This window comes from Felis catus, chromosome C2 (genome assembly GCF_018350175.1).
Source record: "Felis catus isolate Fca126 chromosome C2, F.catus_Fca126_mat1.0, whole genome shotgun sequence".
NCBI lineage: Eukaryota > Metazoa > Chordata > Mammalia > Carnivora > Felidae > Felis > Felis catus.
Window position 1 is genome coordinate 63,056,125 of NC_058376.1, and position 72,089 is coordinate 63,128,213.

At 37.4% G+C, this 72,089-nt stretch overlaps 2 long non-coding RNA genes across 2 annotated transcripts; one reads left to right on the forward strand and one right to left on the reverse strand.

The window, feature by feature from the left end:
• Positions 1-18,761: 18,761 nt before the first annotated feature.
• LOC123379959 lies at positions 18,762-33,088 on the reverse strand. Its single transcript, XR_006585078.1, has 3 exons — positions 31,330-33,088; positions 27,179-27,257; positions 18,762-26,552 (listed from the first exon to the last, which is right to left on the reverse strand). It is a non-coding gene; the product is annotated as an uncharacterized LOC123379959 (long non-coding RNA).
• Positions 33,089-37,564: 4,476 nt separating this feature from the next.
• LOC109503456 lies at positions 37,565-49,711 on the forward strand. Its single transcript, XR_002162432.2, has 3 exons — positions 37,565-37,721; positions 42,773-42,841; positions 49,246-49,711. It is a non-coding gene; the product is annotated as an uncharacterized LOC109503456 (long non-coding RNA).
• Positions 49,712-72,089: the final 22,378 nt, after the last annotated feature.

Here is a 72,089-nt window from a genome sequence, read left to right on the forward strand (position 1 = left end):
ACATCTACCTTACTTCACACCATACACAAAAATTATTTCAAATTGGATTACAGTTTTCAATGTAAAACATAAAACTATAAAACCCCTAGGAGAAAATCTTTGTGATTGTGGAGTAGGCAAAATTTCTCAGAACATAATAGCATGAGCTTTACAAGAAATTAAAAAAAATGATAAATTAAATTTTATCAACTTTAAAAGTTTCTGATTTGCAAAGACACATTGAGTAAACAGAAAGCAAGTTACAGATTGGTGGAATATATTCATATATATCAAAGAAATTATGTCTAGAATATAAAAAAGACTTTTTGAAGTCCATTATAAAAAGGCAAACAATTCAGCAAGAAAATGAATAAAAGAGTTGAAAAGATATGAATGGCTACAAGCACATGTAATGACGCTTAACACCATTAGCCACTGAAAAAATAAAAATTAAAAACACAAGATGTCCCCTATATAAACACTAGACATGTCAAAATTTAAAAATAGTCACCATCATCACAAAATACCTGGCTATTCTAATTATTTTTTTAATGTTTACTTATTTTTGAGGGGGGGGGGAGGGACAGAGAGAGAGGGAGACACAGAATCCAAAGCAGGCTCCAGTCTCCAGGCTCTGGGCTGTCTGCACAGAGTCCAAAGCAGGGCTTGAACTCACAAACTGTGAGATCATGACCTGAGCTGAAGTCTGACACTTAACCGACTTAGTCACCCAGGAGCCCCCACATCTGGCTATTCTAAATACCAGTAAGAGAGGAAGGGTGGAAGGGAAGGAGGGAGGGTGGAAGGGAAGGGCCAGAGAGAGAGAGAGAGAAAGGGAGGCAAGGAGGGAGGGAAGGAGGGAGGGAGGGAGGGAGGGAGGGAGGAAAGGAAGGAAGGAAAGAGGGAGGGAAGGAAGGAAAAGAAAGAAAGAGAGAAGAAAAGAAAGAAAGAGAAAGAAAGAAAGAAAGAAAGAAAGAAAGAAAGAAAGAAAGAAAGAAAGAAAGAAAAGAAAAGAAAGATAAGAAAGAAGAAAGGAGGCGGAAGGAAGAAGAAAAGTCAACTCAAACACCAGCTTCTCTAAATCTTCCCTAAGTTCTCAGGCAGAGGTGGCATCTTAAAATAAGTAGATGGATAGATCACCATTTTATATCTACTGCACTGCTCAGTTGGCTTGTTTTACTCCGTGAATGATAATTTACCATACAATTCATGGTAACTAAATAGTTGATGAGGAAATTTTTTTTGTTTATAGGAAGGAGAATTGTAGATGGACACTAGATACATACAACTTAAAACCTCTATTTTATAACCTTTTAATGAAATGATGGCCTAGACAATGCTCATCTGTGGATATTAAGACTATTAGATAAAATATTGAAATATTGATGTGAAGCTTTATATTAGATGGGACCAGGCTGGCAGTAGTGATCTTAGCACCACTAAAAGTGTGACAACCAGTTATTTGATGCTTGCCTTCCCATGTGGTACAGATATGCTAATTAATACTATAAAATATTCTTGAAAAAAATTATACATTGAGTCTAATCAAGCTCTAATTAGGGGAAATATGTACAACAGAGAAACAATTTCAATAGCAGCATAAAGAAACAATCAAAGAAATCCATAATGGGATATTTCACAAGACAAATGGTCCAATTTCCTAAACAAATGAAAATTTGGAGAAGAGGGGCTATTATGTTAAATCTCCCTAGAGATTTACAGGAGACTACAACCAAATTCAGCATGTGGATTTTTTTTTATCTTGGTTTGAACCAATCAACTATAAAAAGACATACCTAAGATGATTAGGGAGTTGAATATGGTGTGGTTATTAAATGACGCGACTAAAATGTCTTTACTTTTGTTAGATGTGATAATGTCATTGTGGTGACATTTTTAAAAGTATGCCCTTGTGGGTTAAAGCATGTTGAAGCATAATGAAGTATATGTGTGAAACAATGTCATAACTAGGATTTGTTTTACGGTATTCTGACAAAAATTGGATGAGGGTTAGGTAAACAATATAGGAGAAACACTGACAAATGTTGAAGTAGGTGATGGGCACATACAGATTCATGACACTATTTTTTCTTGCTAATGTACATGTTTTGAAATTTTCATAATGAACAATGTAAATGCCTACTAAAAATCACATTTTAGATTTACTTCTTATTATTTGAGCTAATGTTTAATGATATATATGAATTTCAACTCCGTTTCCTTTTCTTTCATGTGAAATGCATTTACTTTTAACCCTTCCTCGCAGTATTTTAAGACAACCAAGCATGAATAAGAAGACATATTTTCACCTTTAGAGACACACCGAGGTACTCACAGTCCATCTTCTTCTAAGCATGTACTTTTATATTTTTTCTTTTTTTTTCACTTCCTTATTTTTTACTCACCACCATCCCCAACTAGAATGTAAATTCAGGGATCTTGTCAATGGTTTATTGTTATATCCAAGTGACCCAAATAGTAATTAACATGCTGTAGATATTCAATACATACTTTGGACTTGAATAATTTTTATGCTCATAGAAATATATGTTTTATATATATATATATATATATATGTATATATATGCATATATATATAAAACATATATTTCTATGAGCATACATATATATATACATATATATAACATATATATATACATATATATAACATATATGTCATATATATATAGACATAGAAATATATGTTTTATATATATATAGAAATATGTTTTATATATATGTATATATATGTATATATAAAACATATATATGTATATATAAAACATATTTCTATGAGCATACATATATACATATATATACATATATATAACATACATACATATATATAACATATATATATAACATACATCTATACATATATATGTATATAACATATACATATATATGTATATACATGTATATAACATATACATATACATATATACATATATATACATATATATAACATATATGTCATATATATAAAGACATAGAAATATATGTTTTATATATATATAGAAATATATGTTTTATATATATGTATACATATACATATATATAAAACATATATTTCTATGAGCATACATATATACATATATATACATATATATAACATACATACATACATACATATAACATATATGTCATATATATAAAACATATGTTTTATATATGTATATATATGTATATATATAAAACATATATTTCTATGAGCATACATATATATATATATAACATATATGTCATATATATATCATGACTTTGCACCATAATACAACAGCTACAGCAATACAACTGATACTATTATTAGAACATTTTTCAAAAAGTTCTGTGTTGAGATGTCTTGGTTGAAAATGGAGATGGCAGTGTGATAGACAGAGTCAGGGCTCCAAAAATTATCAATAATGGTAATACATGCACAAATAATATTAACATGAATAAAATACTCTGTTCTTAACATTCTTTGGATCAATACCTCATCAATCTTCCTAATATTCACAGAAACTTTAAGAAGCAACTACACAAAAGGAATTAAATAATTTGGACAAACCCATTTGGCTTGTCTATGACAAACCTGGAGAGTTCTAACCAAAAATCAACTCTCCATTAATTCCTCTGTTTAATAAGCACTTACCTGGAACCTACTATGTGTCAAATATGATGCTGGGCACTGCTGTGAGCCAATTAGACAAGAACTCTGTCTTCACAAGCTATTTCTAAAATCATGCTATAGTCCTATCTATCTCCACCTTTTAAATATATATTTTTAATATTTATTTATTTTTGAGAGAGAGAAAGTGCAAGCAGGGGAGGGGCGGGGGGGTGGGCAGAGGATCCAAGGCCAGCTCTGTGCTGACAGCAGGGAGCCAGATGTGGGGCTCAAACTCACGAACCACGAGATCATGACCTGAACCAGTCGGGTGCTTAACCAACTGAGCCACCCAGGTGTCCCTATATTCACAATTTATAGAAGAAAAAGACACTAAGGCTTGTGAAAATTTTCAGTGCAAACAAATCCTATAGCAAGTCAGGGTAATAGCCTAAGGCATCCAAGCCACATTTTTCAGGTCAATCATTATCCCCCCAAGTGATCATTAATGATCAACCACATGCAATTTTTTATACAATGGGCATGTACTTGTAACTTCTGAATTAAATAACCTGTATAAAAATACAATCTTCCACTTCTGCTTCATCTGCTTCCCTTCTTGATCTTTCTCTAGGGGAAGAGTTTTCAAGTCTTTGGCTTGAACTCACTTGAAGGTGGAAAAGAATTTTTTTTTTTCTTTTTAACCAAATGTGAGGTCAAATAAATCTATGGTTTCAAATTTTAATTGTGTGAGTTAAGAAGGGAAGTGGGCCAAGCCTCCTGGGAAATCCCATCTGTCCTGGTTCTAGTGACCGACTAAGCTGCTGATTTGACATTCCAGGGAATTGGGATGTATTCTTCACTGGAGAAATCCCAAACTGCCTGACAAAACCTAAAATAGTTGACCTTTCCAGCCTTGCCTCCTTCATTATTTAAAATGAAAGGAGAAAAAGAAAAATGAGAGAGCAAGAAGAGCTATCCTAAAATTTGCTTATCAGACTCCATCTCCAGCATTACCTTAAACCTTTTTGAAATGTGAGCACAGACTTGTTAACCGTAGGGTGAAATTGGGCCAAATTGAAATGCCAATTCAGATTTCAGAGAACCATCCTTGTTGTGGACTTCCAGTGGTGAACTGGAATCCCAAAGCTTATATGTATGCATGTACGTATGCATGTACATATGTATGCATGTATGATGCTGCAGGTGGGAGGGGGGTAGATTTGAACATTTCTGTAGTTTATTCTGTTCCTAAGGGAAGAAATGAGCTCTGCTATTCCTGAAGATAACTAAAAGACAGAACAAAATTAATAATTTGAAACTTCAAGAAAATTATATCTAAAATAAAATCTAACATACCATATCTGGCAGATCTGGGAAGATGCAGTAATGCTGGTAGACTAAATCTAGCCAAAATTCTATCAGCAATATATATTATATATATTTTATATAATATAAATATATCTATATTCTATGTGATTAACAGCTGCTATTTATATTAAATTATATTTTAGAAATCATAGATAGCTATATAGACATAGATAGATGTATAGGTATGAGAATAAAACAAGAAGGGGTATCTGGTGAATTATCTAAATTTTCTTCTTTTCTGGGGAGCCTGGGTGTCTTGGTCGGTTAAGCATCGGACTTCAGCTCAAGTCATGATCTCACGGTTCGTGAGGTCGAGCCGCATGTTGGGCTCTGTGCTGACTGCTTAGAGCCTGGAGACTGCTTCTGTATCTCCCTCTCTTTCTCTTCCCCTTCCCTGCTCACGCTCTGTCTCTGTGCCTCAAAAATAAACATTAAAAAAATAAAAAAATAATAACAAATAAATAAATTTTCTTCTTTTCTATGGCCATGGAGAACAAACATCAGTTGTCACTTGATATGTTTATATTTGTTTAGAAACATCATGGGAAGAGCATCAGATCAGCATATTAGAAATTATTATTTTTCTTTGTAATCTACTAAAATTACAAATCTGGAGCTCTACTATATTGCCCAAATGGGAAGAAAGGCAATAGATAAACTATTCTTTGAATCATTTTTCCGTTAAGTACTCTCTGTACAAAGTGACTTTGGGGAATGTATACAACCAATCATACAATGCCATTTTTGGAACAATAATAACAATACTCAGCCCTCTAGTTTAACCTGCCTTGTCTTTGTTTAGAAAGCTGCATTGCAAATTCATGAGCCTTATCTAGCCTTAAAGTCAGAATTGCTATTTTCTCATACAACTTACATTCAAAGGATTTAGAAGAAGAGGGAGGAGGAAGAAGAGGGAGGAGAAGTGAGGAGGAGGAAAGAGGAAGAGGAGGATAAGAGTGTGCAAAATTTATTTATAAAAATTGCCCGTTTCAATTAAATTACCTATGTGTCTTCTCTTTTCTGGCCATCCCTAAATCCTTGCATTTCCTTGCCTTCATATCTAGACTTTGCCATTCTCTACTCAGGTAACACTCTATTTCCCATCTCTCTTTGTTCAATAGCATGGCGTCTGGGGTATCTGAGTAACTTCCAGTCCTTTCTATCTTAACAAAATGCTCTCAGAGCTTCACTTGGGGCTTTCTCAAGATTTCCACGTACTTTCTCACTCCATTTCAAAGTCACACATCTCACTGTCTTGCTCCAATCACAAGCTCCTAGTTTTTTACCCACCCTCAGCCTTTTCCTTAGTCTACCCAGATCTACTATTTGACCTCACTGAGACTTCTAATCTTTTGATACCTCAATTTTCTTTCTATCAGCTCTCACCCAATTTCAATCCCCTCCTCCACCAGCCTGTATTCATTCCTTGGAGCACTTTATGTGCCTTGCCCCACAGTTTGTACCTCTACGTAAATTCCCACTTATGTACCAATTCCACACACACACACACACACACAACGTTCTATTTCTACATCAGAGCTGCTAAATCCCGCTGAAGAAAACCACGTAGCCATACAGATGTGTGCCACTGTGCCTTTTGGCTCTGAGTATAAGTTGTAACTCATTGTCTATTCCCAGTTTTTCTACATAACCCTAATTGACACACTCTAGTGCATTTTATAATTTTTTCACAGCTTTTGTTTAGCCCAAATCCAACTCCTACCCTCCTCCCTCTCCTCCCAGCGACTAATCTACAAAACAAAGACAAACAAACACACAAATAAAACAAAACACTATAAACTCATCTATGTGTAGAATTGAGGTGGTGTGGTTTTGAGAAAAAAAAGCTTTGGTCCAGAAGGTTAAGGGAGGAGGAAAAGATGGTAGAGACAGTGACCACATCTTCTGCTTCTGAACTCTGGAAGGTGTGAACTGGAACCTCTGTGAATTACTGATGGAATCACAAGATACTATTATTTCCACTTCCTATAATATCACCTGACTAGCCCCGTTGCTGGTGCTTATGCTGCCATGTGGCACACGGTGTCATATATGCTCTTTCAACTTGTGAAGGAGTTGCATATGAAAAACATGTAGTTAGTATTGCATATGAAAAACATGTAGTTAGTATGTAGAAAAATGGAAGGTGAGGAAAGACCCAAGTACACAAAGCAACAACTTGAACAATAATAAAATTGAAGCTATTTGTAAACATCAGATTTTCCTTAATAAACGTAAAGCATCATGTTTTGATTTTCACTCTTTTTTGATTTTCACTTATGTGCTACAAAATCCTGTGTTTAATACTATATTTTTCAATACTAATCATCATGGTACCTAAGAAACTAGGCAGCTGATCAATCTTCACTGCTGACAAGGGAAAGTGCATATTTATCCACACTTTGATTTTAGCCAAGAATTTCAATTTATTGGAAAATATATTTAAAACCTTTCATCTTCTCCATGACAGGAGTGTCCCGAGGTTTTTGCATCTGATTTCAAGCTTAGTAAAAGGCTCTGGGTGTCTTTAATTGTATTAACCCCAGATACTTTCATATATAAAATGAGATAAGGGAGAAATCTTTCACTTGTGTCAGATAGCAAGTGTAGAGGACTTAGTTTAATGGGGAAAAATGTAGGAAATAACACCAAACAAATAGGATTTGGCAAATTCAGGCAATAGTGAGTCTAACATGGACCTACAAATAATGCAACTGTAAAAAATTCTGAAGGAAATTTAGGATGTCACAATAAGATAATAGTATCTACAATAAAGCGTTGATTGCCTCACTTTACTCTGCACTGCTAACACCAGACCCAGAAGCTTTCAAAATAGACAGAAGTTAAAAACTTGAGCTTTGAGCTAGACAGAATCACAGGTGTGCCAATTCCTATACTATAATACTGTGTATTTTAAAATCCTTATGTCTCAGCTTCTTTGTCTATAAAATATAAAATATTTATATCACACTTAAAGCACTTAACACTACACATAGTTTGCAATTAGTAAGAACCTACTTTTATTTTGTTACATATTATTTAAGAGGCTAAATAGCAAAGTGATGTGAAATCAAGGTAGAAACAAGATTTGAAAGAATGTCAGATGAGGCAGAGATGAAAAGCATGGTAATATTTCGAGGTTCACGGGAGACAGCATGGATGCCTTCAACTATATGAGAATCTGTTACGAGAAAGTGTGTTTTAATTTGTAATATATGTCGTCAAAGACAAGAAACAGTACGACATGGATTCAACTGATCAGGTATTAGGGTCAAATATTACCCAAAACACCATCCTAATGTGAATACATACCTGTAGTGTCCTTGTGCAGCATTTCTGACTCTCATTTATTTTTTAAAATGAGGATGACTGCATAGATGAAATGAAGTTGAGTGTACAAAGAATCTAGAGAAAAACTACCAAAGGACAATGAACCCTACTTCACACAGAGGTTTCTGCATGGGTTCTGTGGCCACTGAACAAAAATACTTCAGAGAGGATTGAATCCTTGGTCCCATTAGTGATTCAATGGTCCCTTCAAAACTGTAAGATATCACTGCTAAAAAATATGTGACCCAACTCCCAGTTTCCAGCTCTGCCTTAAAGTACCTATGACAGAGTTGACCTCCTAGTAATTATTTACACTGTTTTTCTTTAATTTCTTATAGAGATCAATAACAAATTCTGAAACCAAGGAAAGATAAAACAAATAAGCTTTTATTCCAGTGGGCTTTTTGAAAGAAAGAAGAAAATGAATTATCCCATGCACACAGATAAAATAATCAGTGAAATGCTATTAATAAATCAAGTTTTCAGTCAAAGACAAATAAAACTTAAAATACTGCAGTCATGTCCTTGGGGTCCATGCCTTATTATAGTGAATTTATTTCAAGCCTTTTTAGAATGAGATCATTCTTTTAACAAGGTTCTTTTGGTACTTTTTATATGAGACTGAGGCAGTTCAACCTTATAAATAATTTTATTTAGTGATATGCCACTGTATAACAAGTTGTATTCATGGATTCCTAAAACTTTATTTTATACTCAGTCATATAAATTTTAAACTTAAAGGATCAAAACCTAATAATAACCCATATAGCTTTAATGATTCCAGTGGCTTTAATTAGCTTTACTATCACTCTTTAATTGTCAATGAAATGGAAATTTAGGTAAACTTGAAACATTATATTGTTTTTAAAGAAATATATATATATGTATATACATATATATACATATATATATATTTACAGAACTCTTACTGTGAGCAAGATTGTGGTGAAGATGATATATTAGTTTGTTGCGATTGGCATTATAAAGTGGTAGTTTCTTATGTAAATACAAATAAAAATATGTAGCAAAAAGCCACAAGGACAGTTATATCTTTTGATGCAAAAATTTCACTTCTACAAATTATCTTAAGGAAATAATTTAGCATGCAAATAAAGATGGTCATTGATGTGTTACTGATAACATGGGGGGGGAAGCTAGAAACTATCTGGGTATTTCACATTAATGAAGAAATTAATAAATTATAGCATGTTAACACATGCTAAAATAAGATATAGCCAATAAACTGATCAGTATTTACACAAATGGAAGAATATATGGTATGGTCAGTGAAACTTACAAAATAGATGGTAATAGTCATGTCATCTTTTGGGGCATGTAAAAATATGTCTAGGGATGAAAAGGTAGATGGGCAGTTTTTAAACTTAAATGATTTTTTTATTAAATTTTCAAAACTTAGTTTTCAATTAATTGCCATTTCAATAAAAAGTCACAAAAGACCCAAAGTTGGCAGAATACATTAGGTAGATGAAACTGACAACCAGGTGACACAGTTTTATTTACATGCCCACAAAATGTGAAGCTCCAAATTGACCTCATGCCAATTCCTTTACACTCCCAAGATCTGGCTTCCTTCTATGTTTTTCAGACTTTGTTAAGAAGAAAGTGATAATAATCAAGAAAGTTTTTATTATAAAAATCTAATATTTAAAGTATTTTGAAAGTGAAAATACCTAGTCAAATACTGATTAATAAAATTATATATATACACACATATATATGTATATACATATACATGTATATATACACACATATATATGTATATATACACATGTACATGTATATATGTACATGTGTATATACACATGTATATGTATATATACACATGTACATGTATATATACATGTACATGTGTATATATACATGTGTGTGTGTGTATGTGTGTGTGTGTGTGTGTGTGTGTGTGTATATATATATATATATATATATATATATATATATATAAAAGCTGGAGAAGAAACACCAAAGATTTCCAGGGAAGACAAGATTCTCTCCTTTGCGGAATGTTAGATAATGCCTGTGCATTAAGAAGGGAGTGCTATTTTCCCATGTGGCTCCTGAACTAAGTGAGACAAACTCCTTGCTTACAGTAGTTAATTAGAATTACCTGGTACTGTATATTGATGGATCTTTATTCAGTCCCTTGGTTCTTAACAAATAAAAAATCCATTTCCCTAGGCTGACCCATTAATTGAAGTCATTCTTTTGGTTTTGTTTTGCCTTTTTTAAACATATGCCATTTTGTCACTGTAAATTTTAATTTCCCAAATGGCAGAACATTTCAGAATATCTCTAAGGCGGTTGGAACTCAAGATCTGCCACAGAGGTATTACAAGTGTGACCACACTTCCCTCTGAAGTCTATCAAGGCTCTTCTAATTAGCCTTTTGCCACATGACAGTTCACCAACTTCACGAGATTTAGGGTTGTTAATCCTCCATCAGCAATTGCATTATTAAAATGACTGAGTTTGGAAACTGTAGATAAGTAAGGTAGACTTTACAAGTCATTCTTGGGTTATGTTCAATGGGGATGAATTTAGACTACTGGGTGGATTATGTCAGAGTTAAAGAGATGAACTTTTCAGACTTTGTTGGTCAACTTCTTTATATCTCAAGTTCTTCCTAACTCACTTCTTCATTTTCCTTATATGCAAAATAGAATTAGAAACATCTGTTATAGCAACTTGCTCCTAGGAATATTTGGTGGATAAATAGTTAAAGAGGGCATTCTACCTTGCTGGGCAAGGATAAAGCACAAATACAGGTGAACTCACATATCCCATCATCTATTCTGATGTCTTCCTATTTCCCTTGTCTACTATTTGAACTCAGAGATTTGTGATTCCTTATGTAAACCATTTGCCATTGACTGCCACAATTTGTGAACTATTTATTGTATCTTATTTTATTTGCAGTGGCAAATTATACACTAAGTACTAATCTCTCATGCATACTAAACTAAAAATATGACATAATAACAAAGCCTTTGAATGAATGAAGAGGTTTGGAGATAGAAATTGATTATTTTTCCTTCTCACTGGAATACAGCATTGTCTCACCAAGGCCCAAATTACTCAGTGTTCTTTCAGTTTCACTGAAACTATAGCAGTATCTGAGTTTCATTTCTATAAAACCTAAAATAAACAAATATTCTATGGTCCCCCAAAAGTCAATTACATTGCTCTCATTCCTTTGAAAAAATTTGAAAAGGCTCTGGCTTTTAAAAATCTCAATATTTATTCCTATTTCTAAAAAAAATGATAACATATAAGCCACTTTATTGGGAAAGTAAAATAGTGCATTCACTGCAGTTACTGAATTGATATACTGTATACTTCTCATTTATTAGTTTAATTTTGTTGTCAGCTCTCCTACTGTAACATTATATTTCCCATGGGTTCACATGAGATTTTCTTCTCATTGTTTTAGCTACTTTATTACGAGGTATTTCCTTCTTATTGGTTATTTATTTAAAACTTTCACCATACCCATTTGATCTGAATAAATTCATTGGATATGTGCTTTCTCTTTATAACCAAGCCCAGCTTTTGATGGTGTATTTATACCAAATTTTTATACAATATCAAAAAGATCCACAATTCAGAGAATGACCTTGATTTGCTTTTCTGATCATTTGTAGTTGAATGAAGCATAAGGTAAAATGAGGGGCAATTGTGTGTAATTTTCCTCTAATAGTCACTATCCTTTTTCAAAGATTTTCAAAGATGTGAATTCTTTTAATAATAAAGGGTAAGCTTACCTCACTATTAACTTACAAAAACTACAATTTATGTATTGCTGGATTTTACCATTTTTTGTGTCCTTTGGGAATATGGAAAGTCTGAATTTGAGCTTCCTGTTTTTGGAATCTGAAGAATTTCAAGTCTGCATTAGAGTCTTTCCTATAGTTCCAGAACCCTCCTTTAGTGCAATGGCAACTCACATTACTGCTCATTCATCATCGGTAACCTACATACAATGCCCCCTCTTTGTAGGAAGATTATACACTCCCATCTTACTAAAGTAAGATGATTCGGTTTTCCCAACTAATGGCAATGTTCCAGATAGAGGCTATTCCATCAGCTGGGGTCCTGAGGTGAGAGTGATGTGGAGCAGAATCACAAAAAAACCCATGTTAGACATGCTGATTAAGTTGAAGGAATACTTTATTATTCTAAGAAATTAGGATTTGGGAAGTTATTTGTTATTGTAGCATAACCTAGTTTCTCCTAACTGATAAGAATATTAATGTTGGGATACTTAAAGGAACCCGGCTGAAAGAGAAGCCATTCTCCCACAAACAAATAAGGAAACAAGCAAGCTAGCAAGCAAAGAGTAAGTCATACTACAGAACATGAGCAAAAACCATGCACCTCAATTCAGTTGGCCTAAGGTAGATATGGAACTAAGAGACTTACACAAAGGGCTTGACATGCCTATGCCAACCGCTAAGTATTATGTCCTTAAGGGGTCAAAGCCAACTCAAAGGAAATAATGCTCACATAGCGAGATAGTGGGGCAGTGTTCCAAGAGCTAGGCCAGATGTTAATAATTAGTTTATGTATTGTGTGACAATGACTCTGTATAGAGATTCTATAGAGCTTTTAGGGAAGAAACGCTGTTCCTATCTATGGAAATAATTCCAAAATCTGAGGGGTTGTTCTCAAGAAGGGGTAAAGGGAGAGTAAATATTGGATTAAGAGATGAGGATGATCAGAAGTATGGAGAGAATTAGATTTCAATCTAAGAGTAAAGGATTCTGTACTAATGACAATGAATCCTACGAGCATTGGGACCTAGAAGGTGCTATTAGCGTAGTATAAGAACGCTTCTAAAGAATGCAATAATGTGAGCAGTGCTCCCTATTATCTACTCCTCAAAACCTCTCTCATCCTAGGGTTTCCTAGTTGAAAGTTTCCCTAGAACTGCTGCCTAGAGGCACATCTCAATCTTGAGTTAAAAACAACATAAGTGGTATTTATATTAATATCACAACCACATGATGCCCACCTCCTGTGATATACCTCGGGATTCACAGATCACTCTGCCTTAACTAGGAATGATACTTTCAGTGTCAGCAAGTTTGTGCTGTGAAATTTTCAATCAAGTACATGGAACTAGAACATAAGACCATGCATGACTCTTTAAAATTTTTTTTTTGTTTGTTTATTTATTTTGAGAGAGAGAGAGAACAAGCAGGGGAAGGGCAGAGAGAGAGAATCCCAAGCAGGCTCCTTGCTATCAGGGTGGAGCATGATGCAGGGCCCGAACTCACAAATCATGAGATCACGATCTGAGCCGAAACCAAGAGTTGGATGCTTAACTGACTGAGCCACTCAGGCGCACCCCCCGCCCCCCATGCATGACTCTTTAATTAAGACCAGATCAACAAAAAAAAAATTCTAGTAGGCGAATCAGATCTAGCCACTTCAGTTCTATATCATTCCATCTTCATAGTAACCAACCTAAGTAAGTAATATTATTATGCTCATTTTTGCAAATGAGGGAATTGAAGTTCCAAGAGGTAAAGTAACTTGCTTGAGCTCCATAGCCAAAAATGGTCAAGGCAGGTTTTGAAGCCAAATGAGGTAGCTACAGAGCCTATGCTTTTTAAACACTAACTAAATTGCAGGCCATGTAACTATTTCAATCTATTTAGTTATGGATTTCATTGTGATTCATGGTCAAAATGGTAAAACATACTTAAGGTCTTTCCTCATATAGCTCCAAGGGCCTTAAGGTTGTCATCTCTCATGGTATTTGGCCACAAGAGTTATGGCATGATTTCTGTAATGATATAATCAGGAGAATCCCTGCCCAGCATTCAAAATAAGCCAAAGTATAACCTTAAATTTAATTAAGGTTATATAGGATTTTAGGCTGTATCTTTATGAAAGGAGTTAAGACCAGAAAAGACCACGTGAATAATTGAGGGGGGTGGTGGTGGTTCTATCCTCCTTCTTCCCCTAATTTATCCAATTAGCTGACAGAAATTCAGGTGCTGTCCCTGAATAATTTGTGAAAATGCTCCCATTCTTGGCTTTATGTGCATTGATGAGACCAGATTCTATTTGATCCTCACCTCATTATTCAATGGTGGTGCATGGCCTGGGTCAGCAGACAGCAGCAGTATGGGGAGTAGGGGTGAATGGCTGGCCCATTACCACTGATAAGCCTTTTACCAAAGGCAGCTCACACTGAGAGGAGAGAACAAGCCCCCGACTGGCTACAAAGTGGGTTTCGGATAAAAACTCATTACTCTCCAAAATCTACCTCAAAGCCCAGAGAGTTATCCTGAGGAGGCTAGAGTGAAGTTCACCTAATTATCAATTATACTGTATCTTCCTTCCTTCTCGCTCTAATTTAATCTCTTAAATTCATCTTTTGAAAAGCTAACAGCTTGAATATTTTCCATCAGGAGCACAATCAACCAAAGAATTTTAAGGCAAGGGGTAAAAGATAAACTGCCCTAGAATAAGCTTTATTATGAAAAATGATCTCTGATGTTTAATCCATAGTCTAGAGATTATCAGGAAAAGAAAATGAAAGACAGCAAGGCAGTGAGATCTGTAGCCAACTGCACCCTGTAGGGAGTCTCCATTATCTCACAAGGCATGCCCTAGGTTCAAAATATGAACTTGAGTTAAAAAAAAAAAAAAGAAGAAAGTAAATATATAGAAGAGGTTGACTGATGGGGAGAAAGGGAATAGAAACAGGTTTTGTTGTTGGTTTTTTTTTTTTAATCTTTCTCCAGTTTGATGCTAATCCTTTGTGATAGGGTAGAGAACTATGTGTGATTTTCATAATTGAAGAGTAGCTTTATCATTCTTAGCAGGAGGGAAATCCCTCTCTGCTGCCTTTTAAAGGTTTTTTAGAGAAGTAGAATTGCATAATCCTTCAAATAATTCCTGTGACCCTAACTTCTGCTAAATTTTCACAGCATGTATTGATCAATATTGCAAAATGTTGAAAGTGGAAGTGTTTTCTTCTAGGATTGGGATAAGATTCAGAATCTTTTTCAAGACTCCAGAGAAACACATTTTTTTCCCCTTTCAGAAATGGTGACTCCCATGGGTGGCACTTTTGCAGCTACCAAACCATTCAGTCCAAGAAAAATGACTGGCCAGACTGCCCACGAGGTGGTCCTACTCCCAGAATAAATCCCCACAGGCACCCAACAGAGACACCCAGCAGGGGGAGAGACACCCATGCCAGCCCTCTGCCCTTTGATTAGTTCCTGAAAGGAAAAGCTCTCACTGAGCTCTCACCCCAGAGTCTCTGCAAGGCTTCAGAGGCCTTTGGAACTTCCCTGGGCTTCTGGGAGAACTGGAGGAAGCCAAATTAATAAATAAAATGAAATAAAATAAAATAAAATAAAATAAAATAAAATAAAATAAAATAAAATAATGAAAGTACACCTGGCCATTTTTTCACTACAGAAAAATCTCCTAATCCATATCAGAGAGCATCACAACATGCCTATGGCAATTTGATATACCCCAACAGATAGGTTTTCACAATACAGAAACAGAGGTTATCCTGAATATGTGTTATAGCTACTGTAAGTCAGCATGCCCTGCAAGTACATGCAATAACACATTCTGCATGGGTTTTGAGAATACAAGATCAAGGATGCATCACCGTCACCAATAACTTCAAGGGGACTTTGATGAAATTAGAGGTGGGGACCCTCTAGGTTTGAGTTCTTTTTCAGGATCCATGCTAAAGGTAATTACAGTACATATTAGCAGGCTAAAATGCAATCTGGACACACACATACAGAATACAGCCAACACTTTAATGCATGTGTAACAATATCCTCCATAGCCCTCTAACAGACATCTCAAGTTGTACAACATCCCTGGCTGGAAAAAAAAAAAGGTGGAAAGGACGACTTTGGGTTGTGTAGGCCATATTACCATCGAATAATTCTCAATTTGCCACCTTTGGAGAGCACATCTGGGTGTGAAGTATGATTAAGACTTTTGAGAAAAACCTGAAAAGCAACCACTGCCTAATCCCTTGTCCATACAATGCCAAGATCTGTCAGAAATAGAGATTTTAAGATGGCTAGATAATGTGGTTAGAAATATTTGTTGAAATGAAAAGAAAGTTGGATGACCCCTATTGGTTCTCAGTAAAAAATACCCAAACTAATATGAATATATTTGGAGTGGTCACATTTCTAGACAGGTTGCTAGACTTAAGACAGGTCCCTTGCCTCTACCTTATATAAAGATAATAATGATATTTGCCCAATCTATTTCATAGAATTATGAGGCTTGAACAAGATGTGAAAATCTTTTACAAACTGTAAAGTGACATCTAGCAGTTGAACATCTTTGGTCTTAATTTACATGTGAATATATATAGTGAATATATACTCTTCTCACAAAATCCAGATTCTTAGAGGAGAAATTACCATTTTATGTCATCTCTGATGAAGTTAATTAAGATAGGTACCCCCCAAAATGGTTTCAAGTGGTCATGTGGCCATTTGAATAACTCAAAAGGAATCTTCCACTTCTCTGCATACTCAGTAACAAATTCAGTTTGTCAAAAAATGCTTACTCTAACAAAATAAAAAAAAAAGTGCTCCCCAGTTTTCCCATTTGCTTTTTCTGGTAGTCATTCTCTGTTGAAACATACAATTCAAGCACAGTTAGTTGTTCAGTGGTTTCCAATTATTTTACAATGCAATGGGGAATAAATGTGACCATATAGGACAGAAAAATGAAAGAACAGCTTCACAGGACTGAAGACAACACAACTATGCATGACTTCTCCTTTTTCTATTGTCTTGAGTTTTGTTGAGATTATCAGAGCTTCCTTAGAGAATCACGAACTTTCTTTGAGTTTCAATTTCACTGCCATATCCTCCCTGGAGCCTTTTCTGGTTTCTCCCAAATAAGAATTGATTTTGCCTTCTTCTGAATTTCCATGTCGCTTTATGTTCCAATTCTCTCATGGCATTAAGCTCAATCTAATCTTGTATATCTTCTTTAGGAGCTGAGACTCTGATGTATACTTGTGTCTCTTGTCTGTATGATGCTGGCCTTAGTTTTACACATAGTAGTTACTCAATAATTATTGATTAATAGGTGAGTGAATATATGAATAAAATATACATGCATGTGTGCTTTGCTTGTGTTGTTACACAGAAAACCAAGAATTACTAGGTGTCAGGGGATAAGTGGTAAAAAGCCTACCTTAGGCTGGCTCTTCACTGGGCTGTCACGCCAGCTCTCATTAAAGCATCCAGGCCTCAGGGGCACTGAGCATTAAATCCCCGCCACATCAAACTCCTAAGCTCTGTATACAAGTGTATTGAAGGAAAGAGAAGGTTCACACAGTTCATGTATAGCATGAATTTCTGCTCCAGTGAGCTCTTGGGAATCTTGAAAAGTCAAATATTTAGCCATCTGACATTCTCATTCACAGGCAACATGGCTTTTGAGCTTCTTTCCTCTTTCCTTTTCTTCCTACATTGAGCCCTAGCTCCATAAATGCTTCCTTTGTGTTCTGCTGTGGCTGCTGCCTTCGTTAGAATTTTTTGCTTTGATTAATTATTGAGCTCTCAGTGCACAGGGTTTTCCACTCTCCAGTTCTCATTACTGAGGTCTTGCCACTAACTTACTCTGCTGGCCCTGATGCAGGGCTTGATGAATGCTCTGTCATGAGACGGTTTCATGTGCTCATAACCAGCTGTTTTTCCTGTGTGCTTTTTGGGTGAACTTGGCAGGGACGGAATTATATACACATTTGTGTGTGTGTGTGTGTGTGTGTGTGTGTGTGTGTGTGTGTGTTAACCCAGAAGGAGTTCTAGTATACATGCCCAGATGACATCAAAGCACAGTACAGCAATCCTGGAACTGGGACTTCCTTTGTTAGTTTTGGCTCAGCATTTTTGGCTTAACCTATTTTGATTCTTTAATTCTTTTAACCATTTTACCTTTGGAAGAGAGAGATGGTTTTTATTTATTTATGTTTGGCATATTGCTTATCATCAACTGTTGTACCCACTTATATGCTCTTTGGGATTTACTTGAGCTAAACTGCTATACTGTTTGCACCTTCCTGTTCATGGAGCTCTATGAAATAAAATTTACTTCCACCATTCACAATCATCTAGCATGGTTCTTAGTTTTATTGACAGCCTTATACCAATTTCTTCACCTCCTCTCTTCCCGGATCCTGACAGGGAGCTACATTCCCAGGAAGATCTATTTCAGGGGAGGACAGAGAGAATTTGGTGAGGTGATGACAAGCATGATGGTTCTAACAGACACTGCAGGGCACTTTTCTACACTATCAAATGAGAAACTGATGGGTTTTGGAAAGGTCTTTTTTTTGTGATATTTCTAAAAACTTGAAAATATGAGGTGCTGACAATAACACTTTATTCCAGTGAGTCAGTCACGTGGTTAAATGCTCTCCTTGTTTTTGTTTCTGACATAAATTTCATAATCCCTCATTTTATTTTATTTTATTTTATTTTATTTTATTTTATTTTACTTTATTTATTTTTGCTCAGACCTTGCCATGCCTTTTTGGAAATCTTGGTTCTGAAAGGGTCACAAAACACCAAAAAGCACCAATGCATCAAAGTGTGCTTAATGGCATGCCCCCTTCCTAGAAGGGGTCTTCTGTAGGACTTGACTTAAATCCATGAACAATTATAAAATTAAACTGAGTTTTGGGATTTCACTACCAATGACTTATGCAAGCTACATTGAGGCCTCTTTACTTCTCTCAGTATTGTAGGTGTTCAGAAAAAGTTTCCCCAAGACGTACACCTTTGGTATTCAGATCATTTTGAGTTAAAAAAAAAAAAAAAGCAAGTCCTAAAAGACTCAAGAAGAAACTCTGACCTTCCCCCTAACTGCCTAACAGAAATTTAGATAGAGGACCTGTCCCAGGAAGGCAGTTAACACCATAGATAACTATAGTATAATACAAACTAGGTACGGTACACAGGGAGGAACTTTAGCAAAGTCTGTTTGTTAAAATTCTTCTGTGTGTCCCATTGTTTCTGTATGGCTCAGCAAACATTTGTTTACCAAACACTTATTCTTTTTCATCTTCCTATGACTTACTTCCCATCCCTTTGAAGTCCCATACCCCTATCCTCTTCTTAGTTCAGCATGACATGTTTACCTCATTTCATCTTACTGTCTTTGCAATCTCATGGTAAGATGGATTCCTCACACATAAGAAATTCAATTTGATTTTCTGCAGTTAGTCTGTCCCATGTCAGTTTAATTCTTAGACCAGTCAGAGAATACTGAATGGTAGAGGGAAATATTTCTCTCCAACAGTATCTATAAAATAATTAGTTTCCATTGTCTTGCAAGGATACCATGAAATCAATGACCAAATATCTTTAATTTGCCTCACCCCCTGGCACGGAGGTATAAACAGAAAACAAAGAAAGAATAACTGTGACTGTTTCATTTCCCATGTCTTGACTATTTTTTTTTTTAATTTCACCACAATAAAAAAAAAACTAGTTAATTATCCTGGCATGGAATAGAAATAGAGTGCTTCAGTTTACCATGGTCTGATTCATACAAGCAAAATTTTAAGTGAGAAAAACTTAACCACAAATTCTTGCTGACACGCAGAAAGTTCTCCCTGCCCCTCATAGTCAACTTTCTTTTATCATAGTTGTTTTTGAAAAGACTGGAGAATTGCCTTTCATTCAGCTGTTTAAACATACTTCTTTTCTCTATGTTCTCTTTAAAAACCATTGCTCCAAAGGGCTCTGTTGACCAAGGGCAGGTCAGGCAAGTGGGGGTCACAAACTCATCAGATCCAACATAGCAGTGGAGGAGCAACAGGTTTGGGCAGAGCAGGCACATATTCATGGAGATGAACAGACACCACTCAATAGAACTATGTGAGCTGGTAGCCGAAAGGGCCAAGGCTTACTCTAAGCAGCATATATATGCATTATTTCACAGGCTGGTTGGTGACCATGTGAATGTGACAATGCTTCTAGCATTATGTTTTCAGATTTAGAGGCTACAAATGTTGGAAGATTCTATACAATACAAAGTAATTCACAAAAAGACAATTGTAACAATTATGAGAATTGAATTATTTTCTTAATGGGGAAAGATTAAATAATTTTTAGTATATTCATCTTAGGTGTCAACTGGCTCATGTGGTAGGGATGCTTACAATACGGGCTTTCTATTCCCAATAATTCAAAGTGTAAATAGAAGTGGATGATTTTTTTGGCCAAGAAGGCTGGGATGAGGTAGCATAAAAAGAACAAAGTTGGCGAAAGGTGGGCATTTGATTAGAAATAGTAGCCAACTTCCTGATTAAGAGTACCAAAGAAATGCTCAGGGAACAATTTCTTATATGATAACAAACAGCACTGAATTATAAAGAAAATTAGAGCTTTTTAGAAATTAACCAAATTGCAAATTAACTAAATTAAATTAGTAAATAACTGCTGTTCTCTTGTTAGTGTATCTCATTAATGCTTGTTATTTTGTCTCCCTTGGCTTTTAATGAGTTCCATGGAGTCTGAGCTATAACCAATGGGCCCAAGAAATGTCATATATTTTTTCTCAATTAAATGATTTGTCTGTGTGAGCACAGACTTTGTCAGGTAATAAATGCGATCTCTTTACTCAAGTTTGGCAGGCAAATTTATGGTTTAGAGTAGTGTGAGTCAGGTGGTCAGGCAGCTCCTAAAATTTACTCACTATGCTTCCATAATTTGGTAAGAAAACAACGAACCAACATCAGATGGGGCAATTTCTTACTTATGGCACAGTATGTTCACATCAATTTCCCTTGCCCCCCCCCCCCAACTTCCCTGGGGGCTATGTGGAATGATCCCCACCAGGTGTTGCACACTCAGGTCTGTATCACAGTTGGAAACACTGAGTTCAGGACATTGCTAACCTTGAAGGAACTGCTGTCAAACTGGCCCATGTTACCCTCTGGAGAGAAAGATTAGGGTTTGTTGTTGTCGTTTTGTTTTGTGTTTTTTCCCCCTAGAAGGTAAGCAAATCTTCTCTGGGGAAAGGTGGGAGACTTTACTATCTTTGAAGGTCTATAAGGATCTCTATCTTTAAAGAGATACCAACACTAGCTTCCAAAGTTGTTTGTAAAGCAAGAGTCCTTCCAGTGGCTCAGAAGACATGTGGAAATGCCAGAATTATGGAGAATGATCTCCCAGCACTGTGGTTTAATGGAATGCATTTGGGAGGCAGAGATCTAGGTTCAAATCCTAACTCCAATATTTATTTCAGGGCATTTGATAAATTTACATGAACTTTCTCAACACTAAAACCCCTCATCAGTAAGTATATGAATATATGAATTGTTCCATTGTTGCACAAAATAAGGAACTTAGCACAGTGCTTGGCATATATTAAATGCTCATTCAGTTTGATTACCTGTATTCCTTTGTCTCACAAATTCATCCAGATTCTGAGATGACTCATTAACTATACACTTTGTTTTGCTTTAGTTAACAGAAGGTGAATTACCAATAATATGTATTTTAAGTGAAAAGTGATTGTTATATACAATATGTTCATCCTAGAAAATAGACAATTATTTATTAGCTTCCTGGGTTTAGGTAAGCCCTCTTACCTATTTGGGTCTCAATTTGTTTATTTTAACATAGGAAAATTATCCTAACTGATCTCTAATGCTCTTTCAAATTTTAAGTTCTGCTTTCTTGTAAGTATCTCTATCCAGTAGAATGCAATGCTTTTTAATTTATTTTACATATTGTATTTTTCTTGAACTGTGAATTGACTGTTTAAAAATATTGCAAGTTTTTTTTTTAATTTCCTTCTGCTAACAACACAGTGCAAACATTCTCACAAACAGCTTTTTTTTTTTAAACCCACACTTGTTTACAAAGCAGTCATAAATATCCACTTTAGGGATGTCTTCTTTCCATAACGTTTCCTTAACATGTACATATTTACTACAAGATTAAAAAAGTTTTAAAAAGAGCCAATCTTCAAAGATTTCCATGAATGGAAGGACAAAGCAATGAGTATAACCCACAGTGACACAATTCAAATAACTGATATTTGGCACAGGATACATTTATATATTTGCTTTTGCACACAGGTGTCCTTCGTGTCCTGGGATTGCATCTCAAACAAAAAGTGAAGCCACTTTGAAACCTGACTCATGAAACATGGGTTTGCTGCCCAAAATGGACTTTGTGCAGGCTATTTCACTCTTGAGCATAGATAATCCATCTCACCATGATTCACGCTGACAGTATTCACCTCCTAATTTCTCTTTAGGACTGTGGGATTGCTTTTATTTTATTATTTACTGCTATTTATAGATTTATAACTGATCTTTTATTATGTATTTTCATGCAACTCTTACACGCTGACAGTATTCACCTCCTAATTTCTCCTTAGGACTGTGGGATTGCTTTTATTTTATTATTTACTGCTATTTATAGATTTATAACTGATCTTTTATTATGTATTTTCATGCAACTCTTAGCCTGTCTAGTATCTAGCTCAAAGTTTGGATACTACACAAGGGCCGATAAACAGAAAAAAGGTAAAAGGTAAAACAAGTCTTGAAGCAGATTTGTTAAACAAAGAGGTTAAATTGGGAGTTGAAGCTGACAAACTTCACCAGGCCTGAGGTCTGCTGGGAATCAGGAGATAGCCTGTGGGTCAGGTTGCAAGGGGGGAGGGAACCTCAGCTGAGCACAGGCTGGAAGCAGAAGTAATTAGAACTGGGGAACATAAAAATGTATCAACAAGCAGAGAACAATGACCTGGGCCACAAACAAATTGTGATCAAGGACTGAACATATCCTACCGAGGTAATTCAGTAAAACATTTTTCAACAAACACTACTAAAGTCCTATTGTATGCAAAACACGATCCAAGCCACTTCTCTCTCAAACAGAGTCATAGAGCTGAGATTGTAGTGAGCTTCCATGCCATGCACTGAGTTAGACCACGCACTCTTGCACTTTTCTACCTGTGCCTTCATATCGCGTTACTTGTAGAGAAAAATATTCTAGCCATGAATAAATAGTAGCCTGAGAATGTGTTAAGGAAAAGTGAGATTTTGACAGCAAGAATGTTTAAACCTTGCTACACATAAAAACATTGAAATCAAGATTCTATGAACACTTTTAACTTTTTGTAGAAATAGTATTTTCTGAAGAAAACTTCATTTACCAGTTACATTTTTTGATCAATATTCTATACGACGCTTTTAAACCTTTTCCATCTTTTATCATTCTCATTTTTGCTTTATTAAAATCGTGTTTATTGTGACCAATTTTTTTTTCTGTGTGGATTGTATAATGAATAATTGAAAGATCAAGGTCCTTGTTCATATTGAATTCCATCAATTATAGCTTCTGCATTTTACATGTAGGGTTTTTGTGCTTTGATGTGTTTCTTAATTCTACCAAATCCAATTTTTTCAGTCATTTTTACAGATCTAAATTTTGTCAAGAATATTTTATTTCTCTATAAATTTTTAGTCAATAAGAGATATTACTATATATAGTTTTAGCTGTTCTCAGTTATATTTTGTTCCATTTGTTTCTCATATGTCTAATTTTTCTCAAATCAATTTTTGCAGTTTTCAGTGTCCCCATAAGATATTCTTCTTGAGTCCGTTTTCAACTATCACAAACTTTATTATGTGTAACTTTGGTTGATATTATTTCTATAAGTTTTGGCGGGTCAGCTCCACTTCTTGAATTTACTAACAAGTGTTCCTTATATAACAAGCAAAAGATCAAGGCACACTATACAATTATCCTCAGGATCAAAGCAATGACATGAATCCTTTCTTTACAGTTGAGGACATGGGTAGTAAATTGAATGAGAACAGTCATTTCAAAAATGATCTATTGTATCTCCTAGCCTAGTAACAAGGGATGCATATATTTTTGAGAATAAAGACAATTCCCAGTCCCAGGTCTAGCTCCAGAAATTTTGGTCTGTTTAAGGGTGAGGTAATCAATAGTTTCTATTTCATCTGCAGCTTCTCAGTGGCTGTTCATAGTGGGCCAGTGAGGAATTAAATGCATTTTCAAAAACTCATCTAGACCAACTCTCTCTTGCATCACCAAAATTCAGGGCAATTCATCCTATAGTATAATAGCAGGTCCCCAAAGAAAAATTACAATTTAAGAAATACAAGCTAAAGAATAAAACACACTCCTGATTATTAAAGATGGCAAGTTGAACACAAAACTACTTATGCTTATTTCCAAAATGTCACTAAAATGACACAAGGGGAGGGGGGATATTTTAAAGGCAGAGACGTCACAAAGAAAAAAGGAGGCAAAAGTTTAACAAAACTTTGGAGGCTATAAAGCAGAATGGCTATGGTAATTGATGTAAATGGAGTTGAGAAAGCCTAATTGTAACTAAAAGAGCAGAAATCTAAGAGATGCCGAATTTGCCCTGCAGAAACAACTCCTCGCTAATAGGACTTGGGTATTTATAGCACCTGGAACTACAAGAAAGGAGGTAAAAGTAGAATTGAAACAGAAGGATTTTTTTTTGAATTTCTGTTTAAGAAGTCACTATCACTTCTAATTCCTTTCCCACTTATGATTAGGGAATGCCTGTTCCTCCTCTACTCCCCCTGCAAAAAACTCAATAGATGGTTTATTCTCTGGAAGGGATAGAACAGAGGATTTACACCAGAGAAATGCTATCCAGGCATAAGAACTTCCTCCTTTCTGTGAGATGTAAGTAGGTGAGTTTGTAACGTTACACCATGTGCACTCTTTAAATGAGGGTTTCACGAAGAGACCATGTTGCGCCAGCTGTAGGCGCGGTCAAGTGCGCCTGCATAGACACTCTGGCACAGAAACATAGCCTGAGAACAGTGAGCATACAGAACCACACATCCTGCTGCACCCATCCTTCATTCTGAAAGATGCCATTTATTTTAGATATAAATCGACAGCCAACCCACACAGACCTGCTGTTGCTGTGATACTAACACTGTAAATTATTTACTGCATTTTAGGGAATTTGTCATAGAAATGGAGTTGGAGTTGAAAATGCATACAGAAACAAATATTCTCATATATTAGGAAGCTCCTGTTATACTTTGTCCTTCATTCTCAAACACAATTTGCAACAGGTTAAGAGCTAGGCAATGAGTCATGAAAGCAAATACTGAACCCACTTGTAACGCCCACAGTTTTTTATCTGCTCAGCTCAAAGACTGTGGGATGCAGTGTTCATTAGATACAGCTCAAGGCATAACTACCAGTCTGAAGGTTTTCTGAATCTACCATCTTCTAGGAAGCTGCTGAGCCAGCCATAATTTGCTCACACCTGTCTTTCCCAGGTTCCCACACAGCATGTACAATGTAACCTAGTGGGCTTTAACTTCATCCCCACATGTTCTTATTTATTGTCGCTAACTGGTACAATACCTTCAGGTCAATACCTGCCACGGTCACTCTGATTTTGAATCTAGATAGAATATCCCATCTTCTCTTCTCTCTCCTTTTCTTTCAGAAGTCCTGCAAATTACTGTCATTAGCAATAACAGAAATTCTCAATAGTACAGGTGGATTTGGGTTGCAATCAGAAGATGTAATCTTTGCATAGGAGTGCTCTAATTATGACACTTGACCTCTCTGTGTGCCACCACTGCACTAACATTAGGAGTGTCCAGTTCTCCAGTATGATTGTCACACAGGCTTGCATGACTGTCAGGGTTTTCCTCTGTTAACTGGTTTCTGTAAGTGTAGTACTGACATAATATGGCTGATCCTTTCTCTGTCAATAGTCATGCCCTGTTACATGTTATCTGGTGGCAAAGGGGAAAAAATCATACTTGCATTATGGGACATGTGCTTGTGTCACTTTTTGACCCCAGATCTACTACTTACTAAATAAATCTTGAACAAGTTGTAGAACTTACCTAAGCTTCAGTGTTTTCAATTGGAAAAATGGGAAAGGGCAATATTGCCTCATGGAGTTAAGTGTGAAATTCAAATTAGTGTGAATGGAAATTATATGGGAATTATGGAGGATATATATATATATATATATATATATATATATATATACACACACACACACACACATATATATATACACACATATATACATATATATATTCTCAATATATACATAATCTCTACAGAAATGGAACCAGAGACACATAATAAGTGTTCAACAGCTAATACATACCTTTATCAGAGGGTAGCTTTGATGTTAGATCCATTTATGTTGAGCTATTATTGCAGAATTACTATGCCTGGTAGGAAGGTACAGGAAGATTAAAAATAATAAAGAACTTCAACTCCGTTGACCTTGAACTTAGGGAATAACAAGAAAAGAAGAAGAAGAAGAAGAAGAACAGCCACAACAACAACAACAACGAGGAGGACAAGGAGGAAAGAGGAGGAGGAGAAGGAGGAGAGGAGGGGGAGGAAGGGGAGGAGGAGGAGGAGGAGGGGGAGGAAGGAGGAGGAGGGGGAGGAGGAAGAGGAGGGGGAGGAGGAAGAGGAGAAGAAGAATATTCCAAAAGACTTAGCTCCTTGGACAGAGAGGTCTGGTTCCCTTGGGAGAATGGCTTCCACTGGCCATGTTGCTACATGAACCATTCTGTCTTGCCAGTTAGTATAGACAGAAATTTCTACTTTAAATGTGGCCTATCATCAGAAGCTCTGCCAAGACAGTGGCATGTCCCTGGCAAGAAAGTGTCTCACTAGCTCCATTTTCATCTTTTAGTGTCAGGTCGATGTCAAGTTCAATTTAAGAATTAACCTTTGGAGAATCTTCCAGGGAGCCTTCTCCACTAAAGGCTGCCTTTGTAAAGTTGTGTTTTTTTTTTCTTTATAAATAGAGGATTCTTTTCATGTTTCCCTAGAGAAATGGCACCTTTGAAGTTGATCCAAGACAGAGCCAGAGATTCAATGTAATACAGAACTTCTCCTCATCTGCTGCTACCCCTCTTGAGCTTTGAAAAAAGAAACAGAACATGAGGACATGAGAAAGATAAAAGGATATCCCATTAGGAGTCATAAATTGATTTTCTTTTTTTGTCTTCTGGAAAGCCATTATGAAACATGAGGGTACAGAGGTTACCAACTTTCTTCCATACTGAGATATTGCCCTCAGATTTATTATCCCTGAGGGCAGCACTGGTAAATGGAGCAGACCATTGCCTAAAGCCAGAGGCCATGGATATGGAAGGGGAACATAACTTTGCAGGTAAACATGTGCAAGAATTCATACATTTTGCTTTAAAAAAATGGACATAAATATATCAACTACTTGGGGGGGAATAAGCAGAAGTCCAATAAACAGATATTTCTAGGGATAAATAAGTTCATTACAGAGCAATCATCACTGGATGGACCACATGTGGTTGGGGCTTAACAGATAACCTAAAAGAACAGTCAGACATGGACTTGTACAGGGTACTCAAGACTCAAAGTGTCAAAAGTATGAGACAGAGGACATTCATTCACGTAAATTCAAGTTAATGGCCAAAAGAAAGCACCAGATTGAGCTTCCTATCCTTTTTTCCCCCTCTTGATTAAAAGCAGGATCAGAATTAAATTTTGTGGAACACTTATGCATTGGGGGAAGAGGCTCTTTCAGAAAATTAATTCAATATTAGGAATACAACATTACCAACATCCCTTCCAGGGGCTAGGAAGAAAGAATCTCATGAAAATGAGGAGCTTATGCATCATTAGTCTGACAATAAATCCACCTCTGGTTAAGAGTAATTTATGATAAACATGCTTTGCTATTTGAATGCTTTCTCTGGGCCCTATCCCTGTAATAGCTTACTGTAACTTCCCTGGTTGAATTGGAGTTTGGTGAAGAACAAAATCTCCAAAACTCAATTAGTAGATTTGCAATGGAAAGTTTGATATGGGAAGGGGATTTTATTCTGGTTTCTTTGCCATGTTAAATGACATATTGAAAAAAGTAATTTTAATTGTAAAATAATTAATAAGAACTAAATTTGGAGAATACAGAGACAAAAAAATTTCCACAAGAATCATGCTATTGTTTTTCCTTCTAGTCTTTTTTTCAAAGATGTATGTATGCAAGTGTATGGAGGGGGCATTTAACCCAAAACATCCAAATTATATTCACCATACAATCACTTTATCAGATGTTGCCTTATAAAAGATTTAGATGATTGACTTTTTCTTCTCTCTCTTTTTATATTGTTTACATATGATGTCCTAGGCGGGATGTCATTCTATAATAAAGCTCAATGTTAAAGCTTTTGGTTTTAACATAGAAATAATAGAGCTTTAGAGTTTGGGACAACAAATTACTATAGCTTTAAGAACTAGATTTAGATGTGTATGTTGAAAACCGTGGTAGAAATTGACTCCTGAAACTGGCTTGCTGCAAAAGTGAAACTTTCCATAAGGCCCAGGGAATCCCTGACCAGGTGATTGGTTGGCTTCTGAATGGGGTCCTGATTTATAATTCCCATCCCTGTCATTCACCCCCTCTCATTTAAAGGGCACAGAGAGAGGAACTGCCTTTTATATATTAAAAAAATAGTTTTAATGTATTCAAACAAATATTCTAGAAACAGTAAAAGCTTTTTTGGGTGACTGCCATACTGCCATTCTACACATAATATGTTTCAGAGATAATATTGTTATTGTTATTATTTTTTTGCATTTCTATGGAAGAGAAAAACAGGGCTACAGATCACCTTTTTGTAGAATATGAATTCCACTGACTTTTTTTCCCAATTTCTTTTTTAAAGATTAAGTATCTCAGAGAGTGACTATTTTTTTTAGAAAAGAAGAATGGTGTGACAAAGAAAGTATGAATTACATGTGAGGAACCTTTTGATTCTTGTCCTAATTCTCCACTGCTAGGCTTCTGCTTTCTCGTTTTTTAAAAGATGAAGATTATTCTTACATGATACTGTACATTCCTTCCAGATTTAACATTCTATGATTCTTTGAAAAGTTTATTTTGTTGTTCCTTTCTTGATGATTTTCAAGTGTTATCTTAGAAATTATTACACTACATTGCTTCTTTTTGTATACAGTCACCACTCTTGAATTCAGCATCTCTCATTCAGCTCAGCTGCTGGTGTGCATTAAAAGCAACAGAGAATACCCACATCCTATATTATCTCTGCAGCCAAGGCAGCAAAACATTTCTGCAGGAGTTTTTACCGGATCCCCAAAGACCCTACGCGTTTTCGATGGAGACAAAGACATGAGTTAAAAGTCAACATTCATTTGACACCTTTTTGGGGGTACCTACTTTATTCCGGTAACCATCATAGACACTAGGGACACAATAGTGAACAACACAGGCACATTTGCTCTTCTCAAATTTGTTTAGAGTCTAGGGGTAAGTAGACAAGGATCAAATCATGCAAATAAATGTGAAAATGCAACAGTGAGAAGTGCCACCACAGAAAAGTATTGGGCATTCTGAAAATCTGTTATGTTATTTGACCTGTCCAGCCACATTCAAGGGTCTTTCAAAAAAATGCTTAGCCCAAGGTCTAAATGGCATCTTAGAGTAAAGAGCAAAAGAAAGAAAAGTAGAGGACATGTCACATGAAAATGCCTTGTGATGGTAGGAAGTAACACGAGTATATGAGGCTAAGGAAGGCGAATGTGGCCGGATACCAGAAAGTAAAAAAGAGCCTGTAGGACAGGAGATTGGAGATATTGGTAGAAACCTGACTATATAAGTATCCAAGACCCTTTTGCCCATTTAAGAAGTTCCACCTTTATTCTAAGAAGAAAGGAAATCATGGATGAGATATTAGTAATGTGATTAGATTTACTTATCAATCACCTTACATGTGAAAAAGGAAAGAGATGAGGTATGTTTGTCTAGGATCACACTGTGTGGAGAATTAAAAAGTGATGTAATAGCTTTCTTGTTATCCTGGAGTCTGCTCTGGGCTGCTAAGCCTAACTTTCCTTAAATGTCTAATTTTAAAGACTATATCATGGGACTTAGCTGGCACAGTGCTACGGGACAATAAGAAGCTATTTTTCTCTGGTTTATGTCTGCATTATTTATGTTATTGAAATACATTTTTATACAGTCTTAGGTTCTACAAGATTCCAAGAAAGCAGACTCACAGCATTGCCAGGTGAGGGAAAAGAGAGTTGTATGTTCTCTAAAGGAATATCCTTAGATAGGATTGCCAAATATTTGCCCCATATGTCCAACAGAGAGGACTGCCAACTCCCAAATTATTCTTACAATTCATCCAGGGTCCTTATGATGGATAGTTCTGTATTTTCTCCCATTTTTAATTAAATACATGCTTCTTTGTTATTCCTGAGAAACTACAAACTCCATGTGAGATTCCCATTCCTGCTAGCTAGCATCTCAACAACTACACAGTGTAATCATTCAAAAAAGATTCCTTACCATCCTCAGCAACAGAAAGCCCACAAACATTCTGGTTTAGAATGTCACTATTCTTGTGCAGTGTAAGGGCATCTTATTCAGTATCCCTGGCACCCCACCTTCCTCCCACCCTGATACTGTGGTGATCCTACATTAGTAAAATAAGAAAAGGCTGGAGGGGACATAGTTTGATACTCATCTCTTCAGCCTTCCCAATCTTTTTTTTCCTAAGACAACACCAGGAGAACCATTTAGTAGGTGATATTACATCCCAATGTTTCAGATAACAAAAGTCACCAGACTTTTAACCAGCTCTGGCTTTGTTTATGGAAATATGCAAATCTACAACAGATCAGACTCCCAGTAAATATCCAAAAAGAATTTCATTTACCTTGTTCTATGACTAAGCCCACTTATTAGCCTCTCTTTTAAGGGTTCCCAGACCAAATTTCATTGTGTGGGCACCCAGCTCCAACAACACCAAGTAATTCTTGGACACCCTTCTGGTGTTCCTTCTGGTGTCCAAGAATTCAATTCAAATCTGACACTATCTAGCTGAAAATAGCATCAGATTCCAAAATTTAAGGGTTCAGTCCTACAAGATGACCCCTCCCTTCCTACCCTCTCCCACACACTAGTTGCAAGCCACGGGCTGTTACCTGTGCTTCTGGCCAACTGGCTACAGATTAAAAATGCCAATAATGTCCTTCTTAGATTCTTTTAATTTGCTAAAGCAGCTCATATAACTCAGGAAAAAAATCTGGGTTTACCAGCTTATTAAATCATATGATAAAGGATATGAATCAACAAATTAAGAGATACATATGGTGCAGGAAAAGGACAAGCCACTCTCTCCAATCTCTACCCACAGGTTCACCAACCCAGAAGCTCTCCATACTCATTACTTTTGTGTGTTATGGGGGCTTCATTGTTTAGTCATAATTGACTAACTCTTTGGCTATTGGCTGATTCAACCTCCAACCCCTCTCTGATCCTTTAATCAGATGGTTGGTCCTCCAGGAAACCAACCTTAGAGTTTGGGTGGGGTCCAAAAGACACCTTCATAAACATAACAAAATACCTTTAGTGCCCTGACCACCGGAAATTCCAAGGGTTTTAATTGCTGTGAGCTAGGAACCTTGGAGAGAACCACATATACTAAGAAATACATTTTGGTCATCTCAATAACCAAATATAAATTTCTCATAAATAACAGTATTGTAATGTGTCAAGGTTGATAATGCTGGCCTTGATAGTAGGGAACAGGCATAGGAACAAAGATTGAGGAAGAGTAAGATGGGGTTGGGGGAGCAGACAGACTGTTGATGTCTGACCCTTAGAATGCTGTTTAGCCTGCTCAGTGACAATAGTGTAAGTTAATCTTTTGTTTCTCTGTGTGTCCCACAAAATCACAGTACCTTCCATGGTAGCTATAATTGTTACTGACAAAATAAACATTCTGGTAATGGAAAAGAATACTAGGCTATTTGAAAAGCTTCAGAAGGCAACCTCCCCCTCTCTTAAAATTCAACATCACCACCACCAAAAACAGAGGATTTGATTACTCTGTTCAGGGATACCCTTTATTCCTCTTTTGCAAAAAAGGGATAGAATACAGGGCACTATATGAGTATAAATGGCAATATCTTGTTGCTGCTACTAGAGGTTTGAACATTTTTTTTGTTGTTGTTACTCCAAACAAGGCTAAATGGATTTTATTTGTTTACAGATAGCCTATGCAGTACATCTATCACCTTTTTTCTCTTATTATTCTTTCCTCTCTCTGCAATTTTTATTAAAATGAGAATAGAATGGTTAGTGACTATGATCATTAGCTTGCACAGGCTGGCTTATGAAACAGATTGTTAGTGCCATAAACACAGGCCTAGGAATTCTATCATCCAGTCCCTGATGTGGCATGCCAATTCTCAGGGAATGGCTTATCCTAAATAGTGTTTGCAGTTATTCATAAATATATAATGACAGTGATCCTTAAGTAAACTTCATCCAAATCACTCAATCCTGCACTAGTAATGATTGTACACTAGTAAAAAGCAACGAGAGGCAGCCGCTCTACACTGTTTATCACATTAGTCATTATTCAAATACTATGTCATTCACCTTCCATAGCTAAAAGGCTAGTCTCCAGGATTAGGAAGAATTAATTCACTGTGGCAGAATTTTGAAATTTAAGGTTAAATGAGAAAATAAATAATGATATCAGGAATATGGAATGAGTAATGAAAAGCAAAACATATTAGACATTAGGTGAACAACATAGTTTTCTCTAAGCACTTACAGAGGTTATGGAGAAAATAGGAAAGGAATATATTAAAAAGATACTCTGTGTAGTTTCCCCACAGAATTAAAAGTGAATAAATGGAAATACATAATTTAGGCCTACGTAAAGATTCAACATTGAAATGATAGCATTTCCCACTAAATTAATCTATGAAATTAGCATAATCTCAATCCAAGTACCAAGATAATTTAAAACATATTAAACTATAATATTTAAATTACTTTGTACTAGATTATCAGAAGATCAATGCAAAGAGAAATCATACACAGAGATAAATGCTTAAGGGAATTTATTACATGATAAAGGTGAACAAAAGGTAAATTATATAGCAATGTTGTTGGGACAACTGGCTAGTGACTAAAAAAAAAAAAAAAAGGTTAGATCACCTTCTTATATCTCACATGAAAATAAATCCCAAATAGAAGGTTTAATAAACATATAAAGAGAAGAAGAATGGTATTACATAGGGACAAAAGGAAAATATGTGACTTTTTTTTCCTCTTAAATTCCAGAGGTAGAGAATTAAAACTAAAAAAAAAAAATCATTAAAAAATTGATAAATTTATGTAAAATTTCAAACTCCTACCCACTCCCCAAATTATCATAAACCAAGTTAAAACACAAATAATAACTGAGAAAACTATATCTAACCTATATGATATTCTAGAACTAACACTTTTTACATTAAACAATTATATAAATAAAATCTTAAAACAATTTGATAGGAAATGAGAAAATGACAAAAAACAAAAAATGTACAGGAAGACAAAAAACACCAATGCTCAGTTAACATAAGAAAATGTTCAAACTCAGTCATAACTAAAGAAATTAAAAAAAAATGTTTATTTGAGACAATGCGAGAGACAGAGTGCAAGTGGCAGAGGGGCAGACGGAGGGAGACACAGAGTCCAAAGCAGACTCCAGGCTCTGAGCTGTCAGCATAGAGTCTGACCGGGGCTTGAATTCACGAACCGTGAGATCATGACCTGAGCTGAAGTAGGACGTTTAACCGATTGAGCCACTCAGGCACCCCATAAAGAAATTGAACCTAAATGCTTTATTTATACATCAAAATGGTAAAAATTTAAAACACTGATATTACCTAATACACAAGAAAATTATATTGAAACACTAGATATGCACTGCTGAAGGTTTAAATTGATGCACTTTGTATAGCTTTCGGCACTATCTATAAAAATGTAAATCTACCTATCCTTTGACCTGACAATTGGACTTCTAGATATTTATTCTACAGAGATATTCACCAATTTGGCAAAATATATGTATAAAGAGGTCCACTGTAACATTATTTGTAGCAGCAAAACAAAACAGCACAAACCATACCAACAAAACAAAACCTAGAAACAATCTAAATCCATAAATATAAAGTGAGTAAATCACTATGCTGTGATTAAAATGAATGAAATAAATTTATTTATAATGTATACTTTATGTCTGAGCTGTAGTGTTATGTGAAAAATACCAAATTACATAATACTGTGCATAGTTCAATCCCATTTCTCCTTTTTTCTTATAGAAATATAAATTATTTATGAGTTTATATAGTTAAAGAAAAGCTCAACAGCACTTTTTTTTTTTTAGCTTATACAACATCCTTGGTAAGTTATGTCTGGCAGCCTCCAGTTGCTTCCAATTTATAATCTAAACTTTAAGGCCAACCGGTAATTTCTACTCCCATCTTTCCAAATCTAACTTATTCAGCTACAAGGACAGCTGGTTGAAGTCTCTTAACTGTCCATTTTTTTTTGTCTTTCTTTCTCTAGTGTTACCAGGGATAAATGAGAACACAACGGTATAAGCAAGTAGACTGAGTGAATTATTAATATCAGAAAACATATGAATGTTATAGATTTATAGATGTTATATAATGGCAAAGATATTTAAACAGCAGCTTACAAACTACTTGCAGTTTTAAGTACCCAGGTATGTAGGTAAAAAATAAAATCTATCAATTCTATCAATATAGTAATCCTGCTGAGTTTTTCTATTCAACTCAGTTAATTCCTAAAAGGCAAGTGTGTTCAAGGTGAAAGATTCCAAAAGGGAGAGTACTTTCAAGCAACCTGTGCTGGCATGTCTTTCTCTAGTGTTACAAGAGAAAAAAAAAAAAAAAAGAATCTGAAGCAATCACAGTAAACCTGTATGGGTCAGTCTATCCTGCTATGCCTAGGTCAATCCAAATGAGGGGAATGGAATAAAGGGAATTTGAAGCATCTCTTACAGGATACTTATTCTTATCTCTGTGTTGTATCTTTGCCATTTCCCTACTGGATCTTTCCAGGAGACATAAATTTGTCATAAATTTGCAGGTTCTGAAATACACAGGTTCTGAAATTCACCAATTTATTCCCTACTGACCTGCACAAGTCACTTAACCCCTCAAACCTCAATTCTCTCTCTCATGGGTTAGCTCTAAGCCTATGTCCCAGGTTTGTTGAAGGGATTAAATGACAGTAAGAATGTACGATTCTCAGTGTGGTGCCTGGCACATACTAAATGCTCAGAATATGCTATTTTTGTATTTGCTCTTTCTAATCATGTGTTTAAAAATTACTACCTAATACACCGTTTGTCTGATATCTTTTATTACCACACCTAGCACTTCTAAACACACCAAAGCATGACAATTGCCATAATCTTTGACTCTGTGTCCCTTTAGCTATTAGGCTTCTGTTGGGACCTGCCAACCTCCCATATATTATAAGGAATTACAGGGTCCTTGCCACATACACTCTTCTCTTAGTTTTTTCTTACCAGTTTCTAGTATGTGCACACACAACAAATGCTCAATGGATGTTGTTGCTTTAGCTTTTTGACAGCTGGAGAGATGCAACACTTCCAGGTTACAATATTTACTGCCTGTGTTATACAACTGAGTAACTAGTTAACCAGCCATCCAAGGAAGAAAATAACAGGCTGATCAGAACTTATGGTAACAGTTCCTGTGGGTCGATTTCAGAATTCACCTTCTCACTAGCTCTTTCTCTTAGGAGATACACTCTGTGGCTACATGTCATAATTCCCTCTCAGTATATGGGCTGTGCTACAAATGGATGCAATAAGCAAGGGAGAAGTTGCTTTCTTTCTCAACTTGGTAAATATCACACAAGGAGTGTCATCTTTGCTAGGAGATGTATAACCAAACAATCATAGGATGATTGCAGGATAAATAAAGGTGTCATTAGTTGGATGTGAAAGAAACTAACCTGTTTAGAGCCATTGGGGTAAACAAAAGAGAAATCACTGAATTAGGCTCTTACTAATTTAATTTCTACTTAGTTAATCCCAGTTAATAAAACAGATGAAGTACTACTTTTCCCTAAGGAAAAACTTCAAGCTGATTTTTTTTTAAGGAATTCTGACTTGTCCTAAATTATCCTGTCAAGGAAGTAAAATGGAATCACAAAACTGGCATTTAAAACAAAATCTATACTTTTCTGTTGCTGGCTTTTGTTTGTTTATCTTGTTGTTCCTATTGCAGGCTCCAGGATGTCTAAACAGGATTTCAAGAGGTTATCTGGTTAGAACTGAGGTTTTATCTTACAGATGTCTGAGCAGAACAAGCACCCTTGTTTGGGCATTTGGGGTGACCTGTCCGGAGACATTCTGATGCACAGCCAGGTAGCCACCCCCAGGGCACTACCACAGTCATTTCCACATGCTAGAGAAAGTGGGATGGATACAGACTTTTGCAAGAATAGCTTGTAACTGTTAACTCTAAGTGATCAAAGTAGCAGCAGATAATCCTTGAGTTGCTTTGGGTAAAGGTTCTCCTCTAAGTAACTAAGTTTTCTCCTCTATAAAACTGAATTAGACAAAATCAATTCTGATATCCTGTAATTCTTTTATTACTAAAATTTCATCACTGTCTAACAACTGGTAAGATTTTATGGAACTAAATTCTCATTCTGTAAACTCTTTCCAGCAAAAAGAATCTACAGCAAAGCCTATGTTGAGGGGTAAATGATACATAGCCAGGCATCCAGCACAGTGGGGAAGAGCCCGGCTTAGTAGGCATAGTTCAGGGCTCCACACCTACTTCCACCACTCTGCCTGTGTGTGAGTGCCCTTCAACAAGTCCCCCACCTTGCTAAGCCTCCGTTCCATCATGTATAAAATTGAGACAATGGTCCCTATCTCATGGGTTGCTGGATCTGACAAGTTGTAAGTAGTATATGCTAGTTGTTGCCATTATTAAGACAATAAATAGAAATAAATGCAAAGCCAAGTGAAGAAAGGAGGAATCTGCCCAGAAAAGACCTCTCTGAATCACAGCATATTTTCATAGGACATGTTACCCAAGTATAAGCAGCTATACATTTATATTGTGCTCCTAACATAAAAATATCCATTTCATACTGAGTAATTAGCAGCAAGGTTATTGCAGTAACATTCCTCTAGAAGGATCCTTCTCTCCTGTATTTCTGAAAAATAAATAAATAAGTAAACTGTGTGTCTGATTAAAAACTCTTATCGCTTCACACAACAGACACCAGTTTGATTTCTCCTTTTAACTTCAGTGAGGTCACACTCCTGTGTTTGTGACATAGCAGCGGGTTGCCATGGAGATGATAGCTTTATCAGCAACTCTGCTTTGCAATGACTTCACAGCAAGGTTACCAAGAAGCAGATGGGCTGTGAAGGAGACAAACCCCCTTGTCTAAACACAAATAGCATTGATAATTAATTAGCTGAAGCAGCAGGGGAAATTATGAAAATGTGTGAAAGGTAAAAGGATTTCTATTTATTACAGATTTGATAGTTTTATTCCTCTTGCCAGAGGAAAATCACATCTCTCCCCCTTTGGGAATATTGCATGGTCTACTGAATAAATGTGGCACTAACTGGTTTGAGTATGCTGGGTTTCACTCTCTAGACCCCTAGACTTCTTGGTCAAAGTAACAAAATAAGTTATCTTTTATGATGGTCCAAAAAAGAGACTGTTAAACAAAACAACGTCAGATTATTAAGATAATTAAAGGATCACACTATCAACATACTTAGACTTCTAAAGGCCCTATTTGAACATACCAATCCTCTCTTTGAAAAGGCTTCTGCAGATAAAGGTGCTTGTATTAATTTTCTAGGGCTGTAATAGAATGACAGTCACACACAGAGTGGGTGACCCCACAGAAAGCTCTGGGGGATACAAGTCTAGGACAAAGGTCTGGTTTCTTCTGGGGCTTCTCTCCTGGACTTGGAGACAGTTGCCTTCTTTTCCTTTGGGCACACATATTCCTGGTATCTCCCTGTGTGTCATCACTTCCTTTAAAAAATGTTTTTTTGTTTATTTATTTTTGAGAGAGAGAGAGAGGGACAGAGACAGAGCACGAGTGGGGGAGGGGTAGACAGAGAGGGAGACACATAATCTGAAGCAGGCTCCAGGCTCTCAGCTGTCAGCACAGAACCTGACTCGGGGCTCAAACTCAGGAACTGCCACATCATGACCCGAGCCGAAGTCAGATGTTTAACCGACTGAGCCACCCAGGTGTCCCATAACTTCCTTTTCTTACAAGGAAAAGGAATCTGGGATCCTTTGCAGTCTGGGATCAGCACCCACCCTAACAGCCTCATTTTCATTTATTCACCTCTTTAAAGGTCCTGTCTCTAATTACAGTCATATCCCGAGGTACTGGGGATTAGGGCTTCAACACAGAATTTGAGAGGGACACAATTCAGCCCACACCAGTCCTACTTTATCTACTTTATCATTTGGATAATACAATTAGACAGCACTGTATACAAAGTCTTCCCTAACCAGATCTCCACCTCTTTTATAGCATTTACCTTCAGAAGTATCACTATAAGCAGTGTATAGGGGGAAGACACCAGATTATTAGAAGTTCTAAAAATACCCCATGCATCTTGATGCTCTACCTTTGCCACCTCTCCTCATCTTCCTTGCAAACTTTTGCTCAGCCTCTTTTCAGCCAACAACCTCCTCTCTGACATATCTCCTGACTTCTGGCCCCCTCTGGTAGAGTTAATAATCCTTTCCTCCTCTGTCCTTTGCACATAGCTTACTGGGGTGCTTCACATTGGGCTAATCATATGCTGATGCAAGTGTGTTTCTCCTAGGACATGGTGAAAGCAAGAGAAAGTGGTGAAAGGCAGACACCCATATTTAACTCGGTACACAGTGCTTTGAAATGTTTTCTGTATGCTTGGAAATAAAGCACTCAAAAGTATAAGAAAAAAAAAAGGAATAAAAGACAGTTTATGATGAAAAGAAAACAAAACAAAACCTCCCCAAACACAAACCTGTCCTTGAGAACCTTGCAAAAGGCATGGGTAGATAGATATATGTACAGAAGCTTTTTCTCTCAAATGCAGGGAAACTACGTGTTTGGGCTGTTTCAAGAACATATTTTGACTGAGCTTTTAACTCATGATCCGTCATCGTGTAAGGGGCACCAGCCCCTATGATGTCTCCTCCACACAGGAGTTGGGGTTTGAGCCTCACCTCTTCCTCCCATGATAGGCACCTAAGAGAGCACCTGGCATAAGAAGAGCTGTCTTTGCCACCAGTGAGAGTCAGGAGTAGACTCTTTGTTCCACCATTCTATCCATAGCTCCTACTGTGTGCAGAGACAAGAATTAGGGGTCACCTCCTTCTTTGTTCATTCATACTTCCAGTGCTACAGAGCTGCGTTAGCTCCAGGACCTTTTGCGGTTCTGAAGGACAGCAGATGGCTGGAGTTGGTCCTGGTGCCCTGCCTCATCAACGGGATGAGAGGAACTCTGCTCTAACTTATGTGGCCTGCTATGTTAAAGTGGCATGTCATGTTTCAAAAAGCAGATGAGGGTCCCTCTTACAATGTCCTATACGCACAGATTAGAAAGAGACCATTTTGACAAAATCAGTCCCAAGTACAAATTTGTACTCTTCAGTCCTTGATTACTTGATCCCTAGGTTTTGAACCTTGGTCACTTCAAAGAAAATTGGCTCCTTGTGCCATCCTCAACTCATTTTGAGTTTTTCTTCATTGCCCTTTAGCACTCAGGCAAACACAGCTCAAAGATTTTTTTCCCTCACGTTTTTCTGCCCCAGCTTAAATATTTCATTTATAATATATGCAAATGGCTGCATATAGTTGACCTACAATAAATGTTAACTGAATAGTCGATTAAAATATTGTTTCTTCTATTATTCTTGCATTAATTGTGATCCTGCTTCTGAAGTTATAGCTAAATTACAGGCGTCATCCCATTGATGGGATTTGGGAAAGGGTATAAATACCCTCCGATGTCCCTGAAATTACACTATGTATCCTTAGCTTGGCCTTACATAGCAGCCGAGAATCTTCAACCACAGCATCATAGAGCTTTAGTTGTAAAAATGACTTTGCAGCCATGCGTCCTTGCCCAGGGACTCCGAACACCTAGGTCCTTGAGATATTTTTACTAATCAGCTCATATTCATCTAAGATGAGACTACATGGTTTAACATGTTTTAGTTAAAATATCATCCTCTTCACTTTGAACTGGAATACGAACTCAGTGTGTTAAAACATCTTGCTATCAAAAACATCTGAAGCTATGGGGTGCCTGGGTGGGTCAGTCGGTTAAGCCTCCGACCGGCTCAGGTCACGATCTCGCAGTCCGTGAGTTCGAGCCCCGCATCGGGCTCTGTGCTGACAGCTCAGAGCCTGGAGCCTGTTTCAGATTTTGTGTCTCCCTCTCTCTGACCCTCCCCCGTTCATGCTCTGTCTCTCTCTGTCTCAAAAATAAACGTTAAAAAAAATAAAAAAAAAACATCTGAAGATATAATTGATAGCTGTATCTTCAGTTAAAAATAGGAGGACAAGTTAATTATTACATGATTAATACAATATTTTTGATATGAAAATATTCCCAAACGTAGGACCTTGATTAAAAAACAAACACACACAAAAAACAAAAACAAAACAACACAAAACACAGAACAAAAACATAACATGAACTTGGTAGTGAAAGGTTAAGAGTCCATATTCTAAAACTTCACAAAATAAAATAATGATGATGATGAATGTTTAGTAAATACTTGGTATGTTCAAGTCACTGAGTGAATATAATTTAATTACCCCTGCCTCAAAAAAGTTTTTTTTTAAAAAACCCAAAACTTGGAGAATAGCATTATTATTTTTCTCTACCCTACTAATGAAAAAATGCTTAATATTTGGCTCAGAGAGGTTATATGACTTTAGTAGATGCTATGGTAATATAAATCATTCTAATTTTTCAAGTAGTTGCCATACATCCCTGCTATTTTATGCTTTTTGCCACGTTGTTTTAGAATTGTGTTTTAAGGAGGTATGAATACATTATCCATCCCTTCCATTCATCTATAGAGTCCACTTGCTAGGTGAAATCTCTGATGAAAGCACTTTTTTCCTTTGTGAGTAAAGACAGCAGGACATAGCTCTCAATGTAGGACCCTGGCCCCCTTTCACCATCTCATATGAAACATCCCCTGTCATCTGCCTTCTCGGTAGAAGATACCTTGGGGGAGATGATGTATAATTACTTGTCTGGTGGGGTTTTAAATTATGTGAATAACTGTCTATCTGCAAGAAGAGGGTAGCCATCCATTCTTTCCTCAGTCAGTAGATGATAAGAACTTTGGGAAGTGAGAACTTTGAGATGGTTTAAAATGAATGCCCTAGAGATCAAATGATTTATGTCCACTATCTGATTTTCTCTGAGAAAATGACTAATTTCCCAAGCCTGCAAACAAAGAAAATGAAATAAACAAGAAATGTTACAAATGAAGCTAAAAACACTCTAGAATCAAAAAGGATATGTTCAGTGTGAGCTGACTGTCCCATCTTTAACCCTTCCCTCTGTGGGTGAATGTTAGTAAAAGGAGGATAAAAACCCAAACCACATCTAGCCTATTAGCTGGGTAATTTGATTTTCATGTATTTGTAAGCTGGCAAGGCACGCTTGCCTGTCTGTGCATGTAAGCATTGAGTTTGGCAATTAACCCTGTTCCCGTAAGCAATCAAAAGTGTGTTTTTGCTGAGACCTCACTCAAAGCACCTCAGAGGGGGCACTATGCTGATGATCTGTACTGGACCTAATGTTCAAGTATGAAGGAGAACAGGCAGGAAGATGTGGGCTTTCTTCTCACAAATGTCTTTACATATATTACTAATTGGATAGATTAGGAAAACTAAGTTGTTGGAGGGGTTATTGGAATGGTAATGTGTGAGATGCAAAGAAATACGAAAAAACAGAAACTTAGAAAAACATACTAGTTAGCATGTGGAACATTACAAAGATTCTTTTGGTCACAAAGAAAAGCACTTGCATCTTCTTTCAGGATGTGAACCCAAATCTGACGTCTCAAGGGAGATTTGGAGTGTCTCCCCAGAGTCCCCTCTCTCAGCTGTCATCTGGTTGATAACAATTGATCTCTGTTACAGGTTTATGCTGAAATGCATTATATTTTTGTGGCTGAAATCCAAGGGGACACTGAGGGTCCTGGAAAAAGGGACATGCTGAGATTTGTCCCCATTCCTGCTAGTGTTCTTTCTTGAGTGATGCCTTTACTGTTCCCTGGTTCTTATTAGGGATGGGAAGATGGGCAGAAGACTCACAGTTAGTAAGAGTCTTTGCCTTCTGATTTCTCCACCTCAAACAAGTTCATAAAATTTCCCTATCCCACAACTTATGTCAGGATCATGGAATGTCAAAGTCTTTGAAGGGATGCATAGTAGACATGTGTAGTTTTTTTCCTCATTGAAAATTGAGAAAGAAAGGACCAGATGTTGTTCCCTTCCTTGTTATTTCCACAGGAATGGAAGAATCCTCTTTTTGACTTCCTTGCTGGTTGTGATCATCAATAAAGCACCAGTATTAAAGAGGTAACTATCCCTGTCCTTATTTTCCTACTCACTCCCACTCTTATCAAATCAAGATACAGATTAAATTGTGTTACATTATATATTTTAATATCTATCTGATTCCTATCTACCTATTTGAGAGACATAGAGTGAGAAGGTGAGGAGCAGAGAGAGAGAGAGACAGAATCTGAAGCAGGTTGCAGGCTCTGAGCTGTCAGCACAGAGCCTGATGCAGGGCTTGAACCCATAAGCCATGAGATCATGACCTGAGCTGAAGTTGGAAGCTTAACTGACTGAGCCAACCAGGTGCCCCAAAATCTGTCTCTTAAATAATACTCTATACATTGAGATTTGGTCACAACTAAGAATTTTGATGATATCTTACCCTTCATTCATCCATCCTTGCACTCAACACTTATTAGGCATCTATTTATGTGTCAAGTTCCATGCTAGGCTCTAGTTCCATGCTAGGCTCTGTCTCTTAAAGTCAGAGAGAAAGACTCAGAGATAAATAGATGAAATTCTTGCCCTCAACATATTTTACCAAAACAGAATATTATGTATAGAAGTGTATCATTCAAAATAGAAATTCATTTCTTTAGCCTGGTCACTCTTTTTTACCAGGCAAGTTGAACACTATCAGGCAAAGCATCTGGTATTCTATATCAGATTACTCCCTTCTCCCTCATCTCCTTTAGAATATATCTTCAATTCTACCTCTCTGTGCACTTTCTCCAACCTCCTATATTCCTTATTTCCATCTTCTTTTTCCTGAGTTAGCCCTTCATTGAGTTTTCACTGTAAACGATAGAATTGCCATCCCTGAATTTCTGGAGTCAAACATTATATCCCTTACCCCTCCTTCTCACCACTCAGAGTGGTAATTTAAACCTAACTAGCACAATTTTGCTCCTCCCTTTCCACCTTTATTTCTCTAATTCTCTACAGTTCTTTAGTGTGCCTTGCAAATAAGAAATTTAAGATGGTATAAAAATAAAATTATAGGGTAAAACATACCAACCACTGTCAAATTTCCTATAAGTTGGTGGTAAGTGTTTTACAAAGGATTGCTTCTTAAACGCATAAGAAAACACATGCCTTGGGGGTGGCTCAGGTGGTTAAGCATCCAACTGAGGCTCAGGTCATGATCTCACAATTCATAGGTTCGAGCCCCTGCATCAGGCTCGGTGCTCACAGCGCAGAGCCTGCTTCGGATTCTGTGTCTCCCTCTCTCTCTAGCCCTCTCCCCCTCTCACACACTAGCTCTCAATAAATTAATAAACATTAAAAAGTAAAATAAAATAAAATAAAATAAAATAAAATAAAATAAAATAAAGAAAACATATGCCTTGAGGGATGCCTGGTGGCTCAGTCAGTTAAGCATCTGACTCCTGATTTCGGTTCAGGTCATGATCTCACTGAATAGGAATTGGTCCCACATCACAAGCTGGCTCCAAGCTGAGTGGAACCTGCTTGAGATTCTCTCTCCCTCTGCTTGTTCTCTCCCATTCTCTCTCTTTCTCTCTCTCTCTCAAAATAAATAAATAAACTTAAAAAATATATGCCTTGAGATCTTTGGCCAATATGACACTTCAGATATGTGGGTTTATCTCAAGTCTCAAGTCTTTAGAGCTTTTATCCACTTTCACCAACAGTTTTGGTTACTGGACGAATATGGTTCTGAACCGTTTTCTGCCTCTGGCCACTGCAAGTCAGAATACTTGTCAGGCAAGAGAAAAGAGGCAGTGTCCCATTTCACTGTTATCTCCTTGTGGTGTGAATCATTTATACTCAGCCCTGTAGCTGTCCCTCTTACTCCACTTCTGGTGGAGGCCAGGAGAGAGAGGAAGAAGATTATGTTATTCCTTAGTCACTCTTTAGGAAGGACAAAGTAAACAAGACAAGCAAGCTGGTTTAGATCCTTCCTGCTTTGAGTGTGCTCCACTGATAAAACATCTCCATCATCTAAGGGTTTGCTAGAAATTCACAATGTCAAGTCCCACCCAGGATGCACTGAATTAAAACTTGCATTTTGACAAAATCCACAGTGATTCTTAGACACACTAATGTTGAAATAAAACTGAGAAGCACTGGTCTAGAAGGTGCTTCCTTTTATTGACAAAGGACAAGGAAGGAAGTGGTGTACAAACTGGGATAAAGAACTTTTCCTTGGAGACAAATAGTGAGAAAAGTGTAGAAAACAAAGAGCAAAATCATGTGTGTGCATGTGTGTGCATGAGTGTGTGTGTGAGTGTGTATGTGTGTGCACGAAAGAGCGAGGAGATGGGATGAAAAGAGACAAAAACACTCCTGCCTAAATTTTCTTTTCAGTCCACTCTGGACCTCAGCTGCTAGGAGTGAGTCTCAGTTGACTAATGGGCATATCTCAGGTCTGTATTCTACCTGAGATGTTCACAGAACATCATAAGTAGCAAGAAAATAATCCTTCACTTTTTTTCCTTAACCCAAACATTAGATTTGATGGAGTGTTCCTGACATTGCCCTCACTGGCCAAGGGTTAGGGAGCTCAGAAAAAGAAGTTCTCCTTATAATTATTTGAAGCAGGAATCCAGCAGTGCTATTTTCCCAGAAGTGGCACAGGTTTCTCTTGATCATTTGGGCATTCTTTGTATAGCATCATCAAACACGGAACTGTTGATTTTCAGGGTTAGAAGGAACGCTAAAGGAGAGTCCATTTTCTTATCTGACACTGACATCCCTGCCACAATATAGCTAATCATTGTCCAGCTTATGCCTGGATGAAATAAATGAAAGCAAACTCAAAATCCAAGCTTATATGCCGTTGAGCATTCAGGAACATTGCAGCTCCCTTGCTCATTATTTGAAAATGTAAAATTCCGCTGATGGCATATAACACCCTCTTCTCAGACTGGCATGCTTGTCTTAGAAACAGTTAAGCTCCAGAGTAGTAATGCAGGGAGGGGGGAAAGTCCTTCATAAACAAAATCTGTTTGCCTAAGTATAAGAATATATAGTACTCATAAAATTGGGAATTAGAGCCCTGCCTGAGAGAGACACATTTCTCACACTAAGAGCAATAATAATAGCAAAATAATAATACCCTCCAAGATTTATCATTCCAGAGAAAATATTTGCTATTATTATTATTATTATTATTGTTATTATTAAGTTGCTGCTAATAACAATGATAGGTTACTTGCTAAGTAAACATGCTTAGAAAGGATTCCCCGGAAGGCAGTTTTTTCAATTAATAAAGAAGACTGACAGATCTTCTCACAGCCTACTGCCAGGTACCAATTCACTGCCTCCCTTTAATAACTGTTTAATTTGCTTTCCTGTACTAATCATGTCGAGAAAATTGTTGGCCTCTGTCACTCAGTGACAAGGCGGATGGCACTGCCCACCGGCCCTACCTCATCCTCAGTCTTTTCCACCTCTTCTGCCCTCCTCCTGCCTATAATCCAGCCACAGACCTGGCTACTCATCTCTTGGGGGGATGTCATCCAATGACAACGGGAGAGGGAATTGGTCAGACCTCTGGCGCAGCCACTGAAGGAAGAAAGAAACACTTCTTTGTGGTGTCTTATGATCTCTCTCCTCGCTTAAGGAAAGCTCATCAGCTCACAGCCGGAATTAGCATGGCCTCATTACAGACACATCTACATAAATATTTAATTTTTTGGAGAGATTAAAACTTATTTGAGGGAGATACTTTCAAGACTCTCTGCTAAGCTCCCATAGAACTTCTTTTTTGTTTGTTTGTTTTTTTTTCCTCCTTCACGGCACTAATAGTTTGCTTCAACTGCCTCCAGGAACATTTTATAATAGGTTAACATAGAAAACTTCATCATGAGCTGAAAGGTGGAAATCATTGTTAACTTTGACTTCACACAGGAAGTACCTTTCCACTGCAAGGAGTCTGAAATACCCCTGTCATTGCCAGAGGGTGCTAAGAATGCTGACTTTATCAGTGGGAAATATGCCAACAAAGAGAAGACAGAGGCAGGACATGAGAAGGGTAGGGAGGTGTCCTGCCACTCAGTCGTTTCTGCAACTAGGAAGCAGACCATACTGGAGAAAAGCAAGCCCTAATGAAGAGTTTTGTTCATATAGATTTGGGACTTAAAGATCGTAGTGTTAGCTAGCACTTCTGAACAACGCTCAATATCAAGCTAATAGCGATTATCTAAAGGAGATACATTAAGAGGGGAATGTTTGTGGAATCGAAGAGTAAATACTTCAAGATAATGCTCAATACTAAAACACAACTTGTCTTGAGAGTGTGTGCTGGGTGCCTGACACTGATATGGGGACCAAATAAGCACATTTTGGATGTGTGGGAATTCTTTAAGGGGAAAGGAGAAAAAAAGAAAGAAAAATTTGAGAACTCTGCAAAAGGCCAACCAACCAACAAGCAAACAAAAATCAAAAATAAAAAATCTATGGGGGAGGGGGCAGATAGGTAATGGGCATTGAGGAGGGCACTTGTGGGGATGAGCACTGAGTGTTGTATGTAAGAGATGAATCATGGGAATCTATCCCAAAACCAAGAACACACTGTATACACTGTATGTTAGCTAACTTGACTATATATATAAGCTAAACATATGGAAACTACACAGAAGACTGCAGAATGTGTTCCTATTCCCAATGGGCAGAAAACCCCATGCTTACTGCCACTGTCCTCATTCACACAACCGTATTTTCAAGCTCACGAGCCCCAGTTTTCTTCCCTATGAGCCAGAGTACTTTTTCTGCATGAGAAACCAGCTCAGGTCATCACCACCCCACTCCCTCACACACCAGCTTCTCCAACCCCTTCTTTCCCCCCTGCATACTTATTCAGCCTGTACTAGGCAGTGAGGGAACAGAAAGAAAGCAGGATGAGCTTGATTCCTGCACTCAGCACTGGAGAAGGACCTCATCCTGCATTTAGGGATCCAGTCCCGGTTCTTTGATGTGGCAATATGAGGTTTGCACATTTCAGACGTTGCTCATCTTTCTACCACTTGGGTTACTTGCCTCTGGTGTCCACATTCAACTCTCACGCTTAGGTGCTCACTTCTGTTTTCATTCTGTTGCCACTCTCTACACACTCTTTCCCCTCCTGGCTTCCCTGGTCTTCCCCTAGGTAACTGCTGCTACTCTCCTGGACACCCTTTATCACCCTCTGTTTTCTTTTTGTGAATCTGCTGCCTTCATGAGACTGATAGCCCCCTCAGAGGGATCCAGTGTCATTCACTGGCATATAACACCAGTACTCAGCACAGCACCTGATTTATGTTGGTACTCAATTATCTTCAGTTGGGTGAATTAATTGTAGTTTGACCTTGTATTTCTGGTTCCTCTGGGACTGAGAGGAACAGATTCCAAATTGTGCCTGAGGACAGGGGCTTGGCTGTCCTGCCAATAAATACTTATTGACCATCTTTGGTTTGGCGAACACCAGGCACTCAATAAATATTTGTTGAATGAATGGACAAAAGAATAAATTCAACCAAAACCAGCATTAAATCTATGTTCACACAAAACAGAAGTGGGACCAGAACTGAAACTGGACATTAAGCATCCTTTTGCCCAAATAGAAATCTAGAACATTCTCACAGGGGATTAATCATCTTAAAAGCATATTATTAATTTTCAAATCCTTTTTGTATACTCTAATTTTCCTTTTCCCCTCACGGCACAGTACAGACACTGGATTTGAAATTGCGAGGCGCTTTTTACTCTTACATCTGAATTCTGAAATGTCACTTTCCCCAGCCTCGACCAGAAGCAAGGAAACATTAATATTAATGTTTGGAAGGGCCTGCAGTATGGCAGGGGAATGATTTAAAGGGGAGAATAATCAGGGACTGCATCTTAGTAAATAAATCCAAGGCCCAATTTGTTTAGTCTTTCACCCACATTTTAAAAGGGAAATTAATATTCTTTTTAAAAAGCAAATCAATACATACTCTGAACTGCTGACTTGGTAGGTTTAAAATGGAAATGTTTCTCTCGTTCTCAGCAGCCTCCCAGCTCATCTCCCTTCTCCCACTCTCTCTCGATTCTGATACACACTGCTATGGGGATACCATCCAAACATCACTCATGAAGCATTCATTAAGTCTTGCCCGCACGCACCTGGTACCACCTGGCTATTGTGCAGACACAAACCACGACAGACAGACCTGCCTTTGTTTTCAAGGGGTTTATAATACAGATGGAGGGAGGGGGCTCTCTTAGACCAGGCCTCCAAAGGATGACAACAACAAATATGTTCTAAGATATGTGGTGGAACCTATTTTGCAAATCTAATTTCTACCCTTGTGAATCTTCATGATTGTCCCATGACCTCCCCGTGCCCCCAGGGTAGAGGTGCTAGATGCTGTAATGTATATAATCTCATTTAACCCTCACAATAATCCTGAGAAGTTTATAATATTATGATTCGTTTACAGATGAAGAACTGAGATGCAGTTAAATGACCGTTGCAAGACCCAACATCTGGGAAGCGACAAAACTAGTATTTAGAGTTCAGTTCTGCCTCATGAGAAACTTCTAATGTTTCCACCATGTTCTCACTTCCATAGTTGCCATTGTTCTCTTTGGCATCACTCTATCATTTCTCCTTATGTCCTAGCACCTGTATTCTACTGAGACCACATTGATCTACTTGGCACCTCTGGGGAAAATTGGGCTGAATTATGTTTTCATGTCTTGACTTATCCACCCATCAGCATGAAAAACTTAGGTATGAACCCTGAACACAGATTCAAAGTGTAGTGTCTAAACCAAACTGCTTCTTGGGGCGCCTGGGTGGCGCAGTCGGTTAAGCGTCCAACTTCAGCCAGGTCACGATCTCGCGGTCCGTGAGTTCGAGCCCCACGTCAGGCTCTGGGCTGATGGCTCGGAGCCTGGAGCCTGTTTCCGATTCTGTGTCTCCCTCTCTCTCTGCCCCTCCCCCGTTCATGCTCGGTCTCTCTCTGTCCCAAAAATAAATAAAGAAAAACGAAGAAAAAAAAATTGTAAACCAAACTGCTTCATATTCCAATTCTGACTTCACCCCTTCCTAGCTATATGGCCCTGCACATCTTACCTATCTGTGATCTGTGTTTCCTCCTCTGTAAAATGGAAAAATAATAATAGTATCCACAAGTGTCATCCACTATTTTTTTTTAATTTTTTTTTAACGTTTATTTATTTTTGAGACAGAGAGAGACAGAGCATGAACGGGGGAAGGGCAGGGAAAGAGGGAGACACAGAATCGGAAGCAGGCTCCAGGCTCTGAGCCATCAGCCCAGAGCCTGATGCGGGGCTCGAACTCACAGACCGTGAGATAGTGACCCGGGTGAAGTCGGACGCTTAACCGACTGAGCCACCCAGGCGCCCCATGTCATCCACTATTTTTAACAGTTACTGCATTTAAGACTCAAAAAATAATTTAAGGATAGAAGTTTTCTTTTTCTTTTTTTTTAAACATATTTATTTTGAGAGAGAAAGAGAGTGTGAGTTGAGGAGGGGCAGAGAGAGAGAGAGAGGAGACAGAAAATCCCAAGTAGGCTCTGTGCTGACAGTGCAGAGCCTGATGTGGGGCTTGAACTCATGAAACAAAGAGATCATGACCTGAGCTGTAACCAAGAGTAGGATGCTTAACTGACTGAGCTACCCAGGCACCCTGAATGAAGACAGAAGTTTAAATGCCAAATTGCTTTGCTCAATAGAAGATAAAATAATGACAATTATTTAATGGTAGAGATAGAATTAAATTGTGTATATTTTAATGCAATCCTCTCATTTAACACAGAGAAAAACCGAAACCCAAAAAAAGGTAAAATAATTTGTCCAAGTGCACACACCCAGTGGAGATTTTCTAGAAGAGTGTATTATTGCATTTGTCTCCTAAGCAGTTGCTGACATTGCTAACTCATGTAGCCCACAAATGTTCTTCTGTGCTCTAATCACAAAAAGCAGTCCTGGCCCACTCATGTGCCCCATTTTTAGCCATCCCTCCCTTGACAAAAATGCTACCTCATAAAGCCCAAGTGAGCTTTCTCAGCTGTGTCTTAAGACTTCTTTTAACTTTAAATCATTTCAAAGGTTATACGGAGAAATACAGGTCCCCCCACCCCCTATAAAATAAATGTTTCAACCATGAGTGAGATATCTAGTTCAACTCATTTCAATAAATGTAGTTCTGGCACCATATGCTAGATGCTGGAGATAATAAGGCAGGATGAACACGGTCCCTGTGCTCTCGGGCTCCTTCACCAGGCTGCATACCTCACCTTAGGAATTCCCTCTTCTTTAATTAGTTTAGGTTAATAAGACCAAAACAAACATTTGCTACTTGAATATCAACATACTTTTTTTTTTTTTGCCTAAGTATAGAAAGAAATAAAGAATGAAGTAAGACCTCAATAATGTAAGTGTTCCAACTTTCTAGGAGCTCCTCTTAGCACATTAATTATTTCAAAAATCTAAGCCTTCCCCTTCCCCATTTCTCTTCTCAAATAAAATTCTTGCACTTAATATTAACTAGAGTTGTAACACTACATGTCAGTTTCTATAGACTATAGAAAACACACATGAACACTCACACATACACTCTATAAAGGAGATTATTTATATCACAGAATATGTTTTATACAATGAGGTACTGTATCATTTATAGAATTCAGGATCTAGGGCCAGATCTTTGCTAGTCTTCAGTTTAGGTACATAATAATGTAATTGTCACCAGCACTAATTTTTTTTTTCAGTCCTTACAGATCCCATGTGGAAGATTTTATATACATTATATTGTGTGATCCTTACATATAAATAGGCATTGTTATTTTTCCTTTCCAGTTAGCAGTGTAATATTAGTTTAAGGTATACAATAGAGTAATTCGACTGTTCCATACACCACCCTGTACTCGTCACAACTGCCCTCCTTAATCCCCATCATCTACATAACCCATACTCCACCCTAAATGGGCATTATTTATGATCCCCACTTTACAGATGAGACAATGAGGCCTAGGCTATATAAACGTGCCCAGAGTCATGTGGCTTGTACATGATGGAACTGGAATTTGAAGCCAGGTCTGCCTGACCAGGTTTTATGCATCTTTCTAGTCCCCAGGTACTTTTTTTTTTTTTTTTTGCACAAAATAGGTGTTCAAAAAGTCCTTGTTTAAACATGGAATGCTGAAACGGTACAAAAGCAACAAAAATGCTATGCTGTGAAATAAACTCCTATAAAAGCTTAGCAGCCAGACTGAAAGAGCTGTTAAAACAGAATCCCTTGCGATTAGGCCTATATAGATTTGTGAAAGACCCTGACTGAAGTAGCTTTGCAGAAACTGCACCTAACACACAGCAGTGAATCCTGAAGGGGTTTTGAACACATTTTTATTTCTACAGAAGAGGAAATAGAATTCTGACTCATAATTCCTCTAATAATGCAATCCCAGTTTTTCTCTACTGAGATTTCAGGGGGAAAAAGAATAATCAAAGAGTCGTAGATACCCTCGTACAAAACTTCAGGCTTTGACCAAAATGAAATGACATTGTTTAATAAGGAACTGGGATGCATGCTATAGACTCCATGTACAGTTCTCCCAAGCCAGTTTATGTTTCAGAAGACATTTGGCTGCACAATTTTAGTACTCCCATCACCACCACTAGCTTAACACATGCATATGTGCGCACACACGCATACACACATACACAGTCTCCTCTGATGTGGATATTTTCAAAGCTATATAAAGGGATTCACTGTCTGTCCTATACTTGTGCTTTTCAAAGTGTGATCTACAGATCAGCAGTATCAGCATCACGTTGCAGTTTATTAAAAATGCAGGTGCTCAGCCCCTACCCCAAATCTAATGAATTGGAATCCGCATTTTAACATGATTCCCCAGTAATTCACAGAGTAAAGTTTGGGAAGCAATGGTTTAGAGGGAAATCTGTCAAGGTTCTTCCTGCAGGTACTAAAGTAGGTTGTGATGAGGAACATCTACAATCATTTCAGCCACTTGATTTTGCTGCTGCTCTGCAGTTTAAGTGAAAGAGAGAATGAACTAGGGTCTGCAGCCTTCTTTTATGCACTGTGGCGATGCGAACACCAAGAAGTTTTGGTAGTGATGGTAGGTTCACACATGATGCTCATGTCTTCCATTTTGTGTCATTAAGTCATGTCCACGGCATTCTTTAAGTTGCTTACCTTCCCTAGGAAGGTATTTCTGATTCAACCTGCATTCTAAAGACTTTTGCATGTCTACATCTAATTACTAACTTATTCAAGCTACAGGGTTACAGTATGTTTATATAGTTTCTATAGCTTTGTATTTATCTCCTCAACATGGTAGAACCTTTCAAAGTCAGAAACATTGTAATCTACAATTATTTGGTCCCAAAAGGGAAAAGAAGTGGGCTGAGGAAAGAAGTATTAAAACAGAATTTAGAACCAAGTCTCCATCGGCCTTCATTTTTTGGTTTTTGGTTTTTGGTTTTGGTTTTCCTGGAAAAAAAAGTTTTCTTGGATTTCCTGCTATTACATGAGGATTCCTAACTTTGTTCCTGATGGGAAATAAAACTAGGTGAAGTGGAATCATGTTGGAAAATGGAAAAGAAGCAACACTCTGCCCCACTGAGCAGGAGCCAGTCAGGCAGATTTGCAGTCACTCCTCACATCAGTGCTTGAACCTGGTTTGTGGACATGACCACAGCTGTGCAAATCCTGGATAGGCGAGGGGGGACTAAGAGCTCCATGTTTGCTTCCCATGGCTTTTGTTTCATTTAGGTACCCACCGAGGTTCACCTCGCAATGCTAAAAGTAGAGATAAGACTTTCAAAGTGGAATTCACTCAGAACCACAGCATTTCTCTTTATTTTTAGGTCACAACTGAAATTGGGTTTTAATGTGAAATTTGCCTTAGGCTCAGCAGATGGTTCCCAAACATCACAGGCACCAGTTTGCCTTCTGTACATTGATGTGGTTATAACAGAGTATAAAACTGCAAGGGAACTCATATACTGTCCAGATCTGCCCTTCCCTCCCTCTCCTGTCCCTCTGTATTTTCTATTCATATCGTTTGCTAATGCAACACACACCTTGCTGCATTCAGCCCATGCCAATCACACGTGTTACAATGAGAGATGAGTGTGGGTGGGAAGAGAAGAGGGAAACATTTCTATGCTAGACTTAGTGGGCGCAGATCATATGTTGGTTTTGCTCCTTCTTTAAAAAAATTTGCTTCAAAATTTGGGGTGAAAAGGTAAGCACATTATTAGATAGTGGATTTATTTACTCTGATGCTATCTCTGATAATTCTCATCTCTAAATCACCCTGTGGCTGTGCTTCCAACCTTTCTGGACATCAATATTAATGTTCCCAGCTCCTGGCAGTAGTTGGTGGAGGTAGCATTTCATAATTCAGATGTAAAAATTAAAAGCCAAGTGCTAGAGGGGGTACACAGTAGCAGAATGCATCCATTCAATTGCTGATAGAAAGCCCTTCAGAAAGCCAGCCTTCCCAGCTCCCCTTTAGCAAGGAAATGTAAACGTAACAGGTAAATAATGGTGGTCCAGAAATTCACTCTCCCTTCTTATTGAAAAAAAGCAAAAATAGGACTGTAGAGGACACAGGATAGTTCCAGGAGTATTTTCACTTTAAGAATCTTCAATCAGATTTTCAATCGATGTACAAGGGGAAAGACCTCTGGCAAGTCCCTCTACCCTCACCAAGAAAACACTGACCAACAGATCCTGGAGAGTCAACAGTCTTTAGTCAGCAGGGAGCTGACGTCATAAAGGTATCCTAGCAATTCGCCTCTTGTTCCTACTGGTAGGGAACTCCATGGAGAAAGGTCCCATGATTCCTTCCATTAGTCACTTGCACTAGGTTCTTATTTCTCTTTTTGTCAAGAAGCTTGACAAAAGTTCTTATGTTGTTCTTATGTTGTAGGGAACCTAGATCCTCTCAATTCTCTGCAGAAAGACCAGCTCACCATTATTCTCTTCACATTAATCTTTTTTTTTCCTTTCAAAAACAAGTAGGTCCCCAAAGTTGAAAGATGCAGGAATTTGGAGAGAGTACAAGAATGATCTTAACTGTTTATAAATGAAAATAAATGATTATTTAAATAATTAAAACAGATGCTTCACAAATTCAACACTATAAGTTTATCCCATCAAAGAAGTAAAACCACCTTTGCTTTATCACCATATCTTACTAGAGTTATCTCCTCCTACCAGCTACCTGATAATATTTTAGTGTTGGAACAAATAAAAGTAGCCACAAAAAAGTTATTTTCCATCATCTCTCTTGTCTCTCCCAGTGATTTTGTCTGTTTGTTTTGCTTTATTCTTTGTTATTGTTTTGTTTGGCTTGCTTTTAATATCTGGCCATCTCTGGTAAGAATGAAAAGTAGCCTTTTTTCAATTCTGGTCATGGTTTTACTTTCTTGGCCACTTCTTTTCATGATTTAAGATGGTCTACTTCAAACACACAGCTGTTTTCTATAGAAACTCTAAGCTGATGTCCATATCCAAATAATCATTAAAGAATTGATTCCCGTGAGGAATTTCAGTTACTTATAATGCTTTATTTACAATGAGGCCTCTTCTTCTAAAAAGGATATGCCATGACAGGTGTTTCCACATTGTTTTTTGTTTTGTTTTGTTTTCATGAATCCTAAAATAGGTAAGTGCCTCTTTCTCACTATTCACGTTGTTCTGGTAATTTCTGTCATAATCATTGCTAAAGTGATTTTTCTAAAGAACCAAAGCATGCATTGTGTCTTAAAAGAGTTTATCTCTCCTTTGTCTTCTGTTTCATTTTCCTTTTTAAAACATGTTGAAAATGTGATTTTATTCCATATAACTCCGGGCCTTAAGGAACTTGTCTGTTAGGTCCTAACAGGGACAGAGTATAGACTAAATTTTCATAAGTTGCAACAATCTCAGTGCTTGAACAATCAAAAACTTTAAAAAAGAGAAAGAGAGAGATGAAAACAGGTTATCCATCATCAGCATGTTGCAGATCTGTACGGAGAAAGTCATTACATTTTAGTTCCTTTATTTTTAGCATGGTAGGTTTCTCTGTTAAAGGAACTCTTTCTGCCCTGTCTTTTCATCCTGTCATGAGTGAGAAGCCAGGGATCCAGAGAGCTTACAATAGCCACAGGCAGAGTTTATGCTGACCAAAGCCAGGCAAGGAGGCTGATTCCATGGAGCACTGGAAATATTTGTTTGGTTCAAAGGGTCAAGGCGATGTCATCGGTTAGGAGGAATTCTTTAAAACAAGATGGACAGGAGATATTACAAAGTGTGGCAAAATAAAATGGAGGATGGGTTGAGGAAGGAAAGAGACAAGGAGAGTTTGCGTTCAAACTTGGATTTAGATTTTATGTGAGGACAGCTCAATATGCCTGCAGAGATGAAACCTTTTATTCTTTTTGCAAAGGACAATAAAAGCTCCAGACTTCAAACACCCTGTGAAATGCTCCTGCCACATCTCCGATTCTGGCCTTTTTCCACCACTCTCATAGCCCGATCTGATGCAGCTTTAGTCCTCAGGCACCACAACAGATTGCTCACCACCCACACACTCTTCAACATGTGAAGGCAGAGGAAAGAAATCTGGGTGACTCTTGCAGAGGTGAAGAAGAGGAAAAAATAACAAGGCCATGCTTACTGGGATTAGCTTGTCCACATGTACAGTTTCTCTTTGTTCTGTGATGTCTTTGTGAGTGCGATAGTTTTAAACAATGTGAGAGGCACCAGTCTCATTATTAGATTAGCTTGATAAACTTCGCCCCAGTTCCACCAGTAGTAAGTATCTGAAAGACAGTATCCAGCTTTGTTTGGCTCCAGTGGGCACAGTTTACTTCCAGAATGATGTAAGACTGTGGGAACGTACTAGTCTCCGGAGTTCACTTGTTTAAATAACGTTCCCCTGACCTTCCATGCAGGCATCAAAGAGCACAACAAGCAGCTGCCACTTCAGAGACCTCTTTAGTAATGCTGCCATTTCTCTTCAACACACACCACCATCTTCCCCTTGCTTTCCCCAAGGTGTACTCCACTGCCATCACAGTCCTGCCCTAACAGCAGTTAAAGCATTTTCTATGTTTCTGTGCAATTTGGGGGCAGTTCCATCATGGAAACAGCACAAAGACTGGCAAAAACATGTCACAGACACATGCTTTTCTTACCTGCGAAGGGATTAAATGGAAATCAACCCCAGTGATAGAGCTACGTTTTTAAAATATGGGCACCATGTCCTTTGCCAAGCAGTCTAATTGTGAGGTCCATAAAGTGGAGTATCAGAATTTGCGTGAAAATCCAATGGAAACAGCCCAGATGCCAGAAAGAGTGTGTAATGTCAGAGAGAGAAAAGGTAAGAGTACTTGGCTCACTAAGATCTAGGTCTTTCCCCATGGTTGAGATAATTCAGAATAAATTTTCATTGTAATAAAGGACTAGATGAATGCTTTGAGTTGACTTGAGTTTGCTTTCACTGATGTTTGGCATAATTATAATTCTCAGCATAGCTCGAGTCAAAACAGAACATTGAATTCTTCACAAATGATGCATTAACTCAGCAGGGAAGCTGTAGAACATAAGGTTCCAGAGCAAGGAAGACTTGACCTCCAATCCCAGCCTCAACATTTACAGACTTGGTGACTTTGACACATTACTTAACTTCTTAGTCTGTTTTCTCTTCCGTAAATGGGAATAATAATTATAATTCCTGTCAAGTTTATTGTGAGGACCAACTGACATCATGCCTAATAAGCCACTGCATGGTTCTTCGACATTTAGGAACTGCTCCATAAATAGTAGTTGAAATTAGCAAAAGGAAGCCTTATATTTTTAGCAGTCAGACAACATCCCTGAACTCTATAGCTAAAAATCTGCCTTAAACCCTATTACTTTATCTTAATATCAAACAAATAATGAAGGGGAGGAAAACCATGTCAATTATAATTTCTTATAAAGCATTTACTCACCCTGGAACTAGATTCTTGATGTTCTTCACTGCAGAACAATCAATCTAACTTCAACCATCCATCCAACAAACATGTACTGAGAACTTCCTGCCCATAAGACAAACCAATAGGATCCCTTCTCCCATGTGCTCACCCATTCTAAGTGTCAGACACATTACATAAAAAATAGGACCCTATTCTGAAAATCTCCGTGTATACCAGAATGCAGCTATCTGGGAGCAGCCATCTCACTTTGCTCCTTGGGATGTCCAGAAACAAAACAAAACAGTGTACATATGTTCATAAAATAAACAATCTTAGAAACAGCAAATATTTATGCAAATGCCATACACATTTATACAACTCAAATTATAGAAATCATGCTACAGGAAATTCTTCACTGTAGTCTGAAGAACTTTGCAAAATACAAAATTATTAGCAGAGAAGTTTTTACACTGGGCCTTTCAGAGTACTCAGGTTTCAGTCAGGGTGACTTGAACATTGGAAATGAGCATGGGAGGCCGGTGTCCCTCATCTCCACCTTATTCAAAGCAGTTCCTCCTCTTTTATCTGTTTTATAGAAGTAGGTTCCGATTAAGCTGTCTAAAAAAGGGAGCTTTCTGCTAATAAAAATCAATCAAATAAACATTTTGAAAACCACAGCATTAGGAAGGTTCAGTCCAATGACTTTTTTCTTTAACATTTCCAAAGCTTGCCTGTCACACCAAATTTACAGCAGCTCAATGTTTCAGCATCGTGTCAAGGACTACTCCAAAGTTAATGCTAAATCGGATCCACTCTATTGCATAGATTTTCTCTCCTTCTGCCCTAGGAAACTTCCTATTATGTATTCTGGACGGGGGCAAGGAATTGGCCATCTTACAGGAGTATACACTGTATTTTAAAACAGATTGCTAATTGTGTGTGTGTGTGTGTGTGCATGGATATGCTTAAAGGATTGGAAGAGAAAGGGTAAAATGTATGTATTACAAATTATATTTAAAAAATTATATATATTATAGAGAGTTTGGGGTTTTTTTTGCTTTAATTTTCTTGTAGCTTAATTATATCTTCATAATGACTCTTTTTAAATACCAACTCTCCCAGATGCTATTGTGAAGATCCAAGCACAAGTTATTCTTGATTACTTCTTTCTATTCTTGAAGAATTTACTAATTCATTCATCCACCCATTGAATAAACTTTGCTGAATCCCCACCATGTTCTGGAGATTGTGGAAGGATGAAAACGGTAGTGCTATGATCACCCAACCTGGTATGATAGGTGGACAGGTACACGGAGGCAGCACATGGAAACAATGAGCACAAACTTCGGGGTCACAATGGCGCTGGGATGAGTCCCATTGAAGTGGTTATAAATCCTGAGTAACTGATTCACTGTCACTGAGTCTGTTTCCTCAACTGTGAAACAGGGCTTCATAATATCCTTCTCATATAGTTCTGATGATTAGGCACAGAAATACATGTTCAGAAACTAGCCCATTATCTAACACAAAATAATTACTCAATATGTAGTAAGAAGTATTTTTTCTTTTCCTTGAAAGGAACCTCATGGTCCTGAAATATAACCAAGTCTCTGCTCCTGGAGAAGTACCTAGGTGGCAGTGCATTTCAAAGATACGCATTTGGCAAAAGGCCCCAGAGCAGTCTCCACTGTGCCCAACTTCTCAGAAAGGAAAACAAACAAACAAACAAAAAAAACCTCTTTCCAAACATTTACTAAATTAAAAAAAAAAGTTTATTTATTTTTGAGAGAGAGGGAACACCCACATGAGCAAAGGGAGGGGCAAAGAGAGAGACAGAGTATCCAAAGTGGGCTCTGCCCTATCAGCAGCAAGCCCCATGTGAGCTCACTCACTAACCATGAGATCATGATCTGAGCCAAATGAATGCTCAATCAACTGAGCTACCCAGGCACCCCAGAATTTACTAAATTAACAGAATTCTAACTTTGTTTAGAAACATATTTGCTTAGTGTAAATTGGCCCCTACTACAGAAGTGAATGCCATGTGAACCCAGGTGTAAAACAGGAGAGAGCTCCCAAATACCCTACAAACAAGCTTTCTAGAAATGATAATATGAAATATTAATCTACCCTGATACTTTTCCCAGCACAGGAGCAATTCCCTTGAAGTGACTTAGGAGATTTAGGCTGTCACCAACAGGATAACAGCTAACAACACCATGAAGCAATAATGACTAAATGGTACTCTGAGTTACTAATGAACTTCTAAAAGGGCCTAGCTCATTATGAGAATATGGCTATCAAACAAAGCAAATTTGCGTCATAATATGTTACACATACTGCATGTCTTTAATGCTTGAGGCTTAAAAGGCTGTAAATGCATTTGACTTAGTGTTTGGGTTTTTCTGGTATATTACTTTTCTATTATTGCTATAACTCATTATTACAAACTTGGTGGCTTAATACAACACACATTTATTACCTTGGAATTCTATAAGTGAGAAGTCTAACATGGGTCTGACTGGGTTAAAATGAAATTGTTGGTGGGGCCGCATCCCTTTATGGGAAATCTTGGGAAAATCCTTTCCTTGCCTTTTTTAACCTCCAGATATTATCCTCATTCCTTGGCTCCTGGTCCCCTTGCTGCACCTTCCAAGCCAGTGATGTTGCCTATCTCTGGTGCTTCTCCCTTTGATCATCCTCCTCTGACTGCAGCCAGGAAAGGTTCTCCCCTTTTAGGGACTCAGGTGGTTAGTTTGGACCCCCCTGGATAATCTAGGATAATCATTCTATCTCAAGATTTTGAACCTTAGCCACATCTGTAAAGTCCCCTTTGCCATGTAAAGTAACATACTCACAAATCATAACTTTTTAGGACATAGACATCTTTATGAGGGCATTATTCTGCCTACCACATATGGCATCGGGAGTGCAGAGCGTGGACTCTTTTGTACACTGTTAAAAGACATGGCTGCAGGTCTTCTGAATGCTCCATTATGTAGCCATTAAGGAAGATCTGAACTTTTCCTAAAGCTCTCCTACTCTATATGTCCTGTTAAACTTTTCCTCCATCTGCAACGTGAACCAGTTGGACTAAACGATCACTAGTTACCCTTCTAGTTTCAAAGGCTAGGATGTCTTAAGGCCATATGGACTAAACTTTATGGATCGCCCCTTGATAAATTTGGATGATTCAGATTTCAGAAAAGATGAAACAGGAAAACAAACAAAAAAAGGTACTATCTAGACCAGATGGATTACCCATTCCAGGAACTCTTCACTGGCCAGTCCCCACATGCAGAATTGTGTTTTTTTGGAACTGCTGCCTTTTAAAGGAGTGACTGACACCTTGAAGTGAGTCTACAACAGTAATTAGGAATGTGAGAGGTCTTCCCAACTTGAGATATAGAAGTAACAATAAAAGTTTACTCCAGGGAACAGAAAACAGGAGAATGGGATAGGGAAGGGGATGTCATAACTGTCTTTAAATATTTGTCCTTACTGAAGAAAAATTAATCTTATGTGTAGCTCTAGAAAACCAAGGGTAGATCAATGAGTAGAAGGCACAGGAATTCAATATGAGAGAAACTTTCCAATAGTAAGAAATACAAAATGGAAGCAGCTACTTGTGGGGCAATTAGACTATGTGACTCTGAGCTAAACATACTGGAGAGGCAGTTCCTCCTTTGGTGGGAGCTTGATGTGGTAGTCTTAGAGATTCTCCTTACCACTAAACCTCTAGAAATGTTATGAATCTGATTACTACAGAGATCTTATTTATATTCCTAATTAAAAAAAAAGAGAGCAAGAGAGGTAATTACAGTGAATGTGTGATTTAGATGAAACCTAGAGAAGAATTTCCATTAAGCAAGGCTAGACAGGTTTGTAGATACACAGCAAAAAAAAAAAAAAAAATATTCCCGATATTAAAAAAAAAAAAAAGAGTTGGCATTACTTTATTCTTAGAGTTAAGAGATAGAGCCTTGACTTTGAAACTGCATTAGTAGAGTACTAGGGTCCTCCTGAGTAAGTCAGTTACCACTAGGTACGGTAAGATGAAGGGAAAGAGAAAGCATATGCATAAGGGGAAAGCAGAGGAGTTAGAGCCCCGCACTGCCAACATCCTGCTTTCAACCAGAGAAGCTCCCCTTTAGGGCTCTGCATAGAGTTACCATTAAGGAAAAAAAGTTCAAATACTTTATAAAAAGGAAACTACTGGTCCAGACAAATATTCAGGTACAAAAGTAGAGGATGTGAAATGAAATAAATGTAAAATACTTCCTCCCATAGTTCAGAGGTTTATTTGCAAAATCGATAGTTTTTCAACCTACATAAATATCTATACATCTGCATGTCTTGACATTCTACCAGTAGGTATAAAGCTATATACTTTGCAGCATGGCTTGATGGAGACGGAACACATATGTTTTTGACATTTAAACCATTATCATACTGTATTTCAGGAAACTCAATAGATACACCTTTTGGAACCCTGAGGCTTCATGTAACTTAGGTAAAAATTTGCTGCTACCGAATATACTACTTTAGGTAAATGTATTTGGATGATTCCTATGTGCATGGTAGCCAAGATAAACAAAGTTTTAAAACTTCTTAAAGTAAAAATTTCTCAAAAGACAAATGACAAACTAGAGGGGAAAACTAACTGCAACTCATCACCAAAAGTTAATCTATCTGACAATGAAGGGCTCCAAGACATTGGTAAGAAAAAGATTCACAACGCAAAAGAAAAAGGGGCAAAGGCCACATATACAGAGTTAATTAAAAAGGAAGTATAAATCACATTTAAATATAAAAAGATGCCCAATATCACTTTTTAAAGAGCCTATCAAAGTGGAAAAATCCAAAAGTTTGATAATGGTACCTTGGTGAGGTTGTGGAAATGGATGTTCCACTGAGGGCTACTTGATAATACTTGCCAGAATTACAAAAGAATATACTATTTGACACAGCAATCCTAATTGAGAGAATTTACGCTACAGATGTACATGCATATACCAAAATGCTTATGTCTGAGGTTATTCACTATACTGTCATTTGTAATAAACACAAAAGTGTTAACAACGTAAACACACTAAGTAAACTATGGGAATTCATATAGCTATATGAAATAATAAATAATATGTAGCTATAAAGATAAAGGCTGTAGCTTTGCATTTATGGATACGAGATCACTAGAAAATCAGATAAAAAAAGCAAAATGCAAATCACAGTGCAGAATAGCAGAATATTTTGCTTTGTATGTAAAATATATCAAATAATATGTATTCATGTTTAGTTTTATATAAGTCAAGAAAATTTAAAATTATACATACATATAAAAACTAATAAAAATTGTATGTGATTGGGTAAAGACAACTGGGCAGGTGGGACAGTGATGGAGAAGAAGCTATTTTACTGTATTATACCTTAATTTTCTCTAATTATATGAATCTATAATCTCAATCACTTTTTAAAAAATAAATGTAAAAAGGACACCTGGGGGGCTCAGTTGGTTAAGCATCTGGCTCTTGATTTTGCTTCAGGCCATGATCTCACAGTTTGTGGGATCGAACCCTGTGTCTGGCTCTGTGCTGACAGTGTTGAGCCTGCTTGGGATTCTCTCTCTCCCTCTCTCTCTCTGCCCCTCCCCTGCTCGTGTGCATGCTCTCTCTCTCTCGCTCTCTCTCTCAAAATAAATAAACTTAAAAAAGGAAATAAATGTAAAAAATTAATTAAATGATCAGCTTCTGATAAGCTGAAAAGATTCAACTCAACACCTATTTCCTTTATTTCTAAAGTAACCTATTTCTTTTTTTTAAATTTTTTTTAATGTTTTACTTGTTTTTGAGATATATAGAGAGAGAGACAGACAGATTGCAGGTGGGAGAGGGGCAGAGAGAGAGGAAAACAGGAGGGAAACAGAAATGTTTTACTTGTTTTTGAGATATATATAGAGAGAGACAGACAGATTGCAGGTGGGAGAGAGGGCAGAGAGAAACAGAATCTGAAGCAGGCTCCAAGCTCTGAGCTGTCATCTCAGAGCCCGATGAGGGACTTGAACCCTAAATTGCAAGACCATGACCTGAGCCGAAGTCAGATGCTTAACCAACTGAGCCACCCAGGTGCCTCTAAGGTAGCCTATTCAAAAAAAAAAAAAAAAAAGTTTGAAAACAATGATTGTTACATTAAAAAATAATAAAACCAGGGGTAAATAAAATAAATAAATAAATAAAAAAGCCTGGGTGGCTTAGTTGGTTAAGCACCCGACTTCAGCTCAGGTCCTGATCTTATAGTTCGTGAGTTCCAGCCCTGTGTTGGGCCCTGTGCTGACAGCTCAGAGCCTGGAGCCTGCTTCGGGTTCTGTGTCTCCCCCTCTCTCTGCCCCTCCCCTGCTTGCGTGCTTTCTCTCTCTCAAATATAAACATTAAAAAAATATATTTTTTAAATAAGAAAACCATAAATCCACATAGGGGAATGGGAACTTAAATATAACAACCAGTCTAGTTAATATGGATAAAGTGAGTAATCATTAAATTTAGTTCTAAATTTTTAGATAATCAAAGAAAAAGTGAAAAAAATCAAGTTTTATAATTCTTATCATCTGGTAAAGTATAGCCTATCACATTTTTCATAATCTACTACAATTTTTATAACCTATTAGATTTTCTCAAGATGGAAACATTATTTTTAAAAAATGTTAAGAAGATGCTTCCTTGTCTTTGAAAAATTATCCTACAGTAATTTCAGCAATCATTCTGCAGAATATACAGTAGCACAGTCCATATTAAATAAATATTAAGCTGTTTTGATTACCTAAAATAGCCTAATGCCCAATTTAAGTAATAAAAATAGCTAATATTTATTTAATTTTCACTACAAACCAGGCAGTGTTCAGGGCTTTTACTAAATTGTATCTGTACAAGTAGGCACTTAATATCCCCTTTACACAAATGAAGAAACTGAAGCTTAGTAGTTTGGTCATTTGACCAAGGGTACACAGCTATTACATGAAGGAGATGAAAGTGGACTCCACAGTGGGGCTCCAGAGGCAAAGCTCCTGACCACCACATAACGGTGCCACTACTGACCCAGCAATAAAAACTTGGAGCAGTCCATTTATGAGGTAATTCAGGAAAGTCTGGTTTCGAGGAAACAGAGGTCAAGGTGAGAAACTTTCTGATAAGCTAATACAGGCTTGGGATTTGTGTTTTAAAAATTTCTCCAGGGGTGCCTGGGTGGCTGAGTTGGTGGAACGTTTCACTTTGGGCTCAGGTCATGATCTTGAGGTTTGTGAGTTCAAGCCCCCGCATCTGGATCTCAGCATGGAGCCCACTTTGGATCCTCTCTCTCTCTCTCTCTCTCTCTCTCTCTCTCTCTCTGCCCCTCCCCTCATGTGCATGTGCTCTCTCTATCTCTCTCTCTCTCTCAAAAATAAACAAAAAAATTTTCCAAATAATTTGATACAGCTGGAACAAAATTCAACGCTGGGAACAGTTGCCTTGGATTTTCTACCGTGAATATGATATCACTCAACTAGAGTTTCGAAAGATGGCATATAGCAGTCACTTCAAGGACATACTCTCACTACAGCCTGGAGTGCTGCTCTTTGTTGCTGAGGAAAGGAGGATCCATATGCTTTGGCTACCACACTCTCAGTTGGCAAGGTCAACATTCTGTTTTTAAAAGTTGTGCAGGTTGAGTTCATTCAGTTGGAGGGCCATCTCAACAACTGTTTCCCTCTGTAGACTTAGTACTCTGATAGATTTGTGTGACATACAGGAGACACAGTCTTTGCCCTTGAGAAGGTGTACAGTTGTCAATTTGGGCAGACGAGATTTATGTACTTTGAAACAATTAAAGAACCATAAAAGACAGTGCATAATCACAGGCCAGATTGTGCAGTATGGTTCAGTCAGTGATGAGAAATCAGAGAAGGAATATGATGAAGCACAGTGAGAAAAGGCTTTATAAAGTAATGGGTCTTGAGTTAGCCCTCAAGGTCAACAGAGGAAAAAGGAGGTTACATTTCAGAAGTAGAATAAGAAAAGACTGAGAGACAAAGTGCTATTTTCAGGGAATAGTGAAGGATCCAGCACAATACTCATATTAGTTTGTTCATGCATGATATTACTCTTGTTCTGATAATCTGTTCTATGCACACACTCTGTTAAGCACTTGGAATACAAAAAGTAAAACAAGATCTTTATCCTTACCATCTGAAGATAAAGAGCTTACTTTTAGCTGTGGTAGGGTTTATGTATATTGAGAATGGGATTGGTATTTATGTTAGGAGAAATAATGGTAGCAAAAGCAGAAAAATTCACAATACAAATGAGGAATGGTGAGTGTGGAAATAAATATAAAAGGTATCTGATGAAGGAAACCTGGGAGATCAAACTGGAACAGTATTTTCTTTGAGGCTGTGGACACATAAAAACACTAGAACTTGGACATTATAATGTATATCAAGAAACACAATGAAGGCAAAGAGCAGATCATGAAATTCAGTAAGACTAATTCAGAAATAATCCTTAATATGGAGATTAACCAAAGGAACAAGATAAAAATGATGATTTAAAAAAAATTTTTTTAATGTTTACTTATTTTTGAGACAGAGAGAGACAGAGCATGAACTGGGGAGGAGCAGAGAGAGAGGGAGACACAGAATCTGAAACAGGCTCCAGGCTCTGAGCTGTCAGCACAGAGCCCGACGCGGGGCTCGAACTCACGGACCGTGAGATCATGACCTGAGCCGAAGTCGGACGCCCAACTGACCAAGCCACCCAGGCGCCCCAAAAATGATGATTTTAAAGATTCAACTGGAGATTATATGGAGTAAAATAATCGATAAGTGAGGTCAGGGAAAATGTCCAGGTGCCATCAAGACCACTGGGTCTGATATCATGGTAGGTGGACTAAAGCTAAAAGGACTGATAAAGTAAGATTTTAGGAGGGAAAATGATGATGACAATGCTGCTGACGATGATAATAGTAATAAAAAAAATCATAAGTGATTGGATATAGATTATGGAGAACTGGATTGACTCAGATAACATTCCCAGGTAAAGTCTAACTTTTGTCCAACTTTATAAGTGGACAAAAATAAGGAAATTAAGGCAAGGAGTCTTTCTAAAGTAAAATAGTGAGTCCAAACTTACAGATCAAGTGTCCACATACTAAGGTGAAATTTCATTCTGAATTAAAATTAGTCTATGTCTGTAATTAATTGACTAATGCAGTCTTTAATATTTCACACTTGCATTGACTTCTCTACTTTCTAAATCTTGTGTTTCACCAGGTTATAATTTAATCTGAAAAGAGAAAATGAATTTGAGAGGAAGACTTTTTATTACTTACTTTCTTTAAGTATTCATTTATTTTTGAGAGAGAGAGAGAGAGAGAGAGTGCGCGCACAAGCTGGGGAGGGGCAGAGAAAGAGGGAAAGAGAGAGAATCCCAAGCAGTCTCTGCATGGTTAGCACAGAGCCTGATGTGGAGCTCAATCTCACAAACCGTTAGATCATGACCTGAGCTGAAATCAAGAGACAGAGGCTCAACTGATTGAGCTGCAATTTTTATTAAGCTATGAATTATAGCAAACCCAATCCAGTAGAGAGGCATAAATGGGTTGCCTGAGAGAACCTGCAGAAGTGGCCACAGTTGGGGCGCCTGGATGGCACAGTCGGTTAAGCGTCCGACTTCAGCCAGGTCACGATCTCGCGGTCCGTGAGTTCGAGCCCCGCGTCGGGCTCTGGGCTGATGGCTCGGAGCCTGGAGCCTGTTTCCGATTCTGTGTCTCCCTCTCTCTCTGCCCCTCCCCCATTCATGCTCTGTCTCTCTCTGTCCCAAAAATAAATAAAAAACGTTGAAAAAAAATTTAAAAAGTGGCCACAGTTAATAGGATTTCTCAGGCAAGAATAAAGACTTTCATGGATGATCTCACAGTCTGTGCAAGATCAGATGTAAGAGAAGCTATTGCAAAAGATGGGAATGTGATTCTTGACCAGTCCAGGTGGCTGCTAATAAGTCCAGATGAGGAAAGCAAATTAAAACTACAGATTAACCCAGTTTATCTACTGGATTATTAACTTGCCTCAGAAGAACTGGACAGGAAGTCCTAAATGGGTCAAAAACAAAGCAGGGATTTTAGGCATTCCGAGATTATCTGGCAAAATTAAGGCTGGTGCCACATTCAATTCCAAAAGCATAGAAGGACTGTACTATGGGCTAGAAAGGACCGCTGTCTCCTCTTTCTGGGCCAAGACCTACAGGAGCTGCTGGAAGTGGGAGTAGAAAGTGAAAACAAATTTAAGTACAGCAATAATTCTGTGTGTTAAGGGAGAATATTAAAAAGGTTGTCGTTAGGGGTTGAGAGCGGGAGGAGCATAAAATAAAGAAGGTATTGAAAATCATTCCAGACCTAATACTGAGTCCAAAACAAATGGATTTAAAGCTAATCTCTATGAAGCTTGGTCAGATAGAAGCTTTGGTAGGAGGCAGTGTGGTTTGCAGGCCCCCAGGTCACTGCCAGCAATGTTAGTCTGTGGATACACTGCAAGACTTAAAAGAGCTATTCTCTGCAAATGTATCTGTTTTGGTATGTTTATTTCTTCACTTGGGGCTTTGTTTTGTTTTCCTTCTACTTTTCTAGTAAACTTCCCCTTGAAAATGTTCCACCTTGTGATGAGAAAGCTGGAGGGCACAGGCGAGGTGGTGGCAGATGCCAGCTCAGCTGGATACCATCCCCTCCCCTTCTTTTCCTTCCCTGGCAGCTGATGAAGCTGAGTCTGAAGCAGACAGAGAGGTGAAACCCCTAGAGCAGAGACAAGACAGCTGTGATCACTGGTTCCTTCCTGCCTGGGGTGTACTGTCACAGCAAGGCTATAGCACCTTTTAAAAATGTAAGTATATATATTTACAAATATGCAAAAATAGTGAAGTCATCAGTGGTTACTGCACAGTTTCTTCATCTTTAATAGAAAACAATGATTGCTTTTGAACTTAAGCATACAAATTTAAGCTATACCTAAAATAGTCTAAGATATTACATATAAACTACATATAAATGATAATGCTAGAATAATGTGTTCTAACAGTGCATTTTGCCGTTAGCAAATTGCATTCTGACATATTTATTTCTGATTTTATATTGTGTTGAGAAGGAAAAAACCTCCCTGGGCACTTTATAGCCCAAAGTACAAAACACACTGAAAAACGACTGAAAATAGTTTTTCTCTGCTTTTCTTTACCTGTTGTGCAGTATTGGTATGTGTCTTCATCCAAATCAGAAGTAGCGAGATTTCAGTGTTAGTACAGGTAAAGTTATTTCGACATGCTGCTTGGATTGGATTTTACTCTCTTCGATTGAGCCAACTTCCCACTGATCTCAATGGGAGTGTTGCCTGAGAGAAGGTGGTAAAATTAAGCCTCGTACTTTATAAAGTACCTTGGACTTTTTTTTTTTTAATCAGATAAATTTGTGTTCTATTCTAGACCACTGTGACTCTTCCATGCACTAAACTCTCATTGACTTTGGAGATAATGCAGGACATGGAAAAGACAGGGAAAATCCAAAGCAAATTGAGGATCTAGCCAATATCATTATGCATGAAGGAGCAAATGCTGATGCCTTTTTTTTTTTAAAGAGCAGAGTCTAATGCATGTCTTGACTATTTGCTCCACTGAGAAATTGAATATTGAGAAATCAATCTCATAGCTTTACATGAGCTGAGGTTTATAGAATGGGACTGAACCAAGCTGATATTGCCAGATTTATTTTGCATATAACCTTTTTAATCCTACAAATATGAAATGCAACATTGAAAGTATTTAGTATTCAATAAAGACTTTCTATTGCTTGGAGAAATAGTCAATAAACATGATATTTTTTCTGAGCCAAGATAATATTACTAAAACCCTTGAGGTTCATATTGCCCATGCAACCTGTTGACATAGCTTCTTGAAATAATCATAAAATACCTAACAATGAAAATTAAACTATATATCAATATAATTGATGAAAATGTCATGCCATTTTATATGTCATTCTCTTGTTGAAAAGGGAGACATAAGCATGATTTTTAGGATGGTAAAGGAGTACAAGGAAGAATGTAAGAATGTGCCATCTGGGGGCACCTGGGTGGCTCAGTCAGTTAAGTATCCAACTTCAGCTCAGGTCATGATCTCATGGCTCAAGAGTTCGAGCCCCACGTTGGGCTCTGTGCTGACAGCTCAGAGCCTGGACCCTGCTTTGGATTCTAAGTCCCCCTCTCTCTCTGCCCCTCCCTGCTCATGATCTGTCTGTCTGTCTCTCTCTCTCTCTCTTAAAAATAAATAAACCTTTTAAAAAATTAAAAAAAAAAGAATATGCCATTTGAAAATGAAATCAGTCTTTGTTGATAGTCAATGAGGTATATGGGATTTTATGATATCATTTATATCCTTCCCAAGAAGGAACATCACAAAAATACCAAGGGCTTGAGAATTATGAGGGATAGCTCTACTGTTCACAAAACTGGATAGAACCCTATGAAAGGTATAAAAACTAATTAATATAATCATTTATCAGGGAACTTAAAATCTAACATAAGACATGGACACACTTTAGTGAAATTGTATACCATATAAAATATTTTCATGCATATGGAGATATAATTAGTCCCAAGTCCAACTACACAGAGAGATGCAATGAAATTGCTACACGTACTTTAGAAATTATTACTGATTGGTAAGTTTTTGTGAAGGCTTCAAGTTCTGCACAGAGTTTTGAATGAAAAGAACCATGGCCCCCGGTGAAGAGAACATGCCAAACTAGAGGAATTAGACACATCAAAGGTCAAAGTCATATATCAGGAGGTCAGCTAATAGATTTGAAGATGAAAACCAAAAGAGGTAAGAAGAAGGAGAATTAGCAGAGAATTTGCCTCAAAGCTCAATTATGCTAATAAATCACTAACAATAGGTACTCAATTTGAACAAATATTCAAAATATTTGTTGAATGAATTATTATTAAATATACATTCTATTTTATACAAAAATAGTTCCCATTCACTGCATCTATACCACCTCCTGGTCAATGTGTTTATTTCACATACATTATCTCTTTTGACCATTCCAACACTGTGAAATAGTGGTATCCTTATTTACAAAGGAGCAAATTTCATCCAGGGAAATTAAGAAACCTTCCCATGGCATTTTGATTTGATAAAGGAGGAAGCTCAATGCTATTACTACAGAATGACATTACAATGACTCTAGAGGAAGACACTCTGTTGTCAAACTGGACTAGATTAAAATGAGACAGGTTTGAGAAAAGAGTGTTCTGGTACTTTTAACATCATGTGAGTGTTTTGAACTGTGTCATAAGGGGAGATCTGAGCATTGAAGGGCAAAAATCAGTAGAGGTGTCCAACCACTGGTCTAGGAAACAGTTAAAGCTTATAAACTGGCCTTTAACCCATAATACAATTTACCTAGATTTGAGCTTTGATTCTCACAAGTGTAAACTATAAGATCTTTAGCAAGTTACTGAGCTTGTCTTATACTGAGTTTTCTAACTGCAAAATACTTGTCACCATTAATAGTTCCTTACCCATGGTACTATTATAAAAATTAAACTACATCTTGTATGTAAAATGTATAACATAAGGCATGATTAAGATAATATGTGTTTAATAAATGTCAGCTATTATTGGCGTAGTCTAACCTCAAATTCTCTACTTCTTCATATATAAAAGCCTGGAAAAATATGTGCACATACATATTTAATGAAAATACCTTTATTAAATGCCATTTAATTGATATTCTATTATATTACATCCCCTTCTGTTTCTTTTTTAAAATGCTGGTTGTGACTCACCAAAGTGACTATATGACTCACTAATGGGTGTCGAGCCCACAGTTTCAAAACATTTCCAGATTTCTCCTTCGGTTAATCAACATTATTACAGAGTCATGAATCTGTATGCCACTCTCTAGCATCTCAAAGATTTATTTTTATTGAATTTAACTTAGGAATTATGCTTTGGACTATTTTGAGAAGTTTTATAAAAATCAGCCTTATGAAATTTAGAATTGCAGGCATTTTAGGGATTTTTTGAGGGTTTGAGGATTTTTTTGAGGACTCATTTACCAGAGTTCTCGTATGTCTAAGCCTTATCGGTGCTTTAACAGCAACTATGGATCACACAAGGCATCAAAATCAAGATATCTAGGCTTCCTTGGACAGAACAAGGCAGAAATAAGAATGAGGTAGAAATTTTGTGTATTGGCCTTACCACTGCTTTTATCATTAAGATATTTTTATAGACTTATTTTGCTTTGTTCCAATTCTTCTTAT